The sequence below is a fragment of the Mobula hypostoma genome, chromosome 29 (genome assembly GCF_963921235.1).
Source record: "Mobula hypostoma chromosome 29, sMobHyp1.1, whole genome shotgun sequence".
Classification (NCBI taxonomy): Eukaryota; Metazoa; Chordata; class Chondrichthyes; order Myliobatiformes; family Myliobatidae; genus Mobula; species Mobula hypostoma.
This window is the reverse complement of record NC_086125.1, coordinates 23,887,701-23,959,789: the sequence shown is the minus strand read 5'-3', so window position 1 is coordinate 23,959,789 and position 72,089 is coordinate 23,887,701. Positions and strand designations below refer to the sequence as shown.

Below are 72,089 nucleotides of genomic sequence, written 5' to 3'. Positions count from 1 at the left end.
TGGGTTCGAATCTCACTCTGGAGAGAACACCGAGGAAGGAACAGTGCCTTTCAAAGGAGACGGTAAACTGAGGTTGTGACTGAGCTGGGAAGATGAGTATCAAAGAAAATGAAGACTGTTCTCTCTGACAAATATTTACCCTACTTCTAAGGCACAGACACTGAAGATACGGATGGGATGAATCTGCAGTAGTTGGTTCTGCTGTTTCGCAGCTCCAGGGACCGAGTTTCAATCCTGACCTTGGACTTTCTACGTCTCCCTGTGATCAAAGTGGTTTCTGCTGGGTGCTGTAGCTTATTCTGCTTCTAAAGATTTGCCAATATACTAATTGTCCATGGTGAACTACTCTTTGGTTGATAGAACCGAAGTTTAAAGTAAGTTCATTATCAATGTATGCATAACCATATACAACCTTGAGATTCATGCTCTTGCCAGCACCTACAAGAAAACAAAGAAATACATTAGAGTCCTCAAAAAAACACACGCACAACAAAGACCGACAATATGCAAATCATGCAAATAATAAAAAACAATAAACAAATAATACATAGAATACAAAGCTGCAGAGTTCCTGAAAGTGAGGATTGATGAACATGCAAGAGAAAGAGAAATTGAGAATAAATTGAGAAGAAGCTAGTGGACCTGCAAGAGAGAGAGAGAATAAGTCGCACAGGTACGGAGGAATGCAGAGAGGGGGAAAGGGACTGATGAGATTTCTCTGCTGGGAACAGCATAGATCCAATGGGTAGAATGGCCTTTTACTGTGTTGTAGCATGTAGAAAGTCATCATGTTGTTAACAGAAGCTTGCTGTATTTAAATTGGCTACAGAGATTATTGTATTACATCCAATCTGCAAAATAATGCATTTAATTGATGGCTAGGTCCCCAGGGCCATTATGATCTCATGGAAGGAACTTCATAAATGGAAGTTTTTCCTTCCTTCATTTGGAGGGTCTCACGAGAACTCTTCTACGCTGGCTGCATGAATCATCACATGTTCCCGTGTGAGGTGTGGTGGGACCTGTTGTACAGCTGCTTTCAGGATCGACGGAAAACGGATAAATGCAAATAGGCCGAGCTTGTTCAGAATGGTAAACTGTACAAAGTGCAGCAAGTTCATATCAAACAGCAAAACAGTCTGTCAATCCAGGCAGGATTGTGTAAAATCATAAAACAAACAGTACATTGGGTCAAGTCCTGGCAACTTATAAAACAGCTCCGAGGGAGTCAAGCCAGAGTTATTTATTCACACACAGGAAGGGATGAACTGGCATGGCAGGCATTTAGTTGCGTCTGACTATGTGGTGGTCAGCCCTCCGGTGCACCATAGAAAACATTCTGTCTGGATGCACTATGGCTTGGTACGGCAAGTTCTCTGCTCATGACCGCAAGAAATTGCTGAGAGTTGTGGTCACAGCTCAGCACAGCACAGAAGCCAGCCACCCTCCCTCCCCCATGGACTCTAGACTTCATAATCAAGCTGCCAGCATCATCAAAGACCTCACCCACCCTGGACATTTTCTCTTCTCCCCCTCCCAACAGGGAGAAGATACAAAATACCACTGTTCAAGGACAGCTTCTAATTCCCCTGTTATCAGATCCTTCAATAGACCTTTTGTACAATAAGATGGACTCTTGGTCTCATAATCTACTAAGTCATGATTTTTCACTTTATCGCTTACCTGACTACACTTTATTGATAGCTTTTGCACTTTATTCTGCATTGGTATCGTTTTACCTTATTTTTTTTCTCTCAGTGCACTGTGTAATGATTTGATCGGTATAGAGAGTGTGCAAGCTGTTCCGAAAATACTGAGTGTGTGTCTTCAGGCTCCTGTAATTCCTCTGCGATGGTAGTGATGAGGTCCCAGATGGAGAGGATCCTTCATGATGCATGTTGCTTCTTGAAGCACCAGCTCTTGACGATGTCCTCGATGGCGCCGAGGGTTGAGCCCATCGTGGAGCTGGCTGAGTTTACAGCTGCCTGCAACCTTTTGTGATCCTGTGCATTGGAGCCAGGTGGTGATGCTCAATAGACAATAGACAATAGGTGCAGGAGTAGGCCATTCAGCCCTTCGAGCCAGCACCATCATTCACTGTGATCATGGCTGATCATCCACAATCTCTACCTTTTTCCTGTTTTCTCCCCATATCCCTTCACTCCGCTATCTTTAAGAGCTCTATCTAACTCTTTTTTGAAAGAATCCAGAGAATTGGCCTCCACTGCCTTCTGAGGCAGAGCATTCCACAGAACCACAACCCTCTGTGTGAAAAAGTTTTTCCTCAACTCCGTTCTAAATTGTCTACTCCTTATTCTTAAACTATGGCCTCTGGTTCTGGACTCCCCCAACATCAGGAACATGTTTCCTGCCTCTAGCATGTCCAATCCCTTAATAATCTTATACGTTTCAATCAGATCCCCTCTCATCCTTCTAAATTCCAGTGTATACAAGCCCAGTCGCTCCAATCTTTCAACATATGACAGTCCCGCCATCCCGGGAATTAACCTCGTGAACCTACGCTGCACTCCCTCAATAGCAAGAATGTCCTTCCTCAAATTTGGAGACCAAAACTGTACACAATATTCCAGGTGTGGTCTCAACAGGGCCCTGTACAACTACAGAAGGACCTCTTCACTCCTATACTCAATTCCCCTTGTTATGAAGGCCAGCATGCCATTAGCTTTCTTCACTGCCTGCTGTACCTGCATGCTTGCTTTCAGTGACTGATGTACAAGAACACCTAGATCTCGTCGTACTTCCCCTTTTCCTAACTTGACTCCATTTAGATAATAATCTGTCTTCCTGTTCTTGTCACCAGTGGATAACCTCACATTTATCCACATTAAACTGCATCTGCCATGCATCTGCCCACTCACCCAACCTGTCCAAGTCACCCTGCATTCTCATAACATCCTCCTCACATTTCACACTGCCACCCAGCTTTGTGTCATCTGCAAATTTGCTAATGTTACTTTTAATCCCTTCATCTAAATCATTAATGTATATTGTAAATAGCTGCCGTGCCAGCACCGAGCCTTGTGGTACCCCACTAGTCACTGCCTGCCATTCTGAAAGGGACCCGTTAATCCCTACTCTTTGTTTCCTGTCTGCCAACCAATTTTCTATCCATGGCAGTACCCTACCCCCAATACCATTTGCTCTAATTTTGCACACTAACCTCCTATGTGGGACCTTATGAAAGGCTTTCTGAAAGTCCAGGTACACTACATTCACTGGCTCTCCCTTGCCCATTTTCATAGTTACATTCTCAAAAAATTCCAGAAGATTAGTCAAGCTTGATTTCCCCTTCGTAAATCCATGTTGACTCGGACCTATCCTGCCACTGCTATCCAAATATGCCGCTATTACAGCTTTTATAATTGATTCCAACATCTTCCCCACCACTGATGTCAGGCTAACTGGTCTATAATTGTCTGTTTTCTCTCTCCCTCCTTTCTTAAAAAGTGGGATAACATTAGCTACCCTCCAATCCACAGGAACTGATCCTGAATGATTACCAATATGTCCACGATTTCTAGAACCACCTCCTTAAGTACCCTGGGATGCAAACCATCAGGCCCTGGGGATTTATCAACCTTCAGTCCCATCAGCTTACCCCACACCATTTTGTGCCTGATGCAAATTTCCTTCAGTTCCTCTGTTACCCTCGGTCCTCTGGCCACTATTACATCTGGGAGATTGTTTGTGTCTTCCCTGGTGAAGACAAATCCAAAGTACCTGTTCAGCTCGTCTGCCATTTCCTTGTTCCTCATAATAATTTAAAGATGGCGCCAGTAACTGGCAACTTTGCGCATGCTCTCCCGAGCAAACTGCCCTCTCCACTATCCTATAGCCGAGAAACCCTTTTAAACCTCAAATGTAGTAAGATAAAGATCAACAACACCCTGGCGAAGCTACTGACCGAGCTGGATACCACCGCACCAGAAGGGCTTCTTAAACTCTGGGCCGCACCTGGACCCGACCAACGAGGCGCACCACGTTCCCGGAGACCTGCGGTCTGCTACCGCGCTGGAGCGCTTGGAGACACGGCCCATTCCGACCAGCACCTCTCCAGAGCAGACGACCACATAGAAGTGACGTCGGAGACCTCAAGGTGCCCCAGACGCTTCCGCGGAGCGACCACCATAAAGCTCCATTGGTGGCCATCCACAGCTGCCGGAAGTGAGGCCTCCGCCACTGACCTCGGAAATCGAGCCTGAGGCTCGGCTGGAGCGGAGGCCTCCGCAACCGTGACTCAGCTTAAGGGCTTGTTTCAGCCAGGAGCCCGGCCATCCGGGATTAAATGTCAGCTTCGGGGACCGACCCAATCGACAGCCCGGGACCCCGCCAGCTGGAAGTGGCAGTGGAGCCTCCCCCGTTACTCAGCCCAACCCGGAGTGTCCGACGACGCGACCTGCCAATCGATCCCCGCAGGACGCGTCCACCAACATCAAAGAGCTGACAACAACACACTGCACTGATGGAAACCTGGAAAGATGCACTATTTACTGAGGAAGCGTGGGAAAAGAGCTGGGCTGCTGGTCAGATTGAAGCTGAGGGGCTTCAGGGTCCCTATGCCCACCATCCTACTAGCTAATGTACAAGCCATAGAGAACAAGGTGGATGATCTTAAAGGGAGACTCACCTACTGCAGAGAGATGCAGAACTGCTGTGTATTCTGTTTCACTGAGACCTGGCTCTCCCCTGCCACCCCCGACTGTGCCATCCGACTGGAGGGATTTTCGATCCATCGGATGGACTGCACGGCATCTTCGGGCAAGACGAGGGGAGGTGGTGTCTGCCTACTGATCAACACTGGGTGGTGCTTGGACACAGTGGCACTGACAAGCTCCTGCAGCCTGGACCTGGAACACCTGTCGGTGAAGTGTTGTCCCTACTATCTGCCACGGGAATTCACCTTGGTCATACTGACAGTGGTCTACATTCCCCCCCAGGCAGACGTGGAGTGTGCTCTGAACATACTGTATGCCAACATCAGTGAACTTAAGACCAGGTATCCGGAGGATTTGCTCATTACAGCTGGGGACTTTAACCAGGCCAAACTCAGAAAGGCGCTGCTAAAGTTATACCAACATGTCTCCTGCCCCACTAGAGGCCCGAATATACTTGACCACTGCTACACAGCAGTCAAGGATGCCTACCGTTCCGTCCCACGACCTCACTTCGGAAAATCGGACCATCAGGCCATACTCCTCCTCCCGGCTTACAAACAGAAACTGAAGCAGGAGGTCACGGTGTCAAAAGTAGTGTCGCGTTGGACAGAGGAAACGGATGAGGTCCTCCGTGACTGCTTTGAATCTGTGAACTGGTTAGTATTCAAGTACTCGGCAGCTAACCTCGATGAGTATGCCTCAGTCGTCACGGACTTTATTTGGAAATGCACGGAGGACAGTGTGTCTCGCAAGACCATCCAGGTATTCCCTAACCGGAAACCTTGGATGAATTATGAGGTCAAGTCCCTTTTAAAGGCTAGAGCTGCGGCTTTTAGGTCCGGGGATACCAGTCGCTACACGGAATCCAGGCGTGAACTCCGGAAAGCCATTAAGGGCGTCAAAAGGCAATATCGAGCCAAGTTGGAAGCCCAGGCTATCGAGGGGGATGCCAGTAGACTATGGCAGGGTCTAAATGAGATCACTGGGCGCAAAGAAAAGGCTGGGAATATCAATAACTGTGGCGCTTCTTCTCCTGACGAACTTAACATATTCTATGCAAGATTTGAACAGAAGAGGAGCGTCCCGCTCCCTCCGCATGAACCGGACCTGGTGGCATCGAGATTCATCGTCACCGAGGAGGACGTTAGAAGGGCCTTCCTGAAGATAAATCCAAGGAAGGCGACGGGCCCAGATGGCATCCCAGGACGGGTTCTCTGGGCCTGTGCAAGCGAGCTAGCTGGAGTGTTTGCTGACATCTTCAACTGCTCCTTGCTTCAGTCTAAGATCCCCTCGTGTTTTAAGAAGGCAACGATAATCGCAGTGCCGAAGAAGAGCAAGGTGGCATGCCTGAATGACTATCGACCTGTGGCTCTGACATCAATTGCTATGAAGTGCTTCGAGAGATTGGTTATGGCACACATCAACCACAGCCTACCAGTCAACCTCGACGCTTTGCAATTTGCCTACCGGAGCAACAGGTCAATGGCAGATGCCATCTCTCTGGCCCTACATTCCTCCTTAGAACACCTGGAGAATAAAGACGCATACGTAAGGCTCCTTTTCATTGACTATAGCTCTGCCTTTAATACCATCGTTCCAAATAAACTGATTCCTAAGCTCTGGAACCTGGGCCTTAGCACTCAGATCTGCAGCTGGATCTTCAACTTCCTCACAGACAGGACCCAGGCTGTAAAAGTAGGGGACAAGTTCTCCTCTACAATCACTCTGAGCACCGGTGCCCCATAAGGTTGTGTACTCAGCCCCCTGCTGTACTCACTGTACACTCATGATTGTGTAGCCAAGTTTCCATCGAACTCAATATATAAGTTTGCTGATGACACAACAATTGTAGGCCGTATCTCGGGTAATGATGAGTTTGAGTACAGAGAGGAAATTAAGAACCTGGTGGCATGGTGCGAAGACAATAACCTATCCCTCAACGTCAGCAAGATGAAGGAATTGGTTGTTGACTTCAGAAGGAGTAGCGGACCGCACGACCCAATTTACATCGGTGGTGTGCAAGTGGAACAGGTCAAAAGCTTTAAGTTCCTTGGGGTCAATATCACAAATGACCTGACTTGGTCCAACCAAGCAGAGTTCACTGCCAAGAAGGCCCACCAGTGCCTTTACTTCCTGAGAAAACTAAAAAAATTTGGCCTGTCCCCTAAAACCCTCACTAATTTTTATAGATGCACTGTAGAAAGCATTCTTCTAGGGTGCATCACAACCTGGTATGGAAGTTGTCCTGTTCAAGACCGGAAGAAGCTGCAGAAGATCGTGAACACGGCGCAGCACATCATACAAACCAATCTTCCGTCCGTGGACTCACTTTACACCGCACGCTGTCGGAGCAGTGCTGCCAGGATAATCAAGGACACGACCCACCCAGCCAACACACTTTTTATCCCTCTTCCCTCCGGGAGAAGGTTCAGGAGCTTGAAAGCTCATATGGCCAGATTTGGGAACAGCTTCTTTCCAACTGTGATAAGACTGCCGAACGGATCCTGACCCGGATCTGAGCCGTACCCTCCAAATATCCGGACCTGCCTCTCGGTTTTTTTGCACTGCCTTACTTCCCAATTCTCTATTTTCTATTTATGATTTAAAATTTTAATATTTACTAATTTTAACTATTTTTAATATCTTTAATATTTAATATTTGTAATCCAGGGAGTGTAAAGCGCAGAATCAAATATCGCTGTGATGATTGTACGTTCTAGTACCAATTATTTGGCGACAATAAAGTATAAAGTATAAAGCATAATTTCACCTGTTTCTGTCTTCAAGGGCCCAACTTTGGTCTTAACTAATTTTTTCCTCTTCACATACCTAAAGAAGCTTTTACTATCCTCCTTTATATTTTTGGCTATCTTACCTACGTACCTCATCTTTTCCCCCCGTATTGCCTTTTTAGTTATCTTCTGTTGCTCCTTAAAAGTCTCCCAATCCTCTGGCTTCCCACTCATCCTTGCTATATTATACTTCCTTTCTTTTATTTTTATACTGTCCTTGACTTCTCTTGTCATCTACGGTCGCCCCTTACTCCCCTTAGAACCTTTCTTCGTCTTTGGAATGAACTGATCCTGCACCTTCTGTATTATTCCCAGAAATACCTGCCATTATTGTTCCACTGTCATCCCTGCTAGGGTATCTTTCCAGTCAACTTTTGCCAGCTCCTCCCTCATGTGTCCATAGGCCCCTTTGTTCAACTGTAATACTGACACTTCTGATCTTCCCTTCTCCCTCTCAAATTGTAGATTAAAACTTATCATATTATGGTCACTACCTCCTAATGGCTCCTTTACCTTGAGTTCCCTTATCAAATCTGGCTCATTACACAACACTAAACCCAGAGTTGCCTTCTCCCTGGTAGGCTCTAATACAAGCTGCTCTAAGAATCCATCCCTGAGGCACTCCACAAACTCCCTTTCTTGGGGTCCAGTACCAACCTGATTTTCCCAGTCCACCTGCATGTTGAAATCCCCCATAACAACTATAGAATTATCTTTGCGACATGCCAATTTTAACTCTTGATTTAACTTGTACCCTATATCCAGGTTACTGTTTGGGGGTCTGTAGATAACTCCCATCAAGGTCTTTTTGCCCTTACAGTTTCTCAGTTCTATCCATACTGACTCTACATCTGATTCTATGTCCCCCCTCGCAAGTGACTGAATTTCATTCCTCACTGACACAGCCACCCCACCCCCTCTGCTAACCTGTCTGTCCTTTCAGGGATGTATAACCCTGAATATTCATTTCCCAGCCCTGGTCCTCTTGCAGCCATGTCTCTGTTATTCCCACAACATCATACTTGCCAATTTCCAACTGAGCCTCAAGCTGATCCACTTTATTTCTTATACTCCGTGCATTCATATATTATAATCTAATTATTATCTAATCCTTTTAAAGTAATACTTTTACTCCCCTCACCTTTCACATCGATTCCTATTGCATTTGCCCATACTCTCTGATCCCTTCCTGATCTTTCTGCCCTTTACCTCTGTTGTCTTCCTTAACTTTACTTATTCTCTCATTCCCTCTAACTCCATTCTTATATTTCCAGCTTTGGTATGCCACCAAAGACTCCAGCAGATTTCTACCATAAAGAGCATCACCACCTGGCTCCAATGCACAGGATCACAACGTAACATCTGAACTGCTATATCCAAGCTATTGAACCTTACATTATTGAACCTCTTGCACATGGTTGATAGTTGGGCATGGATCCTCAGTTGGGAGGCTTTGGATCCACAGAGAAAAGTAACTGGATCTGAAGGAAGAATCAGTTCAGGTTAATTAGAGGGTAAACAGGACCATGACCTGATTTGCTTAGCTGCTCCATTTGCCCAAAAGAACGCTCTTCCTTCATCTGCCAAGGCTCTCATTGTTCATTGTCCTTGACACCCCTTGCTGACTTGAGTTGTCAGATTAAGTTAATCTTCTCTATTTCCTCAGCAAGCAGTTTTTTTTGGAATGATTTTTAAGGATCTTCAGTTTCAATCCGGTTATCGTGTCATCCTTCCCTCAAGTCACATAAGATTAGCTTTATTTATCACATATACATTAACGCAAGATTCAAGTTTATTTATCACAAGTGCATCAAAACACACAGTGAAACCAACACACCTGAGGATGTGCTGGAAGCAAGTGTCGCTAGGCTTCCAGCGCCAACGTCGCATGCCCACAATTCACGAACGCTAACCCGTACGGCTTCGGAATGTGGAAGGAAACCAGCGCACACAGAGGCAGTCCACACAGTTGCGGGGAAAACATATAAGCTCTTCACGGACCGCGCAGGGATCAAACCCAGATTACTGATCATTGCCTCTGTAAGACAATTGTACCACCATGCAGCCTGGCTTTTTTTTGGCCACGAGAGGCTCATGGACACAGTTCAGCTCTTTACTCTGTCGCTTCCTCCTCCTCCAGCCCATGTTCCCGCTGCTGCAGTTGGTTAGCGCCAGGTCACCTGATGGAATTTTTACTGGTGGTGTAAGCTATCATTCTTGCCCTGAAAACGCCTGACAGGAGCGCGTGACATGAGGAGGCTCACGCCATATGCATTATTGAGTGGAAACCTGGATGGTGTCACAAGGCAACAATAGGGAGCGAAGCCAGTGTCTGAATGAGCAGCGGATTCTGAATGAAGGGTCTGAGCACCCGCACAATATATCGACTGAATAATTAACAGAGTGCTCAGGAAAAAGCACTGAGTGAACAGTCAGGCTGTAATGAATAGTAGATGTCATGGAAAGCCTTATCAATAATGTGCCAGGCAGGGTTGTTTGCAGAAACGGTTTTAACAATGTAGTGGGTTGGAGTGGGGTGTCATATTTCTTCACCCTATTTTCATTGAGAACTTGGACGAGTGGCATGTGGAGAAACATTACGATCCTCTGTGATCGTCGGGCGCTGCAGTGGGCTGGGTAGTACTGGGCTGTTCTGAATTGGCATTGAAATTGGAATTTGAATTTTCCTGTACTTAATAAAGTGCCCACTGAGTGTATGTTCGTGGTTGTACCATATAGCCTACTGTATTATGTGGGACTATTTTATGTCGTAGTAACACGTCATTGAGCATGTGCTATAGGGTGCGTATTGATCTGTATATATGTGTTCAGTTCGGGTTTCATAAGTAAAAACCCCTGTTAACTTAGCTTCAGTCTCTAGCGTTTTTATTAATGATATTGTTGTGTAAACGGCCACATACACAACAAATTGGCGACGAGGTTAATGAACCTGCATCGTATCGGAACGCCGTGTTTTAATTGATAGCGGCGCTCAGCAGAGGCAGAGTGAGGCCGCGAATCCGAAAAGAAGTGGGAGTTCAGCCCGAGTCAGGAACGTCGGGAGACCCAAAGACACGGTCGGAGCCGTGGCGCGTCCAGGCGAGACCACAGCCGGCGCTGAACCCCGGGGCTAAGGGTCTGCCTGCTTCAGAAGGGAGATTAAAAAAACGGATATTGTTGTGTAAACGGCCACATACACAACAGTGGTCTTCAGCTGCTGTAGCCCATCCACTTTCAGACTGTTGTAACGCATAGTTACTTGAGTTATTGGTGTCTTTTCTTCGGTTGAACTAGACTGCCCGTTCTCCTCTGACCTTGCTCATCAACAAAGCATTTTCGCCTATGAATCAGCTTCTTTTGTTTTTCACATCATTCTCGGTAAACTCTAGAAACCGTTGTGCATGAAAATCCCAGGAGATCAGCAGTTCTGAGATACTCAAGGCCATCCCATTTGGCACAACAATCATTCCTTGGTCCAAGTCACTTAGATCACATTTCCTCCCCATTCTGATGTTTGGCCTGAACAACAACTGAACCTGTTGACCATGTCTGCACGCCTTTGTGCAGTCATTGGCAGATTAGATATTTACATTAATGAGTGGGTGTATCGCTGTACCTAATAAAGTGGTCACTGTGTGCATGTTTGGTACAGATGGCAGGCTGGGGTGAGGAACGACATTCGAAGGGATGATTCTTAGAGCAGCAAGTCTGTGGATATTTCTAACCAACCAGCATTCCCCTCATCCCATCATTATGACTTTGAAGGACTGTGTGTGCTTGCTTTGGCTCTGCTCAATGTCAACCCTTCCAAATTTTCTGGGCCTACTGTGCAAATGTGATTACGCCGTTCAAGGGCTGAGGATGAGCTCCAAAGAAGAGCAGCGAGAGGCTGCTATTGTTACCATGGAAACATAAAGACTGTCTGCTGGAGCGTCGGCTGACAGGGAGAGCTGGCCTACTTTCTCCAGAAGGTTGTCAGGCCGGTAGTTAAATGATTTGCTCTACTCCTTCAGAAGCACACTCGCCAGCTTATGTCATTGGACCTGGAATTCCTAGAAATGCGGCTCCACTGGTTTTGATGAGGTGGCATCTCTACCAACTATCTTGGCAGAGCTTCGCTCTGGCTGGCTCTGGGTAAAGGGAGATGTGGAGACTGGACAGGATGTCGGTCTCTGAGACCATACCTACTTAGTGAGCTAGTCGGTCTTGGTTTAAGCAGACTCTATTTCATCACTGAGCATTCATAAACTCCACTTTCACCTATTTTTAGTAGCGCAGCTGTCAAAACTGAACCAGGACAATTGATACGGCAGCTGGACTTTTAAATTAATCTGTAATTAGATTAGGTTCCTTAAAGTTGTTACAGCTATGGCTGGTAGTGGGGATAAGCCCCCACTATCTATTAAATGCTCCCAATGGCATACGTCTCAAATAGCCTCTAACAACCAGTCCAACTCCTGGCCTTCATCATGTAGCTTAGCTGCTAAGCCTGGTGGAACCATTTGTACTGACAGAAGAAGGGACGAGGGCAGGTTACTGGTGTTGGGTAGTGTAATTGGTGGAAACGTACAGAATTCACAACCACCAATATTGGGCTGGGAGTTCACCTTAAGAGGCAGATGTGATGTGATGACGTAATTACGTAAAGGACTTTTACCGCACTTATGTTCAGATTTTGATATTCAATGAATGAATTGCTACTGTTTATTTTAAGCCTAAAATGACTCCACCGTTTGATTTGTGAAAACCTACATTGGTGACCCCATGCTCTAGGATGATTCCAAAGTTATTGAACACGTCACTCAATGCAGTTGCTTTGAAACTGCCAGGGACTTGAGAGCAAAATATTGTTGCTTGGTTTGTACAAGCCGAGGACCCATGCACGCTGTGAGAAATCTCTGCCAACGACATCAAACATTTCTTTGTGGCAGCGTCACTCAGTAACTCCACAGCTGTACAAGTGGAGAATCTACTAGAACACCTGCCTGATCAGAACAAATACCGGTCGCTAAAAACTCACCCTTTTGCAGGCTTTTGGACTGTCGGAGTCTGAGTGTGCCGAACATTCGCTCTCCTCGCCTGGCCTTGGCGATGCTAAGCCGCCAGAGCTAATGGACCACACGTTGTCTCCTGGGAAATCACCATCCTTGTTTTATTGCTAAAGATCTCTTCATACAGCGAATGCCTGATCAAGTCCACATAGGCCTCACTAATGCAACCATGAAGGGCCATAGGGAGCTTGCTAAAATGGCTGATAGGCTATGCTCAGCTAGGCAACGGCGCATCAGTTCTCTTCCTTTAGCTCAGTAAGCCCGGTCAGCAAGGACGCCAACATAAGGGCTCCAGTGGCTGTGAAACAGACGATGCTGGGCCTGTGTTTTTACCACACTCACTTTGGTATGAACATGAGGAAGTTCTGACTGTCTTGCAGCTTCGACAGTGCTAGTGCATCACAATATCAGAAGTCTGGGAACACCGTGGATTCCAGCTGCCAGAGCGGTCTGCTGTTCATTATGGACGCCCCTTCAGGGCGACATGGTGCTCAGGCTGCTCACATGGCCGATTGATGAGAAGGCAAAGAGCGATGAGACCCACTGCAAGGTTCAGACTTACAGGACATGACGGGTGATGTGGGTGATGTTATACCTGGGACTCTGTCCTGGCTAAAGTGGCTAGACCTCTGCTTGGTGCAGGTTTTCCCACGTGCATAGACTGGACCAAGAAAAGATGGCGACCTCAGAGGCTGACTTTGCTGAGTTGGAATCGTACGCCGGTCGAATAGCCCCCGGGCTTTGCTCCTCCAAATGGTCCCCAAGTCCGATAATGGTTGCAGCCTTTGTGATAATTACCGACACCTTAACCAGGCCACCACCCTGACCATTATCAAGTCCCACGCTTCCAGGACCTTACAGCATGTTCAGCCAGAAAGTTAATTTTTCCAAAGTCGATCTGGTTAGTGGCTACCACCAGGTGCTTGTGTCCTTGGAAGACAGTCCCAAAATGACTGTGATAAACCTGTTTGGCCTCTTTGAGGTTCTGCGCATGCAGTTAGGGCTGAAAGATGCAGCACGGACTTTTCAACGCCAATGGACTCTGTGTTGACAGACTTAGATTTTCTTTTCGTTTACCTGGATGACATACTGGTCGCCAGTGCATCCAAATCTGAACACATATCTCATCTCCGCACACTTTTCGAGCATTTAAGCCAACACGGGTTGATTATCAACCCTGCTAAATGCCAGTTTGGGTTGTCAATCATTGACTTTCTTGGCCATTGCATCTCTGCAGAAGGTGTGAAACCCCTCCCATCAAAAGTAGCCACTATTGTGGATTCTCACTACCCCACACTACTAAAAAACTACAGGAGGTTTTAGGTATGGGGAATTTCTGTCGCCGCTTCATTCTGCGAGCTGCTGAACTTGTTCTCCCCCTGTATGGTGTATTTAAAGGCAATACCCTGAATCAAGTGTTTGACTGGTCAGCGGACATGACCATGGCATTTGATGATACCAGACAAGCTCTTTCCAACGCGGCCCGACTGGCGCACCCGCTCCCCAATGCACCTGTAGCCATTATTACTGACACTTCAGACTGTGCTATGTGCGCTGTGCACGAACAGTCTGTCGGAGGCGTGTGGCAGCTGCTCCCCTTCTTCAGCCGGCAGCTCTGTCCTCCCCCCACCCCCGAAAGGAGTACAGCACATTTGACGTGAGCTTCTCAGTCGCTATCTGGCTGTCCGCCATTTTCATTTTCTTCTAGAGGGTCGCCATTTCACGGTGTTCATTGACCACAAACCCCTCGTGCATGCGATGGCCAAAATACCAGACCCTTGGTCTGCATGGCAGCAACACCACCTGGTCTACATATCAGAGTTCACAACTGATGTACAACATATCAAGGGAAGGCGGGAGGAGAAAATAGCAGCGCGCCACGTGCGCGCAGCTGTCCGGTAAAAAATGATATTGTATCCGTTAAATAGGGGCCGTGGACAATTCTGATTTGATGGAGACAGATGTGAAAGCACAGAGGAACATCTGGAGAAATTTCTGAAACACCGGTTGGCTGCCGCTGTTTACTGCACGATCGAGAATCTTCCAGAAGGTAAGCCCCAAAATCCCCAGCTTTGCCTGCTGCTGGCGACCGAGGTTGAGGTCAAATCGTTCGGATAGAGATGGCGCTCGGTGCTCGGTGTCGGAGGGCTGATCGGAGGCTGGAAGTTTTCGGACGACTCAGAGTCGGACTGTGGTCGGGCATGGCAGGGAGAGTTTTCTTCCTTCTCCCGTCTGCGTGAGATGTGGGACATTTGAGAAACTTTGAACTCTTTTACTGTGCTCATGGACTGTTCTTCATCAAGTTATGGTATTGTTGCACTGTTGTAACTATATGTTATAATTATGTGGTTTTGTTAGATTTTCAGTCTTGAGCTGTCCTGTGTCTTGTGATATCACACCAGAGGAATATTGTATCATTTCTTAAAGCATGCATTACTAAATGACAATAAAAGAGGACTGCGTGTCCTCATAATCTAAAACATTGCCCTGGCTCATTGCCTCTCACAGCCAGCCATTGAGGTCATACTCATAGGGGTTGATTATGTTGGCATGACGGCCAGCCAAGCTACTGACCCAGAGGTTCAGCCTCACTGAACAACAGTCACGGGCTGACATTAACTTTGGGGAAGCTGGGCTTTCTCTCCTGTGTGATATCTCAACCGGTTGGCTTCACCCCATAGTGCCCTCAAAATGGAGGCCGACTGTTTTTGACTCCGTGCATGGCCTCTCACATCTGGGCCGAAGGCTCTCACAGAAACTGGTTGGACTGAAGTTTGTGTGGCATGGCCTTAGAAAGGATGGGCGTGATTGGATTGCAATGGAGGGTTGGTGGGGAAAAAACTAACCATATTGGCACCTTTTGATGTCCCTGAGCGACAGTTTGACCATGTCAATGTGGACCTTGTTGGTCCTCTTCCCACTTCCCGCAATTTCACACACCTCCTTACCGTGGTGGACCGTACCATCAGGAGTCCAGGGGTCATCCGTTCAGCATTGACAATGGCCACTGGCATGGCTTGGGTGCTCATTGGCACCTGGGTGGCTTAGGTTGACACCACATCTGATATTTTCTCTGACCGCAGTCCCCAATTCATATCAGACCTCTGGGCTGCGATGGCCCAGAGCCTCAGCGTTAGACTACATCACACCATGGTGTATCACCCACAGCCAAATGGCCTATGCGAGCGGTTTTACCACTCCTTAAGGCTGCTCTGAGAGCTTCCCTGATGGATGTGTCAGTATGATTGTCTTCCACGGGTCCTGTTGGGGCTCAGAACAGCTCTGAAAAAGAACTTACAGTTGTCCACAGCTGAGTTGGTATACAGGCAACCGTTAAAGGTGCCAGGTGATTTTACTCCTGACACCGTGACTGTCTGATTGGCCTCTTAAAAGCATTCCACCATCCTCAATAAATTCAAATCCTTTGCACCTATTTCTACCTTCCATCATGGCGGACAGCGCTCTTGGGTTCCTGTTAAGCTACGTTCCACCTCGTTTGTTTTCATACGCCAAGGTGCTCCCCTTAAACCAGCCCACCAAGATTTGGAGGATTCCACCACCATGCCCCTGCCGTCACGACATGGCCGTGAACATGTCAACACATGTCTGGATGAGTCAGAGGCACCTGCTGGTCCTCCACCCATGGAACATTGGACCTGAGCCGTGTGGCTCGTCCCGGATCCGTTCAGGCTCACAATGTCGGTTTTAGTGAATCCTGGTGGGGGGCCCGTGTAGGGTAATGTAATTGGTGGAAACGTACAGAATTCATTACCACTGACATTGGGAAGGGGTTCCCTTTAAGAGGCTAATCTGACATGATGAGGTAATTACGTAAAGGACTTTTAACACCTTTTGTTCAGTTTTTGGAGTTCAATAATTGAGTTCCTATGGTTTTTCTTAAACATGTTTTATTTTTGAAAACCTACACTGTCACTTTAAAACCAGTCGCTTCACGCAGATGGAGTTTCATCAGCCATGGTTGGCAGCTCATCTAGGAGAAGGACAACTCTCATCTCAAGCCTCACTTGCCTTGTGGTCATACTCACTCATGGGGAAGGCTTTGGGAGTAAACCCTGATGAAAAATCTGGAGCTTGAATCCCTAAGGCAACCCTACACTGAGATCAACGTTGACTGGCAATTTCTGTGATACCGCTCGTGCCAAACTGTATCGTTCTCTGCAGTTCCTTTAGATTCATCAACTGTGTGCTCAATGGGCATCAGCTTGCTCTCCATATTGTGCTGCCCTGGCTTGCGTATCACATAGACAGCAGGGGCACAACATCTACAGCCAACCCCAACCAATAGAGATGTTGCAATTCGTAGACTAGCACTGGCAATAGTGACATTAAACTAACAGAGCCATCTAAGTGTCAAAGTCAATGTAAATTTATTATCAAAGTACATATATGTCACCATATACAACACTTAGAGTTATTTCCTTGCAGGCATTTACATGAAAATAAAGATATACTATTAAATTTATAAAAGCGATATATAAACAAAGACTGACACGTAATGTGCACAAGAAGACAAATTGTATAAATAAAAATAATAAATAATACTGAGAACACGAGCTGTAGAGTCTTTGAGTAAGTCTGTAGATTGTGGGAATCAGTTCAGAGTTGAAATGAGTGAAGTTATCCACGCTGGTTCAGGAGCCTGTGATGGTTGTAGGGCGAGAACGTAGTGGTGTGGGACCCAAGGCTCCTGTATCTCTTTGCAATGGGAGTAGTGAGAAGAGCATGGCCTGGATGGTGAGGGTCTTTGATAATGGATGCCACTTTCTCCTGGCAGCGCTCCATGTAGATGTACTCGACGGAAGGGAAGGCTTTGCCTGTGGTGAACTGGGCTACACCCACTATTTTCAGTAGCTTTCTCCGTTCCTGGACATTGATGTTTCAATGCTAGGCCATGATACAACTGGTCAAGAATCTGGTTTAATAATGCCCTTTGGGGAAGAACCTTCTGTCCTTCTATGAGAGTGCACGATTCTGGTTGCCCAGCTTTAGGATATCTTCATGCTGGAAAAGGTGCAAAAAAGATTCACGAGGAGGTTACAGGGACAAGCTTAAATTATAAAGAGAGGTTTGGTAGCCTGGAACTTTTTTTCTGGAGTGTAGAAGTTTGAGGAGTGACCTTCTGGAACTTTATAAAATCATGATGGGTGTGGATAATTTGGATGGGCAGTCTTTTTCTCAGAGAAGGGGAGTCTAAAACTAGATAGATTAGACTTAAGGTGAGAAGGGAAATATTTAAAATGGACCTGAGTGGCAACTTTTTCCACTGGGGGAATGTGTGGTACATAGCGCAAGCTGTAGAGGTGGATAAGATTAAAAACTTAAAAAAAAAAGGATTAGCTTTATTTGTCATGTGTACATCAAAATATTGAAACATACAATGAAATGCACTGTTTTTGTCAAATCCAGTCGGTGAGGATTGTGCTGGGAGCAGCCTGCGAGTGTCAGCATGTTTCCGGCACCAACCTAGCATGCTCACAATTCACAAACCCTAACCCATGCGTGGTGGGAATGTGGGAGGGAACCAGGGTATCCGGTAAACCATGTGGTCACAGGGAGAACATACAACTCCTCAGAAACAGGAGCAGGAATTGAAAGCCTGACTGGTGTTTGCTGGCACCGTAAGTAGCTTGAATTTAACAAATACGTAACCTTGCTGCCCCAGACATTTGAGCAGGTAGATAGACTGGGAAGGACTAGAGGGATGGAGGCCAAACACAGGCAAATAGGACTTGTTCGGATCGACAGTTTGGTCAGCACGGATGAGTTGGGCTAAAGGTGTCTGTTTCCATGCTTTACAATTGTGTAACTCCACAACTTGATCTACATTGTGACCCTGGTCACCACCAACACTGAAATATCAGTGATGAACAGTAAATGGTGGGCTTCCCACCAATGGATGAATAATTTATACAAATCCTTCATTCATTCCCTCCTTCACTTCACACTTGTTGCTGCCTCAAGTCGTAAAGTCATAGAATCATAAAACACAGAGCCATAAAACACAAATTCAACCTATATTGACCAGCAGACCCCCGTTCACATTAATCCCACCTTTCAACACTTTGAATGTCTAATCCTAGATGATATAATGATGTAATGCCAAGGATTTATAAGGCATTGGTCAGACTGCACTTGGAGTAACATGAGCAGTTTTGGGCCCGCTATCTAAGAAAGGATGTATTGGCCTGGATCCCGGAAATGAAAGGATTAACATATGAGGAGCATTTGATGGCTCTAGGCCTGTACTTGCTGGGATTTAGAAGAATGCGGGGGGGGGGCGGAGTTAATCGAACCCTATCAAATGTTGAAAGGCCTCGAGAGAATGCACATGAATGCATGTTCCCTATAATGGAGAAGTCTAGGACCAGAGGGCACAGCCTCAGAATACAAGAACATCCCTTTAGGACAGAGATAAGAAGGAATTTCTTTAGCCAGAGGGTGACGAATCTGTGGAATTCTTTGCTATAGATGGCCGTGGAGACCAAACTATAGGATACACTTAAAGCAAAGGTTGATAGGTTCTTGACTAGAAAGGGCATCTGAAGTTACAGAGAGAATAGGGATGAGAGGGATAATAAATCATCCATGGTCAAATGGCAGAGCAGATTCAATGGGTCAGATGGGTTAAATCTGCTCATATGTCTTACGGTCTTATAGTCTTATCATTCAAATTGTAAAAGCAACTCCAATTCCACTGTCTCTATCCCTCCTTGACTTGTTTCTCCCTTTTGTCCTCATGCCATCACTCTTCGGACAACTGTTGCCTTCCTCAATGTTCCTCACTTCCTTCCTGAGTGGCCTTTGCACATACCCTCCTGTCCATCAGCCCCACCTGTAAGCAGACATCCCACCTCTCCCGGGAGCTCCGGGAGTCTCCCGCATATCGATGGCGGCTCCCTGATGCCCGCAAATTATATACAATATCCCGGAAATCGATTTTTTACAGAGGGAGAGGGAGAGGGAACAAAAAGAAAGAAAGAAAATGAATGAATCCTGCTTGATCTCTCTTTGTGCTAAGTAGACATATCAGTTTTCTCTGTGGGCGGGCTTTACAGTCGACCTCTCTCTCTCTTCCATATTCCATCAGTTCAGTTACCACTGTCTGTAATGATGCTGAAATCATTCAGATAACTGTCGGTGATGAAGTACAAAAACCTGGCGAAGAAATTCCCAAGGCTGGCGGTGACAACCTGACTATACGAGGCTGTCCTATACAGGCGGGGCGCGCTGGCGTTTTAAAGGGGATTAGAGCGGGATTAGAGCAAAATCGTTCGCTAAGACATCTTTAAAAACGCGCTCACAGCAAGCAAATTCTTCGGGGTTTTTTTTCCTGAAACACTTCCACTTACAGGTACATCGAAGCCCGTAATGGGCTGGGTTTAAGCGCAGCCGTTTTCAGAAGAAAAACCGATTTTAATAAGTACCCGGCCCCCACCGAGGTCTCGTCATTAGGACAGCGAACTGTTTACCTGTGCTGTGAACTTCATATGCATTTTGAATTACACTTTATTAAGTAATATGGTAATATATTGTTCTATGTGGTATGTGTGATACATGTATTGTGGCTACACTGTGGTCCGGACAGAGGCTGTTTCATTTGTGGACAATCAGCCGGATGACAATAAACTTGGACTTGAAGATACAGAACTTCTAAATCACTCATTTAAAATCCCCCATTTCGATGTAAAAAAGTAAGTTCTGATCCCGATTATTGCAGGCTGTGTGTGTGTGTGTGTGTGTGTGAGACTGCAGATGTACATGCGATCGGATGTTGTCCGAATGGATGTTAAGCAGCGCACACCTGTAATAAGGATACACCTGTGTTTTTATTTCTTTTAGGGACCACAACATATTAGGGAGGCTAAGCGCAGGGAAGGTTGCTCGAGTATTTCAGTTCTTTTCAGCAGAAAACCAAAGTCGAACAGAGAAGGTCACTGAGCTGAGGTGTACTTTACATCTTTCATCGTTGAGCATAACCTGCCATTCCAGGTGTGTAAGCACACAGGCAAGCTATTCAGGAAAATGTTTCCTGATTCAGAAATGGCAAAGAACTATGCCCCTCATCAACCAAGACAGCAGCTATTGTGAACATGGCACATTAAGTCAGAATTCAGAAGTCAGCTGTCTCACAGAACACTTGTGAATCTGATGTCTTGCAAAATTAACAAATTCATTGACACAGACTGCCATGAGGTTGAGACTTCCGGTTGAGACCTCCCTGAAATAAGGTTGAGACCTCCCTGAAATGAGTTTTTGCAGCGTGGGATGTCTGTGTAAGGTTCTCCTGAGAGGTGCAACGCCCTGTTGGGGAGACCAGAAACATGCAAAGTACAGGCCGTGCACAGGTTATGAAGCCGACTTACAGACATGCCTACATACGATCAAGGTCCTCTGACAATATGAAATTCAAAAATCCAGCCAACACATAAACATTCTATCCTATGAACAGCAGATGTAGTTTCTCTTTCCTGTTGTATTAATTGCTCTCTCTTGTCAGACTTATGTCCTTTTGATACCATTCATGACAAAGTTGTTGAGGTGTTACCATAGCAAGTAATTTTTGTTTATTTTTCAACATGGAATGAAGGAGGGAGGAAGACCGTGGAAACAGGGCTGCTCTCAGCACTTGAATCAGACAGCTTGATTGGTTCTTGATTGGAAACGGCGTCAAAGGTTATGGGGAGAAGGCTGGGGAGTGAGGCTGAGGAGGGGAAAAGAGAGTCAACCTTGATTGAGTGGTGGATCAGACTCGATGGGCCAAATGGCTTAACACTGCTCCTATGTCTTCTGGTCTTATGGACATGATGAGTCACTGCTATAAAATAGGATTCATATGGATGTTTCTTGGGCAGAATGGCCTTCCATTTTTGTATGAGGCTATGACTTTATGATTGCATGAGAAAATGGACAAAGCAGTAGCAGAGATAAATCAACCTTTAAAAACAGAACTTGTTTATAACCCAGGACGGCCTGATTTCAAATCTCCCTCTTTCTCTCTCTCTTTGCTTTTCCCCTTTTCTCCTTCCCTCTTTCTCGCTCTCTCTCTCTCTCCCCCTCCCCTCTCCTTCCCCCTCTCTGTGAATGGTGATTGCTAAAACAGTACTTCAGGGGTGTATATGGAGCAGGTGCTTTATGGGTCATAAACCTTTCCAGCATTTTGTGATTAGTTTTTTACCACTCAACTACAGGAGGAATTTTCAGTCCTTCTCTTTGGGATTGCGATCCGGACTGGAAACCAACATCTCCCAAACTGGGAAACACTGAGGCCTGATGCAGGTTCTCGTCCCGAAGTGTCAACATGGCTGTTTTTGTCTCCTCAGACGCTGCCCGATTCAAGTTCCTCCAGCCAGATTAAAAGGTCCACAGTCTCAATTTCTGGAACCACAGGTTGCTTCGTGCATCATGTCCATGTCACCAGCTGATTGACCAGTAAGCAGGAATTGTGAAGAGGAAGCAGCAGCAACAGCTGTACGTATGGAGTCAGGACAATCCCCTTGTCCCCAGTGTGAATGTCTCTGCTGTTCAAGAGCTGGCCTCCACAATCACTTCCAAACACACATCAGATGAGCTGCACAAACATAATCATCATTGTCGAAATCGACAGGCAACCAACTGATTTTTTTTAGACAATGCACAACATTCCAGAGTGCAGTGCGTAATAACAACACTGGTAACAGATCTTCGCTGGAAAATTCCAGAATCTTGTTATTCTTTGATGTGATATGTGTGTTACTGTAATTCCCTCAGGGAAGGGAAGTAGTTCCTTTTTGTAGAACAGGCCGGCTAGGCCACTATTTATAATCATCATAATAAAATGGAAAATAGAACCTGGGCTATTTCTGGCTTTGACGGGGGCCATCTTAGTGAAGGTTGTAAGGTTAAAAGGAGATTAAGTTATTTTGGTTTTATTCGGAATTTCATCTGTAATGCAAATCTCCTCTGTAATACAAATCTAAGACCGGACAGCTTGGGGAGAGGTAAGCAGAAGGACAATAGAAGGCAAGGGGCTGAAAGAGTTGGAAACTAATGTAGATAATAAACTGATCAAGAAAGTAAGAGGGAGATTAAGTATATCTGAGAGAACATAGCAACTAGTAAAGATCTGAGAGAAAGACAGCAATGTAGGGATGCAAAAATGTAGGAAAGAGAGAGACAGAAAGAGGGAATGAGATGTGTGGGGGTAAAGAGGATAGGAGAGAAAGGATTGGGAAGAGAGAGAACGAGGGCAAGAGAGACAATACAAGGGAAAAGGGAGGGGGAGAGAGATGGGGAAGGAAGAGAAAGGGCGTGAAAGAGGGAGAGAGAGAAAAGGGGGGTCAAGACAACGTTATTGAATGATCTGAGAGAAGGCAGCATCCAACAAAGATACTGAAAGGGAGAGAGACAGAGACGGAGAGAGACGCACACACAGGATAATGTAGAGTCAGAAAGATAGATAAGGAAAAGAGTGCTAGAGAGAGAGAGAGAGTGAGACAGGGAAGAGGGGAGAGAGAGAGAGAGAGAGACAGGGAAGAGGGGAGGGGGAGAGAGAACTAAAGTGCTGTGGGCTGAAATGAACAGTACCAATTAGCAGTGACATTGGACAAGAGAAGAGAGAGAAGAACTTGAACATGGTGGAAAAGTGCTTTCAAGAGGACAAGTGAAATAGTCTCTCCTGAGAAGCTGGTAGCTAAACTGGCTTTAATTACAATTCATGTTCATGTCGCACTTGGCACCATGCCAGCCAGCCTGATATGGATGACCTTATTTTTTTTGTTTAGCTGTAAAGCCTGTTTTGAAACAAAAATAAATAGGAACAAGAACCCGGGGGTTGGAAGGACAGGTTGTGCTACGTTAGCTCTGGAGGGCTCCAGCTAAGACTGGATTGCAGCTGACAGAAGGAGTAGGCACATTGTCTGAATGTGAATCAGCAGGCAAGAGAAAGGGTGAGGCCAACATCTGTTTGTGCATATGATATCACAAGGGCAATGCTATATGCCTGCGTGAAGAGTTCACAGAGGACATACTCCCGTTCCAAAGTCACGTTACAACATGGAAAGGTCATAAATTGCATTAGGTGATTGACATCTAAAATCTCCTGTTTCATTAGATCATCCAGAATCAGACTTATTGAACCACGTCAGTTGATTGGCCCTTTCACTTATCCAAAATCATGGCCTTAAATTTGAGCTCCATGTTGTAAGACATAGAGTTCAAACCCATGTACACTCAGTAATGTTATCCGATACACCTGTACATCTGCTGTTAATGAAAATATCTAATCAGCCAATCATGTGGCAGAGACTCAATGCATAAAAGCACGCAGACATGGTCAAAAGGCCCAGTGGTTGTTCAGACCAAACATCAGAGTGGGGAGGAAATGTGATCTAAGTGTCTTTGACCATGGAATGATAGTTGATGCCAGACGGGGTGGTTTGAGTATCTCAGAGACTGGTGATTTCCTGAGATTTTCACACATAACAGTCTCTAGAGATTACAGAAAATGATGCAAAAAGCAAAAAACATCCAGTGAGTGGTAGTTCTGTGGTGAAAACGCCTTGTTAATGACAGAAGCCAGATGAGAATGGCCAGGCTGGTTCAAGCTGACAGGAAGGCAACAGTAACTCAATTCATCACACGTAACAACATGACAAAAGTGGTATGCATACAAAACCACATCTCTGTATGCACAACACAAGGTATGAACCTTGAAATGAGTTGGACTACAGTATTTTTTATATATAAAAAGAAGATAGTTAGTATGAAGTGATGGAAAGAAGGTGTGGGACAAGGGCTAGCAGAGGAAAGGTGGAGGAGACAGTGACTGGGAGGTGGTAGGTGGAGGTGTCAAAGGGTTGATTATAATGCAATCTGGTTGGAGAGGAATTGAGCGAAGGAAGTGGGGAGAGCAGATGGGAATAGCAGGGGTGCAGACCCAGTGGGAGGAATGTGTGGGGGATGGGGATAATGATCTATCTTTATTTTTAATGTTTAGTTTTATTTGTCACATGTACATCGAAACATTGAGACTAACAGTGAAATGCATCATTTGCATGAGCGACTAACACTGTCCAAAGATGTGCTGGGGGCAGCCCACAAGGGCTGCCACGCTTCCAGCACCAACATGGCGTGCCCATAACTTACTAACCCTGACCTGTACGTCTTTGGAATGTGGGAGGAAAGCGGAGCACCGGGAGGAAACCTACAAGGCTATGGGGAGAATGTACAAACTCCTTACAGACAGTGGATGCACTGAAAGGCGTTACACTAAATGCCACACCACTGATAAAAAGATATAATGAGTGGGGGGAAGAGGAACAAAACAAGGTGAGGGGGAGGGGCTGTGGAAGTCAGAGAATTCAGCGTTCGTGTCTTTGGAACTTTGGTTGCGTGCATCGACAGTGAGTTGGGGCTAGTGAGGGAGGGTTGTGCTGATGCGTTGGAGGAATAAACTGATGTAATGAGGATTTCAGCCAGATATGTCCACGATTTACCCAGTGCCCTCTTAGTTTTCCCAGAGACAGCGTCTGTGCAATTTATTCTCACAGACATCTGTGGAAGTCAAGTGAATGGATATATTTAAAGTGGAGATTGATAGGTTGTTGATTATCGAGGGCATTAAAGGTTATGGGAAGAAGGCAGGAAACTGAGGTTGAGAGATAGTAAATCAGCCATGATGGAATGGCAGAGCAGGCATGTCTCATGGTCTTTACGTCTTATTATAGCACCTCAACTTCAAAGTTCAATGTTCAAAATGAATTTATTATCAAAGTACATATGTCACCATATACAACCCTGAGATTCATTTTCTTGTGGACAATCACAGTAAATACAAGGAACACAACAGAATCGCTCAAAGACCACACCCAGCAGGACATTGAAACATATAAGATTATTAAGGGATTGGACACGCTAGAGGCAGGAAACATGTTCCCGATGTTGGGGGAGTCCAGAACCAGAGGCCACAGTTTAAGACTAGGGGGTAGACCATTTAGAACAGAGTTGCGGAAGAACTTTTTCACACGGAGAGTTATGGATCTGTGGAATGCTCTGCCTCAGAAGGTTGCGGAGGCCAATTCTCTGGATTCTTTCAAGAAAGAGTTAGATAGAGCTCTTAAAGATAGCGGAATCAAAGGTTATGGGGATAAAGCAGGAACTGGATACTGATTGTGGATGATCAGCCATGATCACAGTGAATGGCGGTGCTGGCTCGAAGGGCCGAATGGCCTACTCCTGCACCTATTGTCTATTGTCTATTGACATATAATAAACAATGTGCAAAAAAAACCCAACAAATTGTGCAAATAAAAAAAAATGAGAAAAATAATAATACATAAATGAGCAGTAAATATCAAGAACATGAGAGAAAAAGTTCTTGAAAGTGATTCAAGATCAGTGGAAGCATTTCAGTGATGGGGCCAGCGACATCTTCAGAGCCAGGGACTCAACACTGAATTCGACAATTTTATGTAGCCAGCCTTTCCGGTTTGAATTTAAGATGTAGTGGTAGGCCATTCGGCCCCTCATACCTGTTCTACTATTAGACCATAAGACAGACCATGCTGTGCAAACTGTAAGGTCATATGGTTCCATGGCAATTGAAAGGATGTTCTAATAAAGGTGGAAACATTTATATTCAGGGATGAATAGCAGGTGGAACTGAGATAACAGGAAGGGTTGATGATCAGGAAAATTGGAGATGCCATAACTCTGAAATGAAAATAAGTAGTAGGGAGAAAGCCCAGCAGGTCAGGCAGCAAGCTTCACCTGAGACATGAATTCTGTTTCTCTTCTGTTGGGACTGGTGGATCTGCTGAGTGTTTCTGGCATGTGTTACGTGCTACAGAGCCGGAGGAGGTTACAGAGAGAAATTTTAAAGAGGAGGGTGAGAGCTTCAAATTAACCTCATCGCTCACTTGGGTGTGGTTCTGATCCTGAATCATGCCTGTTAAATTAGCTCAGCTGTTTTCAAACTGAACAAGTGGTTAGAAAGGGAGTCAAACATGCTGATTAAATTAGGACACTTACGCTCCAGAAAAGCAGGTCACTAAACTGGGTCAGCGCCTGAGAGAGAGGAAAACTGAGATAGAGAGCGAGAAAGCAGAGCAGCACTGCTATGAGGACTAAGTAACTGACACTGCTCGTAACAGCAACTGCAATGTTGAATCAAATTCTTAACAGGTTTCAAATCAGCTGGATATGGATGGGTAAATTCCTCTGATAAAATGGAAAGAGGTGTGTTTACTTAATGAAAATACTTGACATAGCAAGAACTCCAGAGATGACATGATAAACGGGAACGAGATTTCCTGCATGTAATTAATGCATACCACACGTCCCAGTTCACTGGGTTCTTTGCTGATGTTACCTCACATGGAGTTAACTATCAAAACCATAGGACATAGGAGCAGAATTAGGCCATTCGATCCATCGAGTCTGCTCTGCCATTCCATCATGGCTGATTTATTTATTCAAGGATACAGCACTGTCTAGTAACCCCCGGTTTAACTCTAACCTAATTACGGGATAGCATACAATGACCAATTAACCTACTAGCCAGTGCATCTTTTGATCTTTTGACTGTGGGAGTAAACTGGAGCACCTGGGAAAAAAACACGTTCATTCCACTGGCCTGCCTTCTCCCCGTAACATTGAATGCCCTGACTAATCAAGAACCTATCAACCTCTGTTTTAAATGTACCCAATGACTTGGCCCCCTCAGCCGTCTGTGGCAATGAATTTCACAGATTCACCACCCTCTGGTTAAAGAAGTGACCCCCATTGGTGCCATAGTAACATAGCAGTTAGCACGAGGCAGTCACAGCTCAGAGGCGTCAACGCTCGGAGCTCAATTCCAGAACCATCTGTAAGGAATTTGTACCTGCTTCCCGCGCCCATGACTAAGTGGGCTTCCTTCGGGTGATCCAGTTTTCTCCTACAGTCCGAAGATGAACCAGTTAGTAGGTTAACTCATCGTTGTAAATTATCTTGTGACTAGTCTAGTGTTAAATAGCTGGGTTGCTGGGTGACGCATCTTGTGGGCCAGAAGGGCCTGTTTCAAGCTGTATCTCTAAAAATTTAAAAAATGCTTTACTTCTAGCCACTAAGTAGCTAAATGAGAATTTCTCCATTCATTATTCACAATAATAAAACTAACACTCCTCCAATTGCCTTGTAGACCACGTCAGTGCCTGGGGTGATTACTATGGAGGTTGTGCCTTGCACTCTCCTTCGTTTGTTGACAGGATATCACCTCAGTTACTCTTCATATTCATTCTACTCAACTATTCTGCAAGAGGATCTTCATAATCTTCCTTATGATATCGTCCCATGATCCTCTCATATCCCTTTTGCCAATCACCTGTCCAGTTCTTGGCTCCATCCCTCCCCCTCCTGTCTTCTCCTATCATTTTGGATCTCCCCCTCCCCCTCCCACTTTCAAATCTCTTACTAGCTCTTTCAGTTAGTCCTGATGAAGGGTCTCGGCCCGAAACATCGACTGTACCTCTTTCTATAGATGCTGCCTGGCCTGCTGTGTTCACCAGCAACTTTTATGTGTGTTGCTTGAAATTCCAGCATCTGCAGATTTCCTCCTGTTTGTGGTTATGATATTGTTTCTCCCTTTCCCTATTCTTGGCATGTCATTTTACAGTTAGACAAGACATTGGTAAGACCAAATTTGAAGTACTGTGTGTAGTACTGGTCACCCTGCTAAAGGAAGAATGTTACTAAACTATAGAGGATGTGGAAAGGATGTACATGGACCTACACAACACGCTAGAGGAACTCAGCAGGTCAGGCAGCATCCGTGGAAAAGATCAGTTGACGTTTTGGGCCGGAACCCTTCGTCAGGACTGTAGAGGGAAGGGGAAGAAGCCCTATAAGGAAGGTGGGGGAGGGTGTGAAGGAGAAGGCTGGTAGGTTCCAGGTGAAAAACCAGTAAGGGGAAAGATAAAGGGGTGGGGTAGGGGAAGCAGGGAGGTGATAGGCAGGAAAGGTGAAGAAGGAATAGGGGAAAACACAATGGGTAGTGGAAGAAGGCGGAACCAAGAGGGAGGTGGTAGGCAGCTGGGGGAGGGGGCAGAGTGACATAGGGATAGGGGAAGGGAGGGGGAGGGAATTACTGGAAGCTGGAGAATTCTATGTTCATACCAAGGGGCTGGAGACTACCTAGACGGTATATGTGGTGTTGCTCTTCCAACCTATGACGGTAGCCTCATCATGGCAGTAGAGGAGGCCCATGTATGGACATATCTGAATGGGCGTGTGAAGCAGAGTTGAAGTGGGTGGCTACTGGGAGATCCTGTCTGTTTTGGCGGACGGAGCGGAGGTGCTTGACGAAGCGGTCCCCCAATCTGTGTCGGGTTTCACCGATGTAGAGGAGGCCGCACCGGGGGCACCGGATGCAATAGATGACCCCAACAGACTCACAGGTGAAGTGTTGCCTCACTTGGAAGTACATGGACCTTGCAGGGACTGGATGACTTGGGCTATAGGGAAAGGCTGGATATGCTGAGATAATTTCCCTGGTGCTTAGGAAGCTTCAGACCAGAGAGGACGAGGGCTGGTGAACACCATCCCCCTCCTCCCCCACTGTCAGGTCAATGGGTCATCTGCAGGTTCCAGGATGAGAATTCTATGCAGGCAGAAGGTACAAGGGCTGGTGACCCCTTAGGGTCAAATGAGCGAGAATGGAGTTCAAGGTGTTTGTGGACCTCATTCATCATCTTCAGTGAGTCCTTGGGTCAAGTCCAAAGGTCATTCAGAGGTCGAGAGCCCCAAATCTGGGATTCCACTGGAGAAGTTGAAGCCCGATGTCTGTGAATCTGTGAGTCCACTGGAGCCTGGAGACAGCTGTCCTGGGGTTAGGGGGATGATGTGTATGTGTGAGGGAGTAAAGGGGCTCGTCTTGCTGTTGACTCTGTTTTGTTCTGTTCTCTGCCGAGCTTTGTGGGCACGCTAGGCTGGCGGCGGAATGCGTGGCAGCTCTTGCAGGTTGCATCCAGCTCATCCTTGGGCGTGTTGATTGTTAACGCAAATGAGGCATTTCGCTGTGGGTACATGTTTTCATGTGCGTGTGATAAACAAATGAATCTGAAACAGGAGAACATCTGCAGATGCTGGGAACCCAAAGCAGCACACATGAAATGCTGTAGGAACTCAGCTAGTCAGGCAGCATCCATGGAAAGGAGCAAACAGTGAACGTTTCCTGCCGGGACCCTTCTTCATCACTGAGAGGGAAGTGGCAGAGATACCTGAATTAAAAGGTGGGGGGTAAGGGGAAAAAGGCTAGCTGGCAGGTGATAAGTGTGACTTTGCAGATGCTTGTAAAATCACAAGGGGCATAGATAAAGTGGAGGGTCACCGGGTATGGGAGTCTAAAACCACAGGGCATTGGTTTAAAGTGGAAGAGGAATGATTTAAAAGGGAGATCTTTCTCTCCCAGAGAGGTGGTGTGTATTTGGAATGAGCTTCTGGATGAAGTGGTTGAAGCAGGTACAAAAACAGTATTTAAGAGCTACTTGGATAAACACATGGATACAAAAGTTTTAGAGATATTTAGGAGAAATGTAGGCAAGTGGAGCTAGCTTAGATGGGCTTCTGTGCTGAAGTTGTTACGACATGCACCCAACCATGCCAGCTCCCGGCATTTAGACACTCTAACTCTGCAGAATATGGATAGCTGGTGTGGCCCCTTAAGAGTTTGGGACCATCCCGCTAATTGGCAATCACGTTTTGGGTGCCAAGAAGTGAGCTTTTGAAGAGCACCTGAACCGAGGATTGGTATTCCATCATAAGCCTAACTAGAGATATTGCTGTTGCTCAGTTCTTGTTCCAGCCTCAGATATTCCAGCACTTGGGTCCAAACTATCCTCGACAAGGCCTCTTGTCAGGGATGTGAGGGGGAAGATTTTTTCCAGAATGGTGGATGCCTGGGATGGTGGTGGAGGCAAGTACATTAGAGACTTTTAGGAGAAGTTTGGGTCGGCACAAAGTTGTAAGGAGGATGAGGGGAGATGGACAGAGTGTAGGTAGGAGGGATTAATATTTGGGTGCTTTTGACTTGCTTTTTATCTCGTTTGGCACAATGTTATGGGCTGAATGCTGTACTGTTCTATAATGGGGGGTATCTCACTGAAATGTATCAAATATTGAAAGGCCTAGATAGATCGGATGTGGAGAGTATGTTCCTAATAGCGGGGGAGTCTAGGACCAGAGGGCACAGTCTTAGAATAAAAGGACGTCCCTTTAGAACAGAGATGAGCAGGAATTTCTTTAGCCAGAGGCTGGAGAATCTTTGGAATTCATTGTCATAGATAGCAATGAAAACCAAGCCACATGATTGGCTGATTAGATATTTGCATTACCGAGCAAGTGTACAAGTCTACCTAATAAAATATAAAATGACAACTGATATATATATATATATACATACACACACACAGTATATATAATTTATAGCATATATACTATAAATTACAATAAAATACAATGAATTACAGTAAGAAATACACATATATATTTCCTTATTGTAATTTATAGTGCATTTTAGTATTGCCATGAACTGCTGCCACAAAACAAATGCTTCATGACATTTGCCAGTGATAATAAACCTGATTCTGACTCTAATTCTCATTTGTAGCATCACCCCCTCTTAAATAAACATTCAGAAATGGTTATTCCTTTGTTTTTTTTATTTAATTCAGTGTTGTTTGAAAACCAAATGAAAGTAAAAAGCTATACAACGTGACAGCTCTTTACATTAATTTTCAAGGGACAGTAAAAAAAAATCATTCAAGGTCAAATCTTTGACAGAAGGTAGAGGCTTTGGAATTAACACAAAACAATTTGAAATACCAGGACATTATGCCTGTTTATAAACGCAAACACCTAGTCAAAATTAACAATCTAACACGTAAATGATTGAAACAAAGTGTACACTCTGTGCTCGCAGACCGGGTGGTCAAACCCCAGGGAGGCGAGATCCTTTATAAAACATTGAAGATTGTCAAACAGATGAACAAATATACAATGCTGATTTTGTGGCTAGAACATTTTTGCATACAAGGTCAAAATCTCTCATGTGTAAATGAGGCAATTAGTTGAAGGTCTTCCAGTCTGAGGAGAGATAGCTGCACTAACAATCTTCCTACTGCAGTATCTCTCCGTGTGAATGTACAAATTTGCTCATGTCTCCTTTCTTTAATAAGATATGACAGCCAGAACAATAAAAGACCCAACAACACATCTGAAGTTTGTGTGAGAACAGAGGAACCTGACAGGATATGTGGCAGGGTACACCAAGAGACTAGATGGCACCCTGAGATTCATATATAAATGCTTACACCTGTACAAAATACCTCTAACACTGGTCACTTAACTAAAGAATTTTACGAAAGCCCTTGAGAGTACAGAAGTGAGATGAATTGGCTGGTTGAGTGGTGTTTCAACAACAACAACCTTTCACTCAATGCCAGTAAGACCAAGGAACTGATTGTGGACTTCAGAAAGGGGAAGTCGAGGGAACACACATCATTCCTCATTGAGGGGGCCAGCAGTGGAAAGAGTGAGCAGTTTCAAGTTCCTGGTTCTCAACATTTCTGAAGATCTATCCAAGGCTCAACATATTGATGCAATTACAATGAAGGCACGGCAGAGGCTATATTTCATAAGGAGCTTGAGGAGATTTGGTGTGTGACTAAAAACTCTAGCAACCTTCTACAGGTGTACTGTGGAGAACGTTCTAACAGGTTGCATCATCTTCTGGTACAGAGGAGCCACTGCACAGTATCAAAAAAAACTGCAGAGGGTTGCAAACTCAGCCAGCTTCATTATAGGCACTAGTCTCCCTGGCATCGAGGACATCTTCAAAAGATAATGCCTGAAAAAGTCTGCATTCATCATTGAGGATCCTCATCATCCATTACCATGAGAGAGGACGTACAGGAACCTGAAGACACACACTCATTTTAGGAACAGTTTCTACTCCACTGCCATCAGATTTCTGAATGGACAATGAACCAACCTACCAACATGACCTCACTATTTTTGCACTACTTCTTTAATATTATATATACACACAGGTATATTTTTCATGCATTTTGTGTATTGCACTGTACTGCTGCCGCAAACAACACATTTCATGGCACGTATGCCTGTGATATTAAGCCTGATTCTGAGAGGGTGCAGAATAGATTCCTTCAAAAGGTTCTAGAGATAAGGAAACCCATCTCTGGGGTTAGACTGGTGAATGTGAGGAAGGTAAAGGTCAAGGGCAGGTTCGAGAAAAGTGGAAAAGAACATGGCGATTGAAGGGCCTGGAGTACACAGATTTATGATTTGGAGCGTAAGAGGAAGGGGTGAAGGAATTTTTATTTAAGCATAGGGAATAATGATAATTTGCCCTGCGGGACTGAATCAGTCAGGGATTTCGGGAAGAATGGCAATGGGTACGTAAGGAAAAATCAAGAGGCTGTGGGGCCAAGCAGGGATTGGGATTTCCCTGTCTGAAGCTAGAGTAGGCACAATTGTCTGAATGCCTTCATTCGGGGTTGTAGCATTTCTGTGGATTTTAGAGTTTCATGACCATTTCCGATTATCTCATTGCAGAAAACATGTGCAAGCATTAGAGACGGTGCAGGGGAGGTTTGCCAGGATGCTGCCTGGTTTAGAGGGCATGTTTTGTGAGGAAAGGCTAAGTGAGCTAGGGCTTTTCTCTTCGGAGCAACGGAGGATGATAGGTGAATTGACAGAGGAGTACAAGATGATAAGAGGCGTAGCTCCAGCCAGAGTCTTATCTTTTCCACAGCAGCCTTGGCCAATACCAGAGGACATCCTTTTAAGGTGAGCCAGAGGGAGATATCAGAGGTAGTTTTTCTTCACACAGTAAGTAGTAATTGCACAGAATGCATGGTCAGAGGGTAGGACAGTAGGAACACCTGAGAGATTCTTGGATAAGCATTTGGATGTAAGAAATATGGAGTGTAGTGGGCTGTGTAGGAGGAAGGGTTAGATTGATTGTGAAGTAGGTTTTTTACCAAAAGTCCTAGCTGAATGCTGTGCTGTACTGTTCTATATGAATACTCCTCATCCGGCCTGCTAAGAAGAACTAGACTGGCTGCACTTCAGTGAGGTGTGAGGGGTTCCCCAGAGCTATCAAGTTGAGCACTGGCAGGGGGACAATCTCCCAGAACGTTAATCTGCAGCTTTTTGTAGTCTCCAAAACTCATGCGGTGACCGAAGTCCAGAATGCAAACACGAAGAAATCTGCAGATGCTGGAATTTCAAGCAACACACATCAAAGTTGCTGGTGAACGCAGCAGGCCAGGCAGCATCTCTAGGAAGAGGTACAGTCGACGTTTCGGGCCGAGACCCTTCGTCAGGACTAACTGAAAGAAGAGCTAGTAAAAGATTTGAAATTTGGATCTCCCCCTCCCCCTCCCACTTTCAAACCTCTTACTATTTCTTCTTTCAGTTAGTCCTGACGAAAGGTCTCAGCTCGAAATGTCGACTGTACCTCTTCCTATAGATGCTGCCTGGCCTGCGAAGTCCAGAATGACCTGGTTATCTGACCAGTGGAAACTGCTACACCAAACAGCTGGTCAGGTGTTTGGATGCAATAGGTTATCCAAATATTAGAGGAGCAAAGTAGTTTTTATGATTGTTTTCTTTGGCCATGAAAGAGGTAATGTTTTTTTTTTGGTACAGTACAGTTTAATCTCTATGTACTCATTTCAGGATTCACGTTCTGACACACTGCCCCAGCAAGGGCAAACAAATGTCAAAATGCGGTTGATATTTGGGTATTCAGAATGAATGACGTGTAAAGGTGATTGACATCCCTTCATCCCGGACGAGCCCTGTTTAAAGTGGGTGGCACAGTAGAGTAGTCATATCACAACGCGATCTAGGTTGAATTCCACTGTGGCTGGTAAGGAGTTTGTACGTTCTCCCTGTGACTGCGTGGGTTTCCTCCGGGTGCTCCAATTCCCTCCCATATTCCAAAGATGCATGGGTCAGCAGGTTAACTGGTCACAGAGAGGGTGCTTTGGGCTGGAAGGACCTATCACCATGCTGAATCTCCAAATTGACTTTGGTGTTGGAAAGAGGACCATTGACGGGCCCCACCGTTGACTGGAGACAGCCCAGACCTCAATGTTCTGATGAAACCTCTGCAACTGTCCAACCATAATTCCTTATGGTGGGGACACCCTCAACCCAAGACCACTGGGGTTAGGTTAATTGTATTCTCCTGAAGTTGTTCCTTGCACCTTCATGGTGACCGACCAGCCCAAGGTGAATCCTACACCCCTGACATTCCAATTCGTACAAAGCTACTAAGTAAATTCCAGGAATCACAAATGCAAATTATACATTCAAGCTTCTATCAGGTTTCTTGTCAGTTTAGGTCATCCCTCCAAAACCAAGTTAATTTCCTTGCTAAATATCTGCAACTGAGTTGGTTCAAGGGGACACTCTTAATGAAGTTTTCTCATAACAGATGTCCACGAAGAGATATTTCTTAAGGGTCATTAATTTTTAAAGCAAAGTTATGACCACCGTGCAACAATAAATGGTTCTATACAGGTCACTTTCACTCTTACAGAAGTGGGTCGACATTAAAAATGACTTTAAAAATGCCATTAATAATATTTGGATTAAACCAAGTTTCAGCTGTCTTGAATCATACTGCACCAGGTTATCTTACTTAGACTTATCCAAAAATAGTCATAAAGTCATTGAGCTCTCTAGTGCAGAAACAGACCGTTCGGGTCAACTAGTCTGTGTCATCGACCAGCTTCTGGACCATATCCCTCCCATTCAGAAACTTATCCAAATATCCTTCACATATTGAAATTGAACCCACATCCTCCACTTTGGCAGCTTTTTCGACACTTGCACCATCCTCTGAGTGAAGAAGTTCTCCTTTAAACATTTCACCTTTCACCCTTAACCCATGACCTCTAGCTCTAGTCTCACCTAACCTCAGTGGAAAAAGCTGCTTGCATTTTCCCTATTGATACCACTCATCATTTTAAATACCTCCATCAAATCTCCCCTCATTCTCCTACACTCCAGGGAATAAAGTTCTAATCAATTCAAACTTTCCCTATAACTCAAGTCCAGGCAGCATCCTTTATACACTTCCTATTTTATCCGTATCATTCCTGTCAGTAGATGACCAAAACTGCACACAATGCACCAAATTAGTCCTTATCAGAGCCTTGCTCAATTTCAACATAACATCCAACTCCTGCGCTCAATATTCTGATTTATGAAGGCCAATGTGTCAAAAAATTTTAAGAAATGCGTGTTTAAAAATTAACAATGTTCTGAACCTTCGTACAGTTCTACTGGCTCATGGACAATTCAGTGTGCAGTAACACTCAAGTAGGTTTAAGACAAAACTTACGGAAGTAAAGTCCTTTTGAAAATGAGAGTAACTGGCTTCTCTCAGTGTGTGGAGCAGACTCGCTCAGGCCTGGGGACTGGTTCAGTGGCAGGAGCCACTGTGATGCCAGTGTGTTTGCAATACAGGAGACAGCGTGTCAGTCGCTGGATACACAATGAAATTATTGCTAACAGTTCAGGCCAGGATCCTTTGATACTCCTGAAGAAGGGCGTCAGGCTGAAATGTCAACTATTCCTCTCCATAGACGCTGCGTGACCTGTTGAATTCCTCCAGCATTTTGCTCCTGATTTCCAGCACCTGCAGAACCTCTCGTGTTTATGCATTTTTGCCTCCGCACAGCAAAGCCACTGGAGAACCTATTCCAACTATGTGATTTGAAGTAGATTGGGACATTAAGTTTTGTAAAATGGACAAAATGATGCTTTCAAATTTTTCTCATTGAGGGATCAACAGGGGAAAGAGTGAGCAGTTTCAAGCTTCTGGGTGTCAACATCTCTGAAGATCTATCCTGAGCCCAACAAATTGATGCAATTAAAAAAAAAGACACGATAGTGACTATATTTCATTAGGGGCTTTGAAGAAGTTTATTATGTAACCAAAGACTCTACCAAATTTCTATACTTGTACCGTGGAGAGCATTCTAACTGGTTGCATCGGCATCTGGAATGGAGGGACCACTGCACAGGATCGTAAAAGTCTGCCGTAAGTTGAAAACTCAGCTGGCTCCATCGTGGGCACAACACACCCCAGCATCGAGGACATCTTCAAAAGGCGATGCCTCGAAAAGGTGTCATCCATCATCAAGGACGCTTATCACCCGGGAACACTCACAACACGCTGGAGGAACTCAGCAGGTCGGGCAGCATCAGAGGAAACCAGATTGATTCCTGGGATGGCAGGACTTTCATATGAAGAAAGACTGGATGAACTGGGCTTGTACTCGTTGGAATTTAGAAGATTGAGGGGGGATCTGATTGAAACGTTTAAAATCCTAAAGGGATTGGACAGGCTAGATGCAGGAAGATTGTTCCCGATGTTGGGGAAGTCCAGAACGAGGGGTCACAGTTTGAGGATAGAGGGGAAGCCTTTTAGGACCGAGATTAGGAAAAACTTCTTCACACAGAGAGTGGTGAATCTGTGGAATTCTCTGCCACAGGAAACAGTTGAGGCCAGTTCATTGGCTATATTTAAGAGGGAGTCAGATATGGTCCTTGTGGCTACGGGGATCAGGGGGTATGGAGGGAAGGCTGGTGCAGGGTTCTGAGTTGGATGATCAGCGATGATCATAATAAATGGCGGTGCAGGCTCGAAGGGCCGAATGGCCTACTCCTGCACCTATTTTCTATGTTTCTATGAAACGGTGAGTCAACATTTCGAGCCGAGACCCTTCGTCAGGACTGTAGAGGGAAGGGGCAGAGGCCCTATCAAGAAGGTGGGGGGAGGGGGAGGGTGGGCAGGAGAAGGTTGGTAGGTTCCGGGTGAAAAACTAGTAAGGGGAAAGATAAAGGGGTGGGGTAGGAGAAGCAGGGAGGTGATAGGCAGGAAAGGTGAAGAAGGAATAGGGGAAAACACAATGGGTAGTAGAAGGAGGCGGAAACATGAGGGAGGTGATAGGCAGCTGGGGGAGGAGGCAGAGTGACATAGGGATAGGGGAAGGGAGGGGGAGGGAATTACTGGAAGTTGAGGAATTCTATGTTCATACCAAGGGGCTGGAGACTACCTAGACGGTATACGTGGTGTTGCTCCTCCAACCCGAGTTTAGCCTCATCATGGCAGTAGAGGAGGCCATGTATGGACATACCTGAATGGGAGTGGGAAGCAGAGTTGGAGTGGGCGGCCACCGGGAGATCCTGTCTGTTGTGGCGGGCGGACGGAGCGGAGGTTCTCGGCGAAGCACCTGGGACCTGGGACTCGCCCACTTCTCCTTGTACCATCAAGCAGGTGGTACAGAGCCCGAGGTCATGCACTCTGTGCTGCTTTCTCCCCACCGCCACCAGATTTCTGAGTGGATAATGAACCCACGCACACAACCTCATGATATATTTCTCTCCCTTCTTGCACTGCTTATTTAATTTAAACATATATAATGTGCGCATATTTCTTATTGTAATTTGCAGGTATTTTAAATTATGTATTGCATTGTACTGCTGCCGCAAAACAGAAACAAAAAATTTCATGACATACGCCAGGGATACAAAACCTGATTCCGATTCTAAAGTCAACTTGTGTAAAATGGACAAAATGGTGCTTTGGAAATCTTCCTTTTCAACTTTGGGATCTTCACTTTGCATGGTGTCTACTGTATGCGACCAGTCATTGATAAGCTGTTTCTTGCAACAGCAAAAATAAAATGAAGCATTTCCGTGTTAACACTCTACAGCGCCAGTGATCAGCAGTCAGGGTTCAATTTCCACCACTGTCTGTCAGGAGTGTGTATGTTTCTCCCTGTGAGTGTGTGTGTTTGCTCCGGCCGCCCCGGTTTCCTCCCACACTCCAAAGAGGTGCGCGTTAGAGTTAACGTGGTGAGGATACGGTGTCTGGGACAACACAGACTCTGTGTGGGGGAATGCGGCCTCAGTGGGATAGAGATGGTAGGACTCGGAAGCAAGAAGGACGCAGCTGCTGTGGATCTGAAATAAAGTGTTGGAAACACCCAAAAGGTCAGGCAGCACCTGCGGAAAGAATAGCAAGGTTGACATTTCAGTTCAAGCTCCATTTATTTTTCCAACATTTTCTGTTTTTGTTATCGTAGAAATTGTAGGGAGGACCCTCCAACTCATATACAGTAAAACCATGAGACCATAAGACATAGGAGTTGAATTAGACCATTAGGCCTGTGAGTCTGCTCTACCATTTGGTCATGTCTGATTCATTATCCCTCTCAAGCCCATTCTCCTGCCTTCTCCCTTTGGCACTTTTACTAATTGAGAACCTATCAACCTCCGCTTTAAACACTCTCACAGACTTGGACTCCAAAGCCATCTGTGGTGATGTATTCCTTAGATTCACCAGCCTCTGCCTAAAGGAATCCTTATCTCTGTTCTAAAGAGAAATCCTATTCTGAGGCTGAGACCTGTGATCCTAGACTCCCCTGCTATAGGAAACATACCTTCCATGTCCACTCTATCTCAGCCTTTCAATATGACAGACTTATCAACCCAATATCTGTGACTGTAACCATAGATTCAGTATCTGTACCTTGTGGACCAGACCAACCCAGAATACGTCATTGACTTGAAACTTTCGTCCAAGTTCCCTCTCCACGGATGCTGCCTGGCTGAATTGCCCCTATTGTCTACACCCTCTGCTGTATATCAATTGGGCTATTGAGATGGAAATTATAAGCTGTTTATGGCAGAAATACACAAGTATTTAGGAAGAGTTTGTGCAGAAAGACTGTGTGTTGGCTGGCAGTAGCCCACAAGCAGAATGAAAACCAGCTCTCGTTCTGGCTTCGACTGTGACTGGGAAGCACGCCATTGAGACTTGTAATGAAACTGTTGAGTACATATGGACAGATGCCACTGCGTCTGAAACAGTTGCTAGGAACTTTAAGGTGTGAACACCAATCATGAGAAACAGCACAATGAAGCTCGTTTTACAAATTCCTTCTATCCGCCTCATTAATTTCTGATTTTCTACAATCTCTCAATGCCTGGGCATGAGTTCAGCCGACAAAACCACACTGACACCTCGGAATGAATGATGACTAGAGTACAGGCAGTTTACGCTCAACAAGGTACGGTCTTGCCGCCTTGCTGGTTCTGTGTTTAGACCTTGACAGATCTGGCTAAAAGACACAGGAATGCAGGCTGTCTATTGCTTGGTGCGATTTGTCTCCTCAGTCCTGATGAAGAGAGGTGATGGCTCTTTTTCCATCCTGACGTAGTGGTTAGCGTGACGCTATTACAGCTTTGGGGTGTTGAAGTTTGAGGGTTCAATCCCGGCATCCTCGGTAAGGAGTTTGGTAAGTCTTCCCCGTGGAATGTGTGGGTTTCCTCTGGGTGCTCTGGTTTCCTCCCACACTCCAAAGATGAACTAGTAAGGTTTATCGATCATTGTAGATTGCCCTGTGATTGGGTTAGGGTTAAATCGAGGTCGTTGGGGCTGCTGGACAGCATAGGTTGAAGGGCCAGAAGGGCCTATTCTGCGCTGTATTGCTAAATAAATAAAAAACAATAAATAAAAAAATCGTCTGATTGATGTGCATCAGTCCCTGAAACAGTAAAGGATATGAATACACCAAGTCTGGTCCAGCACGCAACTCTGATGCTGACCTGCGTCGAGAGATGGACAATTCCTAACATTTTTTGTCCTGGTGCACAGCAAGAAGATGAGAAGAGATCTGCTACATGGAGACATTGCTGCTATTTAGTAGCCTCGGACGTTCAGATGAACCACCATCCTTATTTCACTTCTCTGTAGCCATGTTCCTGCATGTTTTGTCCTTAAGTGGGGCTGGTTAAACTGTAGCCCTGGTGGGGTGGTGACATTTCAACTGCCTGTGTGGCATTCCCTTCTAATTTCCTAAAACAGGCTACGCCTACAGTGTGAAGGTCGGGACCCTTTGATGTGGAGATTTGGTTGCTCTGGAGATTAATAGACCCTTTGGGAGGAGGTTGTTCAAACTGGCTTACCCCTCCTGCAGTGCACTGTGATGCCTTAGTGACTAGATGCTCCGATTCACTCCAGAGATCTCCCTTCCCCTGACCTGGAGTGTAACCCCTCATGATGCACCCATTGTGATGGAAACCGTTGCCCCCCAGCAGTGAAGCCCCCTGATCAGCATCGTGCTGTGGAAGGTCCTGCCCGTTATCTTGCTCGCCACCCTGAATCATGGCTCTGGCTTTCAGGCGGAGCTTGTGAGGGAGGGCCATTCTCCTGAGCACCTGGGGGGAGTCAGCGTGCGCTGCATCGCTGAGGCCGGCCCTGTCTGCCTTGTCTTGGCTGTCACTGTCCGAACCTTCGGAAAGGGCACCATCTGATACCTTGTCCGCAGCGACACCGGAATATGCCATCAGGCCTTGATCGAGAACCTCGGGCGTCTTAATGACAGAAAAGAGCACAGGGGAACATTCTGATGTCTCCTGCTTCCCAGCGGGAAAGCTCCGGGTGAGGGAACATTGTGGAACCTCATCCAGGTTCGGGACTGCGGTGCGTTCACCCGCCTCGCTCGTGCTCAGGGATCTCTGAGGACTGGCGCGCACCAGCCGCTCAATGACCGGGTACTCGCGACCGGACCCTGGACACAGTTCAGCTACATAGCCTCCCAGCGGGTAATTGCCCGCCGGCTCCTCCTGGGTCCGCGGGGCCGGCGGCCGGTGAGTGCACCACTGGGCCACGTCGCTCGGAGGCACCTGGCGCTGACCTTCCACCACCATCGAGGGCGCGGGTGCAGCGTGGACCCCTCCCTGTGGGTAATCTGTTCTGCCATTCCCGTTGGCCTGGGGCACGGCAGACAGAAGAAGGAAGTCATCCAGATGGGCAGTATGAGAGTCTGCAGTTTCCACGCAGCCTTGAGTCCCGTACCGAATAATGTCCCTGGCTGCAAAGTTGTACTTCAGTGGCTCTTTGTAATTTACAAACTCAATATCATGGTAGCTCCTTAGCAGGGACGCTGACTCTCCGAAGGGGACCTGGGCATTCATGGCCTCCTTGATGTCTCTCATCAGGTCCTTGTCCATTGAGTTCTCATCTTGCCTGCTGTCCCCTTGAATCATGGGCCCCGGGCTGTTCCCAGTGCTCAACGATCCATCGGAAGTATCGGAGAGGGAGCCCCTGGGCGAATACTTGCTGAGGGATGCGAACCCGCCCCCTCGGCTGGGGTGCTCGGCCTCCGAGGAGTCAGACTGGAGGAGGACAGTGGAATATCCAGTGTAGTAGGAACTCCCTGCCGACCCTGACAGCTGTCGACTCTTCTCCGCGTATGCAGCAGTGGAGATCAGGCCGAACCTCAGCTGCAGAGACAGCAGCTCTGACTTCAGGCGGACGTTCTCCTCGTTCAGCGCCAGCACGCGGTTCTCCAGCACCATGTCGCTGATCCTCCTCTTCTCCCGCGACCGCTTGGCAGCCTCGTTGTTCTTGCGCCTCTTCTCCCAGTAGCTGGCGTCTTTCTTCTCGTCAGAGATGAACTCGCGCTTCCTGCGACCGGTGGCGCTGGCTCTGCCTCGGCCTGCCTTGCTTCTGTGGACCAGCTCTTGGCTGAAGGTGCCAGGGGTGTCCACGGTTTGGGCAGGCACCGGCTCCAGACTCTCCATCTCTGAGTAGTAGCCAGATTCCATTAGGGACAGCGGTTGACTCAGGCAAGACAAAGGCATCCTGGGCATGCTAAGAAACTGGTTTGAGCCCAAAGTCTTCTCCCATTTGGAGATGATTCCATGCCCCTCCAATGGTCCTGAGAACAGAAAGCACAGTTTCTTAAATGTCCCTAATATACCTACTTCTACCACCACCTGCAACCCACCCTCCCCACCCCTCGCAGGGCGTTCCCCACACCTACCACTCTCTGTGTCAAAACTTACCTCTGACATCCCTCCTGTACTCTCCCCCAATCCCCCCAATCACTTTGCAATTATGCCACCTTGTATGAGCCTGAAAAAAAAAACCCCTGGTTATCCACTCAATCTATGCCTCTTATCATCATCTACATCTCTATCAAGCTGCCTTTCACCCTCCTTCGCTCCAAAGAGAAAAGCCCTAGCTCGCTCAACCTATCTTCACAAGACCTGCTCCCTGGTCCAGGCAGCATCCTGCTAAATCTCCTGTGCACCATCTCTAAAGCTTCCACGTCCTTCCTGTAATGAGGCGACCAGAACCGAATGTAGTACTCCAAGTGCGGTCTCACCAGGGTTTTATAGAATTGCACCATTACATCGTGGCTCATGAACCCAGTCCCCCGACTATCAGCTCGGCACAACATTGTGGGCTGAAGAGCCGTACTGCTCTATCCTCTATGACTGCTCATCTCTCTGTGCATTGGGTTTCAGTAGGTTTTGACCTACCACCAGAAGATTAACAAGGCTCAGCATGAAGGGGGAGTGGCACTCCAGCAAGGTCAGAGTGCAAACAACTAAATGGAAATCTCCGTCGGGATCGGAGTGACGGAAGTTGAGGCCCATTGGCCGTAGCCAAGCCAGTGAATCTCTATGTGGCCGTTGAGGGAGGTTGGAGCCTGGTGCCTGCAGTTCCGACTCCTCTGGAGCCTGGGGACAGGAGGCCTGTCCTGAGTTTAAAGGACTATGTACGTGAGTGGGTGGGAGGGAGGAACGGGACTTGTTTTTTTTTACTGTTGTTGTTTCGTTGCTTGTTGTGTTTTGTTTTGTTCTGCCAAGCATTGTCGGCTTGTTTTGTTGGTGGCAGAATGTGTGATGGCTCTTACGGGTTAGCCCCAGAACATCCTCAGGTGTGTTGGTTGTTAACACAAAGGACACATTTCCCTGTATGTTTTGATGTTCATGCGACAAACTCGTTCTACACACAACTGTAGCACATAGAACAGTACAGTTCAGTGCAGGCCCTTTGGTTCACGATGTTGTGCTGAATCTTGAATCTTGATTCACTCCGCTGATGTTGACTCAAAGTACTGGCGCTACTCTCGACAGAAAGTGAGTCCCTCCCACAGCTGATATAAATATCCGGAATGGATCGGCAGATGGTAACCATTGCACAGATTCCAAAAGTGTCCTGTGTATGGTTTGCCAAATGAGACCACTGCAAGTGGAAAATGTAGATCCCACAGCAGCTAATGAACACGGGCTGTACACACAGTGGGCCCAGTGAAAGCTGGGTCACAACAGTGGGCAAAGTATTTCAGTAGAGGAATACTGGGTGGGACTGTGTACTGGAATCTGGAACTGAAAATAACACTCCTTGGGCCTTCAGACCCACAATTTATACTTTATGAATGCAGAATGTTCTGTGTTTAAGGATATTTTCTCCACTCCCATTCCGACATATCAGTCCATCACCTCCTCTACTGCCACAGCGAGTTAAGTTGGAGGAGCAACAGCTCATGCAAGTAAACGATAAGATGAAAGATTATAATGAAGTAGAACTCAAGATGGAGAAATTGATGTTCATGCCGTCAGGCCGGAGGCTACCCAGATGGTGTACGATGCGTTGCTTCTCCAACCGGAAAGTGGCCTCTTTGCGGCGGTAGATTTCAGTCTCACACTTTCTGAGACGGGGAGTTACACAATGAGGTCTTTTGACAGGCCAGACTGCCAGTGGGCCAGGGAGAGCACAAATCGCTCAACCTCGTCCATGGACAAACTATCTCACTGGGAGGGGTTCACGGGCCGCAGAAGGGGAGGAGAGGACACGGATACACTACACAAGTGATCCTGCTGGTGAACATCCTGTCGCAAGGAAATGGCGCAAGATCGAAAATTAAGAGGCTCTACGCACTTGACTCAGAGCTTTGAATGACACGTTCCTGTGCAGAGTGGCCAGGCATGAACTACTAGCAAATATAAGACTTTAATACTCGGAGACTGTAAGTGCTGAGGTGACCCTAGTGTCTGTCTGTTTGTCCGAACCTCACTGCGCGTCAGTCTGGCTGCCAGCAACATAGAAACAGACGATTTCACATCATCACTATTTGGGTAATTTGCAACGAAATTTATCTCTGTATGAGGTTAAAATATTCTAAGAGTAACTGTCCCAATTGTACATGTATCACTGTTAACTTTTTATGAGCTTAACTTTCCCCATCATGCACAGCTAATGTATTCTCAGCGTAACTCTCTCCATGATACATCAATGACACTGCTAATCATTATGAGTGTAACTGTCCCCTCTGTTCATTGTGAACTTATACTCAATGTGACTGTCTGCATCATACACTGTGAACTTATACTCAGTGTGACTGTCCACATCGTACAATGTGAACTGCCACTCAGTGTAACTGTCTTGTCTCCCTTTCTCTTCACCATTTACACCTCGGACTTCAACTACTGCACAGAGTCTTGTCATCTTCAGAAGTTTTCGGATGACTCTGCCATAGTTGGATGCATCAGCAAGGGAGATGAGGCTGAGTACAGGGCTATGGTAGGAAACTTTGTCACATGGTGTCAGCAGAATTATCTGCAGCCTAATGTGAAAAAGACTAAGGAGCTGGTGGTAGACCTGAGGAGAGCTAAGGCACCAGTGACTCCTGTTTCCATCCAGGGGGTCAGTGTGGATATGGTGGAGGATTACAAATACCTGGGGATACAAATTGACAATGAGCTGGACTGGTCAAAGAACACTGAGGCTGTCTACAAGAAGGGTCAGAGCCGTCTCTATTTCCTGAGGAGACTGACGCCCTTTAACATCTGCCGGACGATGCTGAGGATGTTCTACGAGTCTGTGGTGGCCAGTGCTATCATGTTTGCTGTTGTGTGCTGGGGCAGCAGGCTGAGGGTAGCAGACACCAACAGAATCAACAAACTCATTCGTAAGGCCAGTGATGTTGTGGGGATGGAACTGGACTCTCTGACGGTGGTGTCTGAAAAGAGGATGCTGTCCAAGTTGCATGCCATCTTGGACAATGTCTCCCATCCACTACATAATGTACTGGTTGGGCACAGGAGTACATTCAGCCAGAGACTCATTCCTCCGAGATGCAACACAGAGCGTCATAGGAAGTCATTCCTGCCTGTGGCCATCAAACTTTACAACTCCTCCCTTGGAGGGTCAGACACCCTGAGCCAATAGGCTGGTCCTGGACTTATTTCCTGACATAATTTACATATTAATATTTAATTATTTATTGTTTTATTACGATTTAATTATTTATGGTGCAACTGTAACGAAAACCAATTTCCCCCGGGATCAATAAAGTATGACTATGACTACGACTATGTTCACATCGTACAGTGTGACCTGATGCTCAGGGTAACTGTCCACATGGTACACTGTAAACTTATACTTAGTGTTGAACATTTTTGCAAATAAATCGATGTGAGGCATTTTTTATTTTTAAGAAAAAACCAGGGACTCATTTATCAAACTCCAAACAAACTGAACCCAAAGTGCATTAAAAGCCCTTCACATAATTAGTCCTCAGGTCAGACCCACCTCCTAAGTTGAAACCCCAACTCAACATCGGTGGTTATGAATTATGTACATTTCTACCAATTACATTACCCTGCGCAAGCTCCCTCCCCCTCCCAGAATTCAGTAAAACCGGCATTGTGACCCTGTCCAGAGGTCACATGAGCTACCCGGCTCAGGTCTTATGTTCTCTGGGTGGAGGAACAGCACGGTCCTCTGGCTCATCCAGAGATGTGTTGACATGTTCATGGTCATTTCATAACAGCAAGGGCACGGTAGCAGAATCCTCCAAATCTTGGTGGACCAGCTTAAGCAGACATCCCACCTCTCCCGGAAGTTCTGGGAGTCTCCCGCTTATTGATAGTGGATCCCTGATGCCCGCAAATTATATACAATATCCCGGAAACTGATTTTTTTTGAGAGCGAGCGAGAGAGAGAGTGCAGGGAAGTCCTCGTAGCAGCCTTTAAGGAGTGCTGAAACCACTCACATAGACCATTGGATTACATGTGATTCGCCGCGGTGTGATGTAGCCTAAGGTTCTGGACCATCACAGCTCAGAGGTCTGATATGAATTGGGGACTGTGGTCAGAGGAAGTATCAGCTGGGGTGCCAAACCGAGGAACCCAGGGGCTGACGAAAGCCCGAGCCACGTCTGTGGCTGTTGTCGATGCTGTACAGATGACTTCTGGCCGCCTGGTGGTACAATCCACCATGGTAAGGAGGTGTGTGAAACTGCGGCATGAGTTGGAGGGGAGAAGAGAGCCAACAAGATCCCCATTGACATGGTCAAACTGTCACTCAAATTCCTCAAAAAGTGTCAGTGATGCCTGGATATGACAATTAATTTTTGCTCGCCTGCACACCACACAGGCTGCAGCCCAATCACACATGTCCTTCTGAAGGCCATGCTAAACAGACTTTAGTGCAACCAGTTTCTCTGAGGCCCTCCAGCCCAGATACGAGAGGCCATGTGTAATGTTAAAAACAGTCTGTCTCCAGTTTGGGGTGATTGAGACTGGTTGAGACATTGCACAGGAAAGAAATCCCAGCTTCCCCGAGCTTAATGTCAGCCAACCGCATGCCCATGACTGCTGTTCATTAAGGCTGGAGTTCGGGGTCAGTAGCTCGTTTGGCTGCCATGCCGGCATAGTCAACCCCTGTGTGTATGGGCTCAATGGCTGGCCGTGGAAGGCAATCAGCTACGGCATTATTTTTCCCCTTGATATGTTGTATATCAGTTGTGAACTCTGATACGTAGTCCAGTTGGTGTTGCTGCCGTACAGACCAAGGGTCTGGCAACACACATCAAAGTTGCTGGCGAACGCAGCAGGCCAGGCAGCATCTCTAGGAGGAAGTACAGTCGATGTTTCAGGCCGAGACCCTTCGTCAGGACTAACTGGAGTTAGTTCAGTTAGTCCTGACGAAGGGTCTCAGCCCGAAACGTCGACTGTACCTCCTCCTAGAGATGCTGCCTGGCCTGCTGCGTTCGCCAGCAACTTTGATGTGTGTTGCTTGAATTTCCAGCATCTGCAGAATTCCTCGTGTTTGTGTTTTTTAAAAAAAAAAGACTATGGGTCTGATATTTTGGCCACCGTGTGCATGAGGGGTTTGTGGTCAATGAACGCTGTGAAATGACGACCCTCTAGAAGAAAATGAAAATGCAGACGACCAGATAGAGACCGAGAAGCTCACGTTCAAATGTGCTATAGTTCCTTTCAGGGGGACGGAGCTGCTAGCTGAAGAAGGCAAGGGGCTGCCACATGCCTCCGACCAACTGTTTGTGCACAGCACCCACAGCACAGTCTGAAGTGTCATTAATAATGGCTGCAGGTGCGTTGGGGAGCGGGTGTGCCAGTCGGGCCGCGTTGGAAAGAGCTTGTCTGGTATCATCAAATGCCCTGGTCACGTCCGCTGACCATTCAAGCATGTGATTAGAGATAATGCGTTTAAAGGGGGACTTTAAAAGCTTGGTGCACTGTAGAGGGGGAACATAAGGTCAGCAGTTCGTGGAATGAAGAGGTGATAGAAATTCACCATGCTTAAAATGTCCTGTAGGTTTTTAGCAGTGCAGGACAGTGGGAAGTCCACAATAGCAGCTACTTTTGATGGGAGGGGTTTCACACCTTCTGCAGAGATGTGATGGCCGAGAAAATTAATGGTTGACAACCCAAAGTAGCATTTAGCAGGGTTGATAATCAGCCTACGCTGACTTAAGTGCTCAAAAAGTGTGCAGAGATGAGATATGTGTTCAGATTTGGATGTCATCCAGCCCCTTGGCATGCACTGCCATGATGAGGCCAAATTCAGGTTGGAGGAGCAACACTTCATATACCATCTAGGTAGTCTCCAGCCCCTGGCACGAACATTGAATTCTCCAACTTCTGGTAATTCCCTCCCCCTCCCTTCCCCTATCCCAGTTTCACTCTGCTCCCTCCTCCAGCTGCCTATCACCTCCCTCATGGTTCTGCCTCCTTCTACTACCCATTGTGTTTTCCCCTATTCCTTCTTCACCTTTCCTGCCTATCACCTCCCTGCTTCTCCTACCCCACCCCTTTATCTTTCCCCTTACTGGTTTTTCACCTGGAACCTACCAGCCTTCTCCTTCCCACCCTCCCCCCACCTTCTTGATAGGGCCTCTGCCCCTTCCCTCTTCAGTCCTGACGAAGGGTTCCGGCCCGAAACGTTGACTGTTCGTTTCCAAGGATGCTGCCCGACCTGCTGAGCTTAGCATTACTGAGGAGACCAGATGCTTGCCTAGTTCAAACCATAGAGTTTCCAAATGACAATACTGCACAGTGGAATTTCCTGCTGCTGCCAACAGTACTTTGTTGCAGCATGAATTGGGCCTCGGCCTGTGCAAAGCAGACAATGACGTTTTGCTCACTAACCTACAGCAGTTTCAAAGTGACTGCTTTGGCCGACATGTTCAATACCCCTGGTATCGTCCAAGAGCATCAAGGTAACAAGTGAACGATTTTGCAAATAAAACAACATGATTGACTTTATGCTTCAGAAAAAATATACAACTCAATTATTGAACTCCAAAAAAATTGAACACAAAGCGCAGAAAAAGGAATTTACACAAATACCTCATCATGACAGGCCAGCCTGTTGAAGTGAACACTCAACTCAATGTCGGTAGTTGTAAATTAGGCAAATTTCCACAAATTATATTACTGACAGTGTAACTGTTCACATCGTACACTCTGAACTCACACAGAGTAACTTTCCACATCGTACACTGTGAACTCACACTCAGAGTAACTGTCCACATCGTACACTGTGAATTCACACTCAGAGTAACTGTCCACGTTGTACACTGTGAACTGATACTCAGTGTAAATGTCCATGTTGTACACTGTGAACTCACACTCAGAGTAACTGTCCACGTTGTACACGGTGAACTGATACTCAGTGTAAATGTCCATGTTGTACACTGTGAACTGATATTCTGTATAACTGTCCACATCGTACACTGTGAACTCACACTCAGAGTAACTGTCCACATCGTACACTGTGAACTCACACTCAGAGTAACTGTCCACATCGTACACTGTGAACTCACACTCAGAGTAACTGTCCACATCGTACACTGTGAACTCACACTCAGAGTAACTGTCCACGTTGTACACTGTGAACTGATACTCAGTGCATCTGTCTCATTCATACACTGTGAACTGGTACTAAGCTTAACTGTACACATCGTACTCTGTGAACTTACAGCCAGTGTAGCTGTCAACATCGTAGATATGAGATTATACTTAGTGGAACTCTCCACATTGTCCATTGTGAACTTTGATCAGTGTAACTATCCACATCATACACACTGAACTGATACTCAGTGTTAATGTCCACATCGTACACTGTGAACTGATACACAGTACAACAGTCAACATCATTCAATGTGAAATTATAATCAGTGTAACTGTCCACATCGTACAATGTGAAATTCTACTCAGTGTATCTCTCCACATAGTGTACTGTGAACTTATAATCAGAGTAACAGTCCACATCGTATGCTCTGAACTGATACTCAGTGTAACCAGTGTAGCCTCCAACCTGATGGCGTGAACATCGACTTCTCTAACTTCCGCTAAGGCCCCGCCTCCCCCTCGTACCCCATCTGTTACTCATTTTTATGCACACATTCTTTCTCTCACTCTCCTTTTTCTCCCTCTGTCCCTCTGAATATACCTCTTGCCCATACTCTGGGTTCCCCCCCCCCCACCTTGTCTTTCTTCCCGGACCTCCTGTCCCATGATCCTCTCATATCCCCTTTGCCAATCACCTGTCCAGCTCTTGGCTCCATCCCTCCCCCTCCTGTCTTCTCCTATCATTTTGGATCTCCCCCTCCCCTCCAACTTTCAAATCCCTTACTCACTCTTCCTTCAGTTAGTCCTGACGAAGGGTCTCGGCCTGAAACGTCGACTGCCCCTCTTCCTACAGATGCTGCTTGGCCTGCTGCGTTCACCAGCAACTTTGATGTGTGTTACTCAGTGTAACTGTCAGCATTGTACACAGTAAACTTATATTTAGTGTAAGTTCCACATCGTACACTGTGAACCTATACACGGGGTAACTCTCCACGTTGTATGCTCTCAACTGATACTCAGTGCAATTGTTCACATCGTATACTGTGAACTTACTGTCAGTGTAACTGTCCACATCGTACATTGTGAACTGATTCTCATTGTAACTGTCCATTGTAGACTGTGCACTGTTACTCAGTGTAACGGTCTGCATTGTTCACTGTGAACTGATTCTCATGGTAACTGTCCACATTGCAGAATGTGAACTCTCACTTAGTGTAACTGTCCACACCGTACAATGTGTACTTATACTCAGTGTACATGTCCAGATCGAACACTGTGAACTGATTCTCATTGTATTTTCAGCATCATAGAATGTGAACTTATACTCAGTGTAACTTTCCACATCATACACTGAAATTATACGCAGCATAACTTTCCACATCATACAATGAGAACTCATACTCAGTGTACAAGTCCAGATCGAACACTGTGAACTGTTAGTCTGAGCAACTGTCCACACCCTATACTGTGAACTTACATGCAGTGTAACTCTCCACATTGTACACTGTGAACTGATACTCAGTGTAACTGTCCACATTTTACACTGTCAACTTATAATCTGAGTAACTGACAACATCGTAGTCTATGAATTTATACTCAGGGTAACTATCCACATTGTTCACTCTGAACTTATACTCAGAGTAACTGTTCATATCGTACACTGTGAACTTATAATCACTGTGACTGTCCACATTGTACACTGTGAACTTATACTCAGTGTAACTGTCCACATTCAACAATGTGAACTGACATCAAAATAGCTGTCCATATCGTACAATGTGAAGTCATATTCAGTGTAAGTGTCCACGTTGTACACTGTGAACTGACACTCAGCGTAACTTTCCACATCGTACACTGTGGAATTATACTCAGTGTACATGTCCGGATCGTACACTGTGAACTGATAGTCAGAGCAACTGTTTACATTGTACTCTGTGAGCTTGTAATCAGTGTAACTCCCCACATTTTAAACTGCTATAGTACTTCCAGTGTAAGTTTCTGCGTGGTATAATGTGAACTTATATTCATTTTATCAGTGAACATCATTCACGGCAAATGAATACACACTGCAACTGTCCGCCTCGTACACTATAAACATATAGTTTCTGTAACTACCCAGATGGAATATAAGGTGTTGTTATGCCATCAGGTTGGAGACAACACCTTATATTCCGTCTGGGTAGCCTCCAACCTGATGGCATGAACATTGACTTCTCTAACTTCAGCTAATGCCCCACCTCCCCCTCATACCCCATCCGTTATATATTTATATACACACATTCTTTCTCCCTCTCTCCTTTTTCTCTCTCTGTCCATCTCACTATACCCCTTGCCCATCCTCTGGGCTTTTCCCCCCCTCCCCCTTTTCTTTCTCCCTGGGCCTCCTGTCCCATGATCCTCTCATATCCCTTTTGCCTATCACCTGTCCAGCTCTTGGCTCCATCCCTCCCCCTCCTGCCTTCTCCTATCATTTTGGATCTCCCCCTCCCCCTCCCACTTTCAAATCTCTTACTAGCTCTTCCTTCAGTTAGTCCTGACGAAGGGTCTCGGCCTGAAACGTCGACTGTACCTCTTCCTAAAGATGCTGCCTGGCCTGCTGCGTTCACCAGCAACTTTGATGTGTGTTTCTTGATACTTAGTGTAAGCGTCCACATCATAGAGCGTCAACTTACACTCAGTGTAACCGTCCACATTGTACAGTCTGAAGTGATACGTAGTGTGACTGTCCACATCGTACACTTTGAATTGAAAATGAGTGTAACTGTGCACAGCTAACGCTGTGAACCAATACTCAGTGAAACTGTGCATATCGAGCAGAGTGAACTTATACCCAGTGCAAATGTCCACATCGTACTCTGTGAACCGATACTCAGTGAAACTGTGCATATCGAACAGAGTGAACTTATACCCAGTGCAAATGTCCACATCGTACTCTGTGAACTTATACTCAGTGTGACTGTCCACATGGTGCACTCTGATGTTATACTCAGAGTAACTATCCACATCGTACACCGTGAACTTACGCTCAGGGTAACAGTCCACATCATGCAGTCTGAACTAATTCTCAGTGTGACTGTCCACATCGTACACTGTGAACTGATACTCAGTGTAACCTTCCACATTGTCCATTGTGAATTATACTCAGTGTGACTGGCCACATCGTACACTGTCAACTGATACTCGGTGTAACCGTCCAGATCATACACTGTGAACCGATAGTCAGTGTAAATGTCCACATCACACACTATGAACTGAAAATTAGAGTAACTGTGCACAACTAACACTGTGAACTGATACTCAGAGTAACTGTCCACATCGTACACCGTGATCTTATACTTAGTGTAACTATCCACATTGTGCACGGTGAACTCACACCCAGAGTAACTGTCCACATCAGACAATGTGAACTTACAGTCAGTGTAAGTGTGCACTTTTGACTTTTTCCATAAAATGGGTGCTTTTACTTTTTATTTTCTTTACTAACCCTCTGTCCAGATTAAGATTTATAAAGTTCAATCATTTAATTGCATATGGTGTACTGTCTGATATTTTGCGGTGCGGATTTGTAACCGGGCAACACATCACGTGGCATCCACACAAACGAGATTTCTCAGTTTCGTGGGGCCAGAAGTTGTTTTCCCCCAGACGAACACGTGCTGGCCGAGCCTGAGGGTTACACACATTATACACTGTGAACTGATATTCAGCGTAACTGACCACACCGTACACTGTGAACTTATACTCAATGTAACCGTCCACATCGTACACTGTGAACTTACAATGAGATTAACTGACCACATCGTACACAGTGAAATTATAGTCAGTGTAACAGTCCACATTGTACACTGTGAACTTACACTCAGTGTAACAGCCTACATCATACACTGTGAACTGATACTCAGTGTATCTGTCCACATTGTAAACTGTGATAGTATTTTCAGGGTAACTTTCTGCTTGGTAAAATGTGAACTTATATTCACTTTATCAGTCAACATCATTCACGGTGAATGAACATATACTGGAACCGTCTGCCTCGTAGACTGTGAACATATATTTGCGGTAACTGCATGCATGGCACACTGTGTACTTATAGTTAGTGTAATTGTCCACATCATACACTGTGAAATTATGCTCAGTATGACTCTCCACATCGTACACTCAGAACTGATGTTCAGTGTAACTGTCCAAATGTTGCACTGTGAAATGATACACAGAGTAACTGTCAATTTTGTACACTGTGAATTGATACTCTGTGTAACTGTTTACATCGTAAACTGTGAACTTATACTCAGTGTAACAGTCCACATCGTTCAATGTGAACTGACACTCGGTGTAACTGTCCACATCGTACAATGGGAACTGACTCTCAGTGTAACTGTCCAGATTGTAAACTGCAATAGTACTTCCAGTGTAACTTTCTGCATGGTAAAATGTGAACTTATATTCACTTTATCAGTGAATATCATTCACTATGAATGAATACACACTGGAACTGTCCGTCTCGTACACTATGAACATATATTTGCTGTAACTGTACACACCGTACACTGTGAACTTATACGGAGGGTAACTGTCCACATCATTCAATTTGATATGCTACTCAGTGGAACAGTCCACATTGTACACTGTGAACTTACACTCAGTGTAACAGCCTACATTATTCACTGTGAACTGATACTCAGTGTAACTGTCCACATTGTAAACTGCGATAGTATTTCTGGTGTAACTTTCCACTTGGTAAAATGTGAACTTATATTCACTTGATCAGTCAACATCATTCACGATGAATGAACATACACTGGAACTGTCTGCCTCGTACACGGTGAACATATATTTGCAGTAACTGTATGCATCGTACATGGTGTAATTATAATTAGTGTAACTGTCCACATCGTACAGTGTGAACTTATGCTCTGTGTGACTGTCCACATCATACACTGTGAACTGATACTCAGAGTAACTGTCCCTATTGTTCACCACCCACCCCCCCCCCACTGCAGACAATGGACCCTTATTAATTTCATTTCATCCATTGGTGCTTTATGTAATTCAGGAAGTTTAAGTTTCCTCTAATGGATTACACAACTGTCAAATCTATTTCATAATCCTCCCCAGTGCCAAGCTGTGAATCTCACCAGGAAAGGGCAGCTCCTTCTGAGAGCTCAAGAGATTCTGCAAGCTGTGTGGGTGGGGTAGGGTTTATGTATTGAGAAACTGGGAGGTGATAGGCGGAAAAAGTAAGGGACTGACAAGGAACGAACCTGATGGAAGAGGATCAAGAAAGAACCCGAAGGAAGAGGGAGGTGATGAGCAGGTGAGGAGAAGGGAAGGGTAACGGGTTGCCAGAATGGGAAATGGAAAAAGAGAAGGGTTGGGAGAAATTACTGAGTTAGATATTGTAGACCTTCTCTCTTTTTCCTATCCCCCATCTAGCTCTCTTCTTATCCCTTTCTTGCTGCTGTCTTATCCCCTTTCTTTTCACTTGACCATAACCTCCCTCTGGTGCCCTTCCTTCTTCTCTTTCTCCTGCAGTCCACTTTCCTCTCCTAGCAGATTTCCTTCTTCTGCAGCCCTGGACCTCTTCCGCCTATCACCTCCCAGCTTCTCACTTCCACCCTCCCCCACCGAGCCACCTTCCCTCTCACTCCTCTTCGCCTATCACCATCCAGCTTATTCTGGCTTCTGCTCCATTCCTTTCCGGTCCTGACGAGGCGTCTCAGCCCAGAACATGGACTGTTTATTTCTCTCGAAAGTTTCTGCCTGACCTGCCGAGTTCCTCCAGCATTAGTCGAGGTTTCTGGGATTTGCAGAATTTGTTGTGTTTATCACTGCAGTCTATTCCTTTTACTTTACATCACTCAGCCTGGTCCTCAGCACCAGTTGTCAACTGTCTATTTATACCAATCCTGCTTTTGTTCTCCAGATCTTCCCACCAACTCCTCACTGATCCTACCACTGACCTCCAGGCTGCTGTCCACTTATAGTGGCCAATTAACCTGCTAGCCTGCAGTGGAATGTGGAGGCAAACTGAAGCAGCCAGGGGAACTCTGCGTGGTCTCAGGGAGAATGCAGGAGTTCCGCGTCGACAGTGGTGGAGCTATGGATTGAACAGGGGTTTCTGAAGCTGTGAGAGAGCAGATCGGCCAGTGCGCTTTTCTTTCACCACCACCTTTCCCTTCGCCCAGCCCCTGAGCCCCAGCCTGTTCCAACTTTCCTAGAGTCCACAAGGTGGCCAAACTAATTCCATTTCTTTCTTGATAGTTGACGCAATTTCTCTCAATAGTCGATGCATTTCCATCTAGTGCTATTCACAGAATGTAAAATTGGAACGTGCATAGCTCTAGAGGTTCGGGAATCCAGGAAACATATGGTGTTGTAATTACTTTCAGTGAGTAAGAGAATCAAAATAGATCACATCTTGAAAATAAGAGGAACAAGACCCACTGTTTGTGAACAAGAGCTAAACGAGGTTAGTATAACATCAGAAATCTGATTTGGATGCTTCTTCTCATAACTTGGGATTTCCCAAAAGTGGTTGAGTCAAGGCCAGGAGCAGACACAACAGTTAGAGCAAGATTCCGTGCTGAGAGCTAATGGCATCATTGAGATTAGCTGGGTCCTAGGCCCCCATTCAAGAAGTCAATGGAAGTTCTAGATCTAAGTGTGGTTTACATCATCGGATGTCAGCCCACTCAACAAATGGGGATTGTACAATTAGCTGTAACAAACACAACAAGCTGGAAGCACCAGCAGGCTGGGCAGCATCTATGGAAAGGAATAAACAGTGGACGATTTGGTCTGAGTGTCCTGAAGAAGGGTCCTGGAATGACTCCTGACATAGGGTCTCAGTCCAAAACATTGATGCTTAATTCACTTCCATGGATGCTGCTTGACCTGCTGAGCTCCTCCAACATTTTGGATGGTTTACTCTGGATTTCTAGAATCTGCAGAATCTCTAGAGTTTTTGTCCAATTAGCTGCACAGAAGTAGGTCCCTCGGCCGGACTAGTCCACATTGACCAAGATGACCATCTGAGCTAGTCACATTTGCCCGTGCTTGGTCCATATCCTTCCAAACCTTTCCCATCCATGAAGTGTCTTTTAAAATGATGTTTATACCTTGAGCAGAATTGATCACCCCCTATTGTTCACCAGGGTAGTACTGATTAGGCCATAAAACCATAAAAAACAGGAGCAGAATTAGGCCATTTGGCCCATCGGGTCTGCTCTGCCATTCCATCATGACTGATTTATTATCCCTCTCAACCTCATTCTCCTGCCTTCTCCCATAACCTTTGACATCCTTATTAATCAAGAACCTACCAACCTCCGCTTTAATTTTACCCAACGGTTTGACCTCCACAATGGCTTATAGCAATGAATTCCACAAATCCACCAACCCCTGGCTAAAGAAATTCCTCCTCATCTCTGTTCTGAAGGGACTTCCTTCTTTTCTGAGGCAGTGCCCTCCAGTCCTAGACTATACTGCCACTATAAGAAACACCCTCTCTACATCCACCCTCTCTAGGTTTCAGTGAGAACCCTCTTCCCTGCCCCCCTCATTCTTCTAAACTTCAGGGAGAATATTGTTGACAGTATCATCTTTTGGATGCAGCATTAAATCTAACGCTCATTCTACCTCTTAGACTAACACAGATTCTTTCCGCCGGCTCCTGCTGTTCTGGCCAAATTGTCCCTCAGGGAGCACTCTACCAAACATGCTCTACCAAGCTCATGGACAGCTTCAATAAAGTGCTATTGAACTATCTTACATGTTGAAGATTAACTCATGACCTCACAATGTAATCCTTCAGGAGGACTTCAAACTTGCCGTAGGGTTTGGAGGCTTGCATTCCTCAATGATCCGGAGAGCTGTGTTGACTGGAGTCAGGGCCTTATGCTTTGGCTCTTGGTTGGGTCACCCATGCCAAATAGGTCAAAGGGCAGAGGCCAGACTGAGAGTGGTAACACCGGTCCTCTAATTTCTGGAGTTCAGCTCAGGGCTCCAGCCCTGACTGGTAAAACAAAACTGCTACGGAATGGAAACAGCAATGAAGAATCCTGCTACATCTGAGTATGATAGCATTCCTGAGACTCCATTCGGATCTAGTATGACTGACAGTAGTGAAAACTGATGACAAGGGAAGCCCTGAGAGATGGAGGGCTGTCATTGCTGCCTTAAACACCAGCAACATAACAGGCAGTACCTCACAGCCTACTGTACCTCATCGCGGTCCTTGCATTATTGTCTGCCTGCACTGACTGCACTTTACCTGTACCTGTAATGTGCCATTGCAACTCCCTTGTACCGTCTTAAAGCTCTGAAATGATCCATGTGGATAGCGTACAAGTTTTGCACTGTATCTCAGTACCTGTGACAATAATAAACCAGTTCCAGTTCTGCTGGAGTTGATCAGAACTTGCTGTCGGAATTAGTGACCAACTTTCTGAGCTTTCGGCTGAATCCCCAAACACATCAGCTGTTCATTGTGTCTTCCTGCCCAGCAGTAATCTGTCACACAAGATCTTATAACATAAAGTGGTTGTGCATCATTAGTGATGGAACACTTTTGGGATGCCTGTGGATGAAAGTGGCTCTATTTAAACATGTTTATTCTTTTCAACATTATAAAAAAACTGCTAACCCTCTTAAATAATGGAAACTTATTCCAAAGTCTTATTTTATACACTCAGAGGCCACTTTATTAGGTACATTTGACCACCTGTTCCTTAATGCAAATATCTAATCATCCAATCACGTGGCAGCAACTCAATACATAAAAGCATGCAGACATGGTCAAGAGGTTCAGTTGTTCAGACCAAACATCAGAATGGGGGAAGAAATGTGACCACGGAATGATTGTTGGTGTCAGATGGGGTGGTTTGAGTATCTCAGAAACTACGGATCTCCTGGGATTTTCATGCACAACAGTCTCTAGAGTTTACAGAGGATAGTGTGTGGGGGGGGGGGGAAGCATCCAGTGAGCGGCAGTTCTGAGGGCAAAAACGCCTTGTTAATGAGAGAGGTCAGAGGAGAATGGCCAGACTGGTTCAAGCTGACAGGAAGGCGACAGTAACTCAAGTAACCACGGGTTACAGCACTGACGTGCAGAAGAGCGTCTCTGAATGCACAACAGGTTGGAACATTGAAGTGGATGGGCTACAGCAGCAGAAGACCACGAACATACACACACTCAGTAGCCACTTCATTAGGTACAGATATACCTAATAAAGTGGTCACTGAGTAGTGTACCTTGAACCTGGCTCTTGACACTATATTGCTTCAAATCAATCCTTTCCTAATTGTTTAGAATCGCCTCTTTATTCAGTTTTATCTGCCTATCCCGCTGTATTTAATTACTGGTTCAATTAATTTCTCTCCGGACGCTTTTGTTTTCCGCCCGTTTAATCGTTACTTTCTATTTAAAGTTCCTCGCTAAAGCCACATAAGGAAGGTTAACGACTGCAAACACTAATATCGACAGGAAATTGTAATGCGTTCTAAAAAATAGTTTTGGAAGCAAATCGCTTGCTGGAACTGTTTTCCAGTAATAAAGGTACTATATTTTTCCTTTTTTATTTTATGAGTTTTGCTCTCTCCACCCGACTCTGTTAATGAATAACTAATTTTGGCAGCCGTAGGTTTATCCTTATCCAAACACCCCTTTCCCAATAAATACATTGCAAACAGCCACATTGTCATTCAAATATAAATCTCCTACCCCCACCCTCCAGTTCCAACCTCCCCCATCAAGGATCAAGGGATCTCCACAGAAGTGGCAGGTTCCTTGACATTGAGATAAATTATACAATGCAACTCAGTAAGAAATCAATATCCAGAAACGGTTAATAGGATCAAAGTAGCACTCTAAGAGGCAGCATTCATTTTTAGAAGGTACTCCCACGCAGCCGGCTTGTTAAATTTATATCTGCTTAATAGCCAACCAAAGTTTAATAATAGAACGAACAAGATAGTCCAATCTTCCTGTCGCGTCAAAGCGTACCAATAAAATCCCTTATCCGTCCAGGACTCTATTTGATTGCGTTTGATTACAAAAATTGAATATCTTTCAAGCAAATTTGCTAAATTGATTTTATATTACAAGTAAGTCGGATATTTTAGGGAATATCTGCTCCCTTAAATTTGTCCGTGTGCATTTTGTAAATTATCAGATTTATAAATACCCTAAACTCGCACTGCCACCCACCTTCACCCATCCACACCAACACACCACGGTTACTCACAGTCAAGGACAAGGGCAGTTAATTAAATCAACACGTAGAGTTACAGACATGCACACCACTCTGAGAGCTTCGCGCGGAAATAGACAAATTTGCTAGTACCGGGTGAAGATTTGCCAAGCCTGGCAATATAAAACAAACACACACACACACACACACACACACACACACACACACACACACACGCACAGTGAGAATGAGCGAGAGAGAGAGCGAGCGAGAGAGATTATAGACAACGCTGAGATTCGTCACTGTACCTTATGATAAGAATTACTTCAAAGCATCCAAGTTGTAAATCGTTTTTTTTTTGTGTCTAAGTATAATATACAGACATTTCTAAGTATATTGTGTGGAGCTTTTTGTTTCCCTGTGATTCTTGACAGTGTAGATCCTGGAGCGGCTTGTATCTCTTTGTGGCTATCATCTCTGTTCTGTCTAGTGTTATTGTACCTTAGCCTTCCTCATTGGCAGGGATTATGGGGATATGTGTTAGTAGGTCGATGGTTACATAACAGCCTCTTAACTGCCTAGTCACGTTTAAGATTATCTCTCTCTCTCTCGCTCTCTCTCTCTCTCTCTCTCTCTCTCTCTCTCTCACACACACACACACACACACACACACACACACACACACACACACACACACACACACACACCCCACCCATTACTGGAAGAAAATCCAGGCAAGAAGCCAAAAGACCGGGGGAGGAAAGAGACGGAGTTAGAGACTGAAGCAGGGGGAGGGGAATGAGTTCTGAACACTAGTAAGACATAAACACACACACAATGAATTCAAAACTGAAGTGAAAATATATGTATAAATAGAAAATGCAGAGCTAATTAGACCACCTATCTCTCTCTCTCTCACACATTTTGGAATAAATCTGGAGGAATATTTTAGCCCCACATTTCTTGGAGAATGAAGCTGAATGGAAAAAGAGAAACAACACCCTTGTGTATCACGGCTTCTTGTTAACGCAACGCTGCCTCCCGCAGGGATTTCCTAAGAACGCATTAACCGCCCTCGTTTGAAATCCTCAAATGAAAGAGGCGATCTGTCGCAAGCGAGATATAGGCACATTGGCTCGCCAGGGCGAAAGAAAGTAACGCCCCTCCCCAATCATCTCATGGGGGCATTACCCTCCTCTCTCACTCTCTCTGATGTAAAATTTAGCCAGACTGATCTGGACATGAACACCAGCTACTCATTGGTCGGAGTTACCCCTTTAAGCAATTTACCTTTGTTCGGCAGCTAAACCAGTGACACTTCCCGTTCACTGTAGGTGCAAGACGGATTGGCTTAATCACAGCCTGCTCTACAGTAGGGCTTCTGGCCCAAAGGTAGGCGTTGGTCAGGACTAACGCCACAGAATAGTCAGTCATAGACATATTTTATTGATCCCGGAGTAAATTGGTTTTCGTTACAGTTGCACCATAAATAATAAATAGTAATAAAACCATAAATAGTTAAATAGTAATATGTAAATTATGTCAGGAAATAAGTCCAGGATCAGCCTATTCGCTCAGGGTATCTGACCCTCCAAGGCAGGAGTTGTAAATTTTGATGGCCACAGGCAGGAATGACTTCCTATGATGCTCTGTGTTGCATCTCGGTGGAATGAGTCTCTGGCTGAATGTACTCCTGTGCCCAACCAGTACATTATGTAGTGGATGGGAGACATTGTCCAAGATGGCATGCAACTTGGACAGCATCCTCTTTTCAGACACCACCGTCAGAGAGTCCAGTTCCATCCCCACAACATCACTGGCCTTACGAATGAGTTTGTTGATTCTGTTGGCATCTGCTAACCTCAGCCTGCTGCCCCAGCACACAACAGCAAACATGATCGCACTGGCCACCACAGACTCGTAGAACATCCTCAGCATCGTCCGGCAGATGTTAAAGGGCGTCAGTCTCCTCAGGAAATACAGACGGTCCTGACCCTTCTTGTAGACAGTCTCAGTGTTCTTAGACCAGTCCAGTTTATTGTGAATTCGTGTCCCCAGGTATTTGTAATCCTCCACCATGTCCACGCTGACCCCCTGGATGGAAACAGGGGTCACCGGTACCTTAGCTCTCCTCAGGTCTACCACCAGCTCCTTAATCTTTTTCACATTAAGCTGCAGATAATTCTGCTCACACCATGTGACAAAGTTTCCTACCGTAGCCCTGTACTCAGCCTCATCTCCCTTGCTGATGCATCCAACTATGGCAGAGTCATCCGAAAACTTCTGAAGATGACAAGACTCTGTGCAGCAGTTGAAGTCCGAGGTGTAAATGGTGAAGAGAGAGGGAGACAAGACAGTCCCCTGTGGAGCCCCAGTGCTGCTGAAACCTCTGTCGGACACACAGTGTTGCGAGCACACGTACTGTGGTCTGCCAGTCAGGTAGTCAAGAATCCATGACACCAGGGAAGCATCCACCTGCATCGCTGTCAGCTTCTCCCCCAGCAGAGCAGGGTGGATGGTGTTGAACGCACTGGAGAAGTCAAAAAACATGATCCTCACAGTGCTCGCTGGCTTGTCCAGGTGGGCGTAGACACGGTTCAGCAGGTAGACGATGGCATCCTTAACTCCTGGTCGGGGCTGGTAGGCAAACTGGAGGGGATCTAAGTGTGGCCTGACCATAGGCTGGAGCAGCTCCAGAACAAGTCTCTCCAGGGTCTTTATGATGTGGGAGGTCAATGCCACCGGTCTGTAGACATTGAGGCCGCTGGAGCGCGGCGTCTTCGGCACAGGGGCAAGGCAGGACGTCTTCCACAGCACAGGAACCCTCCAGAGCCTCAGGCTCAGGTTGAAGACATGGCGAAGTACTCCACATAGCTGAGGGGCACAGGCTTTGAGCACCCTGGTACTGACACCATCAGGTCCTGCAGCCTTGCTTGGGTTGAGACGTTTCAGCTCTCTTCTCACCTGTTCATCTGTGAAGCCCACCGTGGTGGTTTTGTGTGGGGAAGGGGTATAGTCATGAGAGCAGGGTGGGGGACTGTGAGGAGGGGTAGGAGGGGAGAGTGGAATATGTGTTGGTTGGGGGCCGACAACAGATGGCTCATGTGGGGGATGGGCAGGGGCCACAATGTCAAATCTGTTAAAGAACAGGTTAAGTTCGTTGGCCCTGTCCACACCGCCTTCAGCTCCTCTGTTGCTAGTTTGCCGGAACCCAGTGATGGTCCTCATCCCCCTCCAGACCCCTCAGGAGAACATTTCCTAAAGCAAGATTGAGGGATGACTGCTTTACCTCAGAGCAACATACACAAAATGCTGGAGGAACTCTCCCCACCACTGAGAACATCTTCAATACGTCCAAGGACCCTTACCAACTGAGACGTTCCCCTCTTCTTCATGCTGCCATCAGGGAGGAGGTATAGGAGCCTGAAGACCTATACTTTTAAAAATTTATTCATTTGTGGGATGTGGGCTTCACCAGCTAAGCCAGTATTTATTGCTCATCTCTAGTTGAGAAGCTGGTGATGAGCTGCCTTCTTGAACGGCTGCAGTCCCTGGAGTGTAGGTACACCCACAGTACACCCAATTAATGATTCAGAAATAGCTTCTTCCCCTCCACCAGGAGATCTCTAAACTGACCACGAACCCATGAATGTGTGGCATGGTAACGTAATGGTTAGCACAACATTTTTCAGTGCAGGTGACGCGGGTTCAATTCCTTCCACTGCCTATAAGGAGTTTGTATGCTCTTCCCATTATTCTTGTATTTTACAGTAATTTTGTGACTTTGCTCTGTATTGCTCCCACAGCAAATTTCATGTCATTTAAGTCAGTGATAATAAACCTGATTCTCATTCTGAAATCATCCATGCCAATGTGGGACCCATAGTAATGTGGAGCAGATTAATGGGCACTGGATACCCCCCTAATTTTCTTATATTATGTTCATATTATTTTTATTGCTTTGGTTTGTTATTTGGTTCATTCATAATTTGCTTAATGTTCAGTTGCACTAGCAACGGTAATATTTTAGTGGGTTGATTGATGGTTACAAGGGGCAAAGCTTATACAGGCACTTGGGGCAGCTGAGGGGTCCTGGGGGCATGGGAGTGCGCACGTGATGGAGTAGATGGAGACGGCCCGGCAGCATGCATGGCAAGCCAATGTGCTATGTTCCGGTGTTTCCAGAAAGGAGAATAAAGACGTTATTTTAAACTTCTGCATGCCTGGAAGTCCCTTTTGTGTCCAAGTGTGCAACACCGACCTTGGTGCCAAGCAAGCTCGTTCCACCTGCCTCTATCCCTCTAAACCTGTCCTAACCACATACTTACCTAGATGTGGGCACGTGGCCAAGTGGTTAAGGTGTTCGTCTCGTGATCTCAAGGTCGCTAGTTCGAGCCTCAGCTGTGGCAGCGTTTTTGTGTCCTTGAGCAAGGCACTTAACCACACATTGCTCTAGTGTCTGTGCGAGGTGAGGAATGGTGCCCCACACAGACTTCCAATCTGCGCCTTGTAAGGCATGAAAATGCCCGAGACAGGCCTCTCGTGGTCTGAGTTGACGTTCCCCTCCCCTATCCAGATGGCTTTTCAATGTTGCTGAAGGTTGAATGTGTGGTGAGGAAGGCAAATGCAATGTTAGCATTAATCTCAAGACAACTAGCATATGAAAACAAGGATGTAGTGTTGAGGTTTTATAAGGCACTGGTGAGGTCTCACTTGGAGTATTGTGAGCAGTTTTGGGCCCCTTATCTACGAAAGGATGTGCTGACATTGGAGAGGGTTCAATGGTAGTTCACAAAAACGATTCCAGGATTGAAAGGCTTATCATATGAGGAGCGTTTGATGGCTCTGGGCCTTTACCTCACTGGAATTCAGAAGAATGAGGGGTGACCTCATTAAAACCTATTGAATGTTGAAAGGTTTTGTTAGAGTGGATGTGGAGAGGATGTTTCCGATTGTGGGGGTGTCTAAGACCAGAGGACACAACCTCAGGATACAGACCGTCCTTTTAGAATGGAAATAAGGAGGAATTTCTTAAGTCAGAGAGTGGTGAATCTGTGGAATTCATCGCCACAGGTGGCTGTGGAGGCCAAGACATTGGGTATATTTAAAACAAAGATTGATAGATTCTTGATTAGTCTGAGCATGAAGGGATACGAGGAGAAGGCAGGATTCTGGGGCTGAGAGGGTAAATGGATTTGATGAGCCAAGTGGCCTAATCTTATGGTCTTATCATCTTATGTGCCTGCCTCAGCTATCACTACTGGTAGCTCATTCCAAACACATACCACCTTTGTATGGAGTTTCACTGATGTCCCTTTTAAATCTCTCTCCTCTGATCTTGAACCTACGCTCTCTTGCTTTCAGCACCCCTTCTCTGGGGTAAAAGATCCAGCTGATTTCACCTTGTCTGGGTCCCTTTTGATCAGATAAGACCTCGATCAAGAAGATCTCTATTCACTCAGCTACACCCTGACAGAAGTTTATAAAGTTAAGAGAGCCATAGATAGGGTAGACAGATAGAATCCAAAGATAGAAATGTCAAATACTAGAGGACATAGCTATCAGGCGAGAAGGGGAAAGTGTCATGGTCCGGTCCGTGAAGTCCGGATTCTGGTTCACGGTCTGGTCCATCGTTCCTTATTCCAGGTTTTCTGGTTTTCCCTTTTTTTCTGTTGGGTGCTCTAATTGAGGCAGCTGATACACATTTTGGGCTGGCTACATAAATAGCTCTTTGGTTCAGTTTTGGTTGCTGGATTGTTCCTGTCCATGTGCCTTGTCTGAATCCCTTCTCGGCCCCTTCCTCCTGAAGTCTTGCCCTGCAACCTGTGTCTGGAGCCTCGCCTGAAGCCTTGCATTGCCTGTAACCTTTGCCTACACTGCTGTCAAGTTCAACTGCTGGAGCAAGATAAGGAACTGTCTATCATTGTTTGGAACCGCCTGTTTGTGCCCACACCTTCACTAGGTAGATCCAGCCATTTGCTGCTACCGAGTGTTGGGAACTGTCTCTGTGTCCATGCCTTTGTTAGATAGGTCTGGCTGTCTGCTGCTACCTAGTGTTGAGAACTGTATCTGGGTCCACACCTATACTAGATAGTTCTGGCCGTTTGCCACTACCTAGTGTTGGGAACTGTCTCGTTGTGTTTAGCATTCTATGTATGAGTCCCGGCCCTACGTCCTGTTCCCAAGGAGGGGTCCTGGCTCTGTGTTCTGTGTATGAGTCCCAGCCCTATGTCCTGTTCCCGAGGAGGGGTCCCGGCTCTGTGTTCCATGGCTCTGCATTCCTGTCTCTCCTTCGACCAAGGCTCTGTGTTCCTGTCTCTCCCTCGACCTTTGTGTTCCGAGGTTCCTGTTGTCTCAAGTCCAAGGCTTGGCTGTTCCTGATTACCAAGTCAAGGCTTCGTGTTCTCGTCCTGCCCATGTGCCTCGTCCTGTACTGGAGTTCCCGCATCCTGTACTGGAGTTCCCTCGTCTTGCCCAGGAGTCTCTCGTTCTGTCCTGTAGCCTTGCCTAGTCCTGTCCCCCAAGACCACATCATGTCTTCGCCTGTTCCGGAGTCTGAGCCCGAGTCAAGACCCAGATTCTGGGTCCTTGTCCAGTCTTTGACTCCGAGTCCAAACACTGGCCTCGTCTTGTCCTCGCCTCGAGGAACCCTAGCCTCGCCTTGTCCTCACTTCGATGAACCCTAGCCTCGTCATGTCCTCGCCTCGTTCCGGGATCCGAGCCCGAGTCAAGACCCAGGTTCTGGGTCCTTGTCCAGTCTCTGGCTTGGAGTCCAAACCCCGGCCTCATCATGTCCTCCCCTCGAGGAATCCTGGCCTGTCATGTCCTCGCCTCCAGGAACCCTGGCCTCGTCATGTCCTCGCCTAGTTCCGGGGTCCCAGCCCGAGTCAAGACCCAGGTTCTGGGTCCTTGTCCAGTCTCTGGCTCGGAGTCCAAGCCCAGGCTCCTAGTTCCCTGTTCCTTGTCCTGGTCCCGCTTGCATAGTCAACGTCCTAGCCCAAGTCTGTGTTCTTGTCCCTGACCCTACTCTGAATCCAGTCATGTCCCTAACTCTAGTCTCTAGTCCTGTCCTGTTCAGTGTCTGTGTCTTGCATTTGGGTCCGCCCCCAGCACCCCCATTATGACAAAGTTTAAAGGAGATGTGTAGGTAAATTCTTCACACGGGGAGTGGTGGGTGCCTGGGAACACCTACCAGGGCTGGCGGTGGAAGCGGATTTGATAGAGGTGTTCAAGAGCATTTAGACAAGCACATGAAAATGCAGGGCTGCAGGGAACTAGATCATGTGCAGGTGAAATGGATTAATTTAATCTGTCTTCATCTTCAGTGTAGACATCTGGACCGGAGTGCCTGTTCCTGTGCTGTACTCTTCTATGTTCCTCACAGAGCTACAAGTTTATAGAACATCAAAAGGTCAAAGTAAATTTTTTTTTATCAAAGTACATATACTACGATATAGTACCTTGTGATTTATTTTCTTACAGATATTAGCAGGAAAAAAGAAATACAATAGAAGTTTATGAAAAATTATACATAAACTGACAAAGACTGGCAAACGATCAATGTGCAAAAGAAGACAAACTCTGCAAATAAAAAAATACTGAGAATGAGTTGTTAGGCATCCTTAAAAATGAGTCTGTAGGACATAGTGCCAGTTCAGCGTAGTGGTGATTGAAGTTATCAACTAAATTCAGGCCACCGAACAATTTGCTGGAAGAATTCAGTGGACCAAGTAACTCCTGTCCTGATTTTCAACTCAAAGCATTGACAGTTCCTTCCCCCTCTACCCCTACAACTCCCCCCCACCACAGACTCTGTTCGCCCTGCTGAATTCCTCCAGCAGGCCCTGTGTTACTTCAGATTCGAGTATCTGCAGCCTCCTGTCTCCATGGAAACAAGCCTTTCGGCCCATCTCCTCCGTGCTGACCGAGGCACCTGTGCTGAGCTCGCCCCACATGTCTGCTTTTTGGCTGTATCCTACTAAACCAGTGGGTCCCAACCTGGGGATCACGGACCCCTCCCCTCGCTTAATGGTAGGTGTAGGTGCCGTGAGAAAGGCTGGGGACCCCTACTCTAAACCTGTCCCCTCGTACTATCCATGCTCCTGTCTGAATGTCTCTTAAATGCTGTGGCTGCGAGGATAACTTCACACACCTCAACTCTGAACTGATCACACAGCCTACAGACTCACTTTCTAGGACCCTGCAACTTGCTCTCAGTGTTGTTTATTGAAGTATGTAATTATTTATTGTAATTAAGCGGCTCATCTTCTTTTGCACATTGGGTGTTTGTTAGTCTTTGTAGTTTTTCATTGAGTCCATTATATTGCTCTGGTCTACTATAAATGCCTGCAAGAAAATGAATCTCAAGGTAGCATATGGTGACATATTTGTACTTGGATAATTAATTTACTTTGAAGTTTTGAACTTTATAATAGAGCTAGAGGGGACCTGAGGGGGAATACTTGATACAGAGAGTGATTGAAACCTGGAGTGCACAGCCCAAGGAGGAGGATAGTTACAGAACATTTGACAGTTATCTCAATGGTCGCTGGATCATAGAAGTCTACAAGCCAAATGCTGGACATCGTGACTAGTGTCCAGAAATACAATGGTCAGCATGGACTCTGCTGATGGACCTATTCCTGTTCTTTATGATTCTATGATTTATTTTTCAGGGTCAGGTATTGCAGACCAGTGTTTATTGCAGACTGCAGTAACCCAGAAACGAGAACAGAGAGAGGAAGTCAGGAAATGTGGATCCATCAGTGACGACATCTTCTAAGAGTCAGAGGTAGCGGCAGGATTGAGATCCAGCAGTGAGCGTTTAGGAAGGAAGTTAAAAGCAAGACCTCAGAGGTTAGAGATCCTGCAGATGCTGGAAATCTAGATCAACACGCACAATATGCTGGAGGGACTTGGTGGGTCAGGTACCATCTACGGAGGAAAATGAACAGTCACTGTTAGGTCATAGGTGAAACTAGGATGCTGCCCGGACTAGATGGCCTGTCTTATGAAGATAAGTTGAGTGAGTAGTACTTTTTTCTTTGGAGCGAACAATGATGAGAGGTGACTTGACAGTGATGTACCAGTTGATAAGACGGATAGATAGAATGGATAGCTGGTGACTTATTCCCAGGGTGGAAATGGCTAATGTGCTGATGCATAATTTAATGATCAGTAGCACTGGGGCTCCACAGGGGACTGTCTTGTCTCCCTTTCTCTTCACCATTTACACCTCGGACTTCAACTACTGCACAGAGTCTTGTCATCTTCAGAAGTTTTCTGATGTCTCTGCCAAGTTGGATGCATCAGCAAGGGAGATGAGGCTGAGTACAGGGCTACGGTAGGAAACTTTGTCACATGGTGTGAGCAGAATTATCTGCAGCTTAATGTGAAAAAGACTAATTAGCTGGTGGTAGACCTGAGGAGAGCTAAGGTACCGGTGACCCCTGTTTCCATCCAGGGGGTCAGTGTGGATATGGTGGAGGATTACAAATACCTGGGGATACGAATTGACAATAAACTGGACTGGTCAAAGAACACTGAGGCTGTCTACAAGAAGGGTCAGAGCCATCTCTATTTCCTGAGGAGACTGAGGTCCTTTAACATCTGCTGGACGATGCTGAGGATGTTCTACGAGTCTGTGGTGGCCAGTGCTATCATGTTTGCTGTTGTGTGCTGGGGCAGCAGGCTGAGGGTAGTAGACACCAAAGGAAACAACAAACTCATTCGTAAGGCCAGTGATGTTGTGGGGATGGAACTGGACTCTCTGATGGTGGTGTCTGAAAAGAGGATGCTGTCTAAGTTGCATGCCATCTTGGTCAATGTCTCCCATCCACTACATAATGTACTGGGTGGGCACAGGAGTACATTCAGCCAGAGACTCATTCCACCGAGATGCAACACAGAGCATCATAGGAAGTCATTCCTGCCTGTGGCCATCAAACTTTACAACTCCTCCCTTGGAGAGTCAGACACCCTGAGCCAATAGGCTGGTCCTGGACTTATTTCATAACTTACTGGCATAACTTACATATTACTATTTAACTATTTATAGTTCTATTACTATTTATTATTTATGGTGCAACTGTAACGAAAACCAGTTTCTTCCGGGATCAATAAAGTATGACTATGACTATGACTTAAGGTGATTGAAGGAAGGTATAGGGGTGATATCAGAGGTACTTTATATAGAGAGTGACGGGTGTGTGGAATGCACTGCTAGTGGTGGTGGTGGGAGAGACAGATACATTAGGGGCATTTAAGAAGCTCACAGACGGAGCGGGGGGAATGTCGACTCAGACCATGAGAGGCCTGCGTCGGGCATTTTCATGCCTTACAAGGCGCAGATTGGAAGTCTGTGTGGGGCGTCACTCCTCACACAGACACTAGAGCAATGTGTGGTTAGGTACCTTGCTCAAGGACACAAACACACTGCCACAGCCGCGGCTCGAACTAGCGACCTTGAGATCACAGATAGGATGAAATAAAAATGGAGGGCTATGTGAGAGGACTTAGAGCAGGTTAAAGGGTCATCACAACATCATGGGCTGAAGGACCTCTTGTGCTGTAATGTTCTCTGTTCTATTTTCTTTGAATGCAAACTGTTCATTTTCGTCCATAGATGCTACCTGATCTGCTGAGTTCCTCCAGTATTTTGTGCCTGTGGCTCTATACCTCAAAAGTAGTGATCTCAGGGTTATTACCTGTGTCTTGTTCAAATTGGTCTAGAAACCAAAGGATAGACATTGAATTCAAGGCCGGAGAAATGGTTCAAGAGGGAGGACTTTTATAAATGGATGCACTGGGACTATTTCTGGGGAAGGTAGGACTTCCACAACTCAGACAGGTGGCATCTCAATAGAGCATGGACCAATATCATTGCCAGTACTGTTGGGAAGAGGGATAGGAACTTCAAGTGGAATTTAGTACAGGGAGAATGAAAGTAGAAAGAAGTTAGAGAAGTAACGTGGAAAATAAATAAATGGTTCAAACAGATTCTAGCAGCTAAGGGTATCAAAGTACAGAAAGCTGGTAAAAAGTTTGAGATCTAAATATTAACTTTATTTGTCAGATGTACATTGAAGCATACAGTAAAATGCGTCATTTTGTATCAAAACAAAAAAGTGAGCATGTGCTGAGGTCAGCTGGCAAATGTCGCCACATTTCTAGCAACAGCACAGCATGCCCACATCTCACGAACCCTAACACATATGTCTTTGGCATGTGGGAGGAAATCAGAGTACTGTACCCAGAGGCATCCACACGGCCATGGGGAGAATGTATAAACTCCTTACAGACAGTGGTGGGAATTGAACCCCAACCTTACAACTGGTGCTGTTATAAAGTTATGTGTCACCCAAAAATGCTGAAGTTATAGATGCTGTATACAAATTTCACAGGATTTACAACAAGATGGATGGATGGATTCATGGCCCGAAAGAATACGAGCTCATTGCCATTACATAGCAACGCAGTGTCCACAGCCAAAGTCAAGGTCAAAGTAAATTTATTGTCAAAGTATGTATATGATGCCATGTGCTACCTTGAGATTCCTATTCTTGCAAGGCTTTACAGGAAAATTTAAAAAATAGCAGAATTAATGAAAAATAAACAAAGACTGACAAATAACCAATCTGCATAAGAGCCCTAGATGGTGAAAGGTTTAAAGTTGGATTGATTCAAGTTATCTCCACTCTGGTTCAGGATTCTGATGGTTGTAGGGCTATAACCATATAACCATACAACAATTACAGCACGGAAACAGGCCATCTCGGCCCTTCTAGTCCGTGCCGAACTCTTACTCTCACCTAGTCCCACCAACCTGCACTCAGCCCATAACCCTCCATTCCTTTCCTGTCCATATATCTATCCAAATTAACTTTAAATGACAACATGGAACCTGCCTCAACCACTTCTGCTGGAAGTTCGTTCCACACAGCTACCACTCTCTGACTAAAGAAGTTCCCCCTCATGTTACCCCTAAACTTTTGTCCTCCAACTCTCAACCCATGTCCTCTTGTTTGAATCTTCCCCACTCTCAATGGAAAAAGTATAACCACGTCAACTCTATCAATCCCCCTCATAATTTTAAACACCTCTATCAAGTCCCCCCTCAACCTTCTACGCTCCAAAGAATAAAGACCTAACTTGTTCAACCTTTCTCTGTAACTTAGGAGATGAAACCCAGGCAACGTTTTAGTAAACCTCCTCTGTACTCCCTCAATTTTATTGACATCTTTCCTATAATTCGATGACCAGGACTATACACAATATTCCAGATTTGGCCTTACCAAATTCAACTTACATCCCAACTCCTATACTCAATGCTCTGATTT

General features: G+C 45.9%; 1 protein-coding gene across 2 annotated transcripts; it reads right to left on the bottom strand.

Annotated features, from left to right (window-relative positions):
- Positions 1–34,071: 34,071 nt before the first annotated feature.
- LOC134339367 (uncharacterized) lies at positions 34,072–60,242 on the bottom strand. 2 transcript variants are annotated; one of them, XM_063035807.1, is made up of 2 exons: positions 60,060–60,242; positions 34,072–42,326 (listed from the first exon to the last, which is right to left on the bottom strand). In XM_063035807.1, the coding sequence occupies exon 2, from the start codon at positions 42,256–42,258 to the stop codon at positions 40,381–40,383; it is 1,878 nt and encodes a 625-aa protein (XP_062891877.1). In that variant the 5' UTR covers positions 42,259–42,326; positions 60,060–60,242; the 3' UTR covers positions 34,072–40,380. The 2 variants fall into 2 exon arrangements, with proteins under 2 accessions (XP_062891877.1, XP_062891878.1); XM_063035808.1 differs by lacking the exon at positions 60,060–60,242 and adding an exon at positions 59,806–59,901.
- Between the last annotated feature and the right edge of the window lie 11,847 nt (positions 60,243–72,089).

What these genes read in the sequence shown, in the direction of transcription:
- LOC134339367 (XM_063035807.1), bottom strand. Translation starts at nt 42,258, where the DNA reads ATGCCCAGGATGCCTTTGTCTTGCCTGAGTCAACCGCTGTCCCTAATG.